General features: G+C 43.9%; 1 protein-coding gene across 3 annotated transcripts; it reads left to right on the top strand.

Moving 5' to 3' along the window:
- Window positions 1-11,076: 11,076 nt before the first annotated feature.
- On the top strand, window positions 11,077-17,831 carry LOC123144290 (RNA polymerase I-specific transcription initiation factor RRN3). Of its 3 annotated transcripts, XM_044563373.1 has the most exons (16): window positions 11,180-11,436; window positions 12,301-12,471; window positions 13,296-13,400; window positions 13,489-13,560; window positions 13,643-13,714; window positions 13,794-14,027; window positions 14,456-14,566; window positions 14,648-14,761; window positions 14,847-14,948; window positions 15,402-15,470; window positions 15,617-15,723; window positions 16,108-16,191; window positions 16,272-16,362; window positions 16,568-16,687; window positions 16,832-17,016; window positions 17,302-17,831. In XM_044563373.1, the coding sequence occupies exons 3-16, from the start codon at window positions 13,323-13,325 to the stop codon at window positions 17,618-17,620; spliced, it is 1,758 nt and encodes a 585-aa protein (XP_044419308.1). In that variant the 5' UTR covers window positions 11,180-11,436; window positions 12,301-12,471; window positions 13,296-13,322; the 3' UTR covers window positions 17,621-17,831. The 3 variants fall into 3 exon arrangements, with proteins under 3 accessions (XP_044419307.1, XP_044419305.1, XP_044419308.1); XM_044563370.1 differs by lacking the exon at window positions 12,301-12,471 and having other exon boundaries at window positions 11,078-11,436; XM_044563372.1 differs by lacking the exons at window positions 12,301-12,471; window positions 14,456-14,566 and having other exon boundaries at window positions 11,077-11,436.
- The last annotated feature ends 54,258 nt before the right edge of the window (window positions 17,832-72,089 follow it).

Below are 72,089 nucleotides of genomic sequence, written 5' to 3' on the forward strand. Positions count from 1 at the left end.
AGTTGACGAGTGCTGCACGGGCTGCGTACCAGCCATAAAGATTGCAACCCGGTTAGGCGGCTCAAAGGGGCCCGGAATACTGTCGCCATCGGAACAGCCCCCAAGCCGGCCGTCTTGCAGTTGATACAACGACTCGGTCTCACCGGTAGACGACTTGCCGTCAGAGTAGACGACCGTCTCATCACCAGATACCAATCTATCCTCAGATTTCGCTCCATGGATGAATCCCACGAAGGCACGATTCATGGCGGGCTGAACTCGGGCGGGTCTTGCCAGCTGAGCCGTCTCGACGATGTCGGTGCAGATGTCCGGCTCAGGGCCCGGCTCCCCGATCTTGCCGATGAAAACGTGAATTCCACCAAAGGGGACCCGATACCCGTACTCAATTGAGCTGGCCTCGGGGCCCCTGCCTGCGTCGTCGATGTAGAGCTTGCCGTGACGACTCTTGGTCATCCGGCCCATGGTGTATCCCTTGATCCCTTCGAAGCTTCCCTTTAAGAACTCGGAACCACCGTGCGCTGGCCCCATGGTGGGCACCAACTATCGTGGAAGTGTCACGGCAGATGTCCTCATGGAAGGACTTAGTTGTGGAGCCATTGCGACGAGGTTAGCTTAAAGGGGTTAAACGGGACAAAGGACACGAGGAGTTTATACTGGTTCGGCCCCTTGCGGTGAAGGTAAAGGCCTAATCCAGTTTGAGGTGATATTGCTAGGGTTTTGATGACCAGGGAGCGAATACGCTTAGCCTGGCTCTCGATCTGTTGTTTCTTGTCCTAAGCCGCCGCTGGGTCGTCCCCTTATATACACGGGTTGACGCCCTGCGGCCTATAGAGTCCCGACCGGCTCATACAACGTGTCCGGCTTGGTGACTTATCTTACATGCCTTACAATACAAGTCTACATATACATGGCGGTTTATATCCGTGGGCCTTAAGCCGCCTTTGAGTTTGGGCCCTCTACTAAGCCTATCTATGAACCACCATTGTTATTATACTCTTGGGCTTCATTGAAATGAATCGCCATAGGGATGACCCGGCCCCTCCTGGGCTGGTCATACCCGATAGTCATATCCCCAACACAGCCCGAAAAGACATTGAAAGAGCATTTGGTACGTCTCCAACGTATCTATAATTTTTTATTGTTCCATGCTATTATATTATCTGTTTTGGATGTTTAATGGGCTTTAATATGCTCTTTTATATTTTTTTGGGACTAACCTATTAACCGGAGGCCCAGTGCCAATTTCTATTTTTTGCCTATTTTAGAGTTTCGCCGAAAAGGAATACCAAATGGAGTCCAAACGGAATGAAACCTTCGCGATGATCTTTCTTGGACCGAAAGCAATCCAGAAGACTTGGAGTTGAAGTCTGGAACGTCACGAGGCGGCCACGAGGCAGGAGGGCGCGCCCAGGGGGTAGGCGCGCCCCCACCCTCGTGGGCCCCTCGTAGCTCCACCGACATACTTCTTTCGCCTATATATACTCTTATACCCTAGAAACATCAGGGGGGCCACGAAACCACTTTTCCACCGCCGCAACCTTCTGTACCCGTGAGATCCCATCTTGGGGCCTTTTCTGGCGATCTGCCGGAGGGGGAATCGATCACGGAGGGCTTCTACATCAACACCATTGCCTCTCTGATGAAGCATGAGTAGTTTACCACAGACCTTCGGGTCTATGGTTATTAGCTAGATGGCTTCTTCTCTCTCTTTGATTCTCAATACAAAGTTCTCCTCGATGTTCTTGGAGATCTATTTGATGTAATACTCTTTTGCGGTGTGTTTGCCGAGATCCGATGAATTGTGGATTTATGAACAAGATTATCTATGAATATTATTTGGTTCTTCTCTGAATTCTTATATGCATGATTTCATATATTTGCAAGTCTCTTTGAATTATTGGTTTAGTTTGGCCTACTAGATTGATCTTTCTTGCAATGGGAGAAGTGCTTAGCTTTGGGTTCAATCTTGCGGTGTCCTTTTCCCAGTGACAGTAGGGGCAGCAAGGCACGTATTGTATTGCTGCCATCGGGAATAAAAGGATGGGGTTTATCCCTCTAGAGTAATATCATATTACTTGAGTTTATCCCTCTACATCATGTCATCTTGCTTAATGCGTTACTCTATTCTTATGAACTTAATACTCTAGATGCATGCTGGATAGCGGTCGATGTGTGGAGTAATAGTAGTAGATGCAGAATCGTTTTGGTCTACTTGACATGGACATGATTCCTATATTCATGATCATTGCCTTAGATATCTTCATAACTATGCGCTTTCATATCAATTGATCGGTAGTAATTTGTTCACCCACCATAATACATGCTATCTTGAGAGAAGCCACTAGTGAAACCTATGGCCCCCGGGTCTCTTTCTTATTATATTGCATCTCTTTTATTTACATCGTATCTCGTTTACTATTTTGCAATCTTTACTTTCCAATCTATACAACAAAAATACCAAAAATATTTCTTTACTATCTTTATTAGATCTCACTTTTGCGAGTGACCGGGATTGACAACCCCTTTATCGCGTGGTTGCAAGGTTCTTGATTGTTTGTGCAGGTACTAGGTGACTTGTGTTTTGTCTCCTACTGGATTGATACCTTGGTTCTCAAAACTGAGGGAAATACTTACGCTACTTTGCTGCATCACCCTTTCCTCTTTAAGGGAAAACCAACGCATGCTCAAGAGGTAGGAGCATTTGGTGTTTTGCAATCTAGGTTTGCCATTGTCCGTGGTCCTTCTCGTTTTTGAGATAAGAGAACCTTGAAAAATATCATGACATGTTGTGTTATCCTTCACAATATGATTCTTAAAGATGAGAGAGGGATGAACTTCGAATTCTTCTACGACAATATGGGTAGCTGTGTCAAACCAGCTAGAGACCCTAACCGCATTAGAGCTTTTCTTCAGACATACAAGGAGATTGAAAATGCAAACACACACTTTCAACTTCAGGAGGATCTCTTTGAGCACCATTGGCAAAGGGCTGGACAGTGGCTCATTTTTGTATTCATTTGTATTTGTATTCATCACAAGTTTTGTATTGCATTATTTAAGTTTGATTCGGTCATTTGAATAATTATTTGTAATATGGATGATTGTTGTATTATGTTGGATTTGAATAATTATTTAGTTTGCTTCCGTTTGTTGTATTATGTTGGATTTGATATTTGCGGGCCGATGAGATGCGGGATGCAGCGGTGCAAGAGCAGACACCGCAAAGCCGACCCGTATAAAAGCATATTCCGTGAATATGCATTTATACGGGTCCGTTTGGGGGGTCTGCATCTGCGGCCGTCCTTGCCGGCCCGCAAAGGCCGCTTTCCGTGAACTGCAAACGCGTTTTGTAGGCCGGCGGGATGCGGGGTTTGCTAGAGTTGCTCTTAGGCAGCGAACTGAAAGTGAAAGAGAAGTGCTTAGCAGCCAATAGCTGGGATAGTAGCACGGTAAGAGCATCTCCAGCCACGCCCCCAACAGGTCCTCCCCAGGCGATTTTCCCGCGCCGGCGTCCAAAAATTAGCCCAGTCGCGCCCCAGGAGCCCGTTTTTCGCCGGTTTGGGCCGAAACTGGCGCCGGCGGACCCAGGCCGAACCCCGCGCGCTGGGGGCGTCCGGGGGCGCTGGGCGAGCATTTTTGGCGCGAAAGAGGATGGGCCTGCCGAGTCAGCGAGACGCCGCTTCGTCGCCCTCATCGCCTCGGTTCCCGCGGGAATCAATGCGAAGGCTGCCGCGTCGGTCAGCCTCCATTGATGCCTCACGGGCGGCACAGTGAACGCGCCGCGACGCGTGTCCCGCCACGCGTCGCCCGGCATGCAGCCAGTCGCCGCCCAGCTACGGCTATAAAAGGCGACCTCCCCGCCGGTGGACGCCACAGCTCTCATTTCCCGCCTCTCCGGCGCAGAAAGCAACACTCTCCCCTCTTACCGCCGACGAAAAAGATGGCCGAGAGGTACCCAGGCGACGGCGCGGCGGCAAACGGCTTCGGCCGCCGCCACCTCCAAGAGCCGGAGGCGCGCCTGCTCTACGAGGCCGAGTACCCGGCGCCCCCGGACATGCGGGTGCCGGGGACGTGGAGGCTGAGCGTCGGCGGCGTCCCGGTGCCACCGGTGCCCGAAGGGGCGGCGCAACGGGCCGAGATCGCCCGCATCCGCTCGTCCCTGACGGAGGAGCAGCGGAACGAGCCGCGCTACGCCACCGACAACCACATCCTCTGGACCATGTACTTCAAACGCCGCCGCGAGGAGCAGATCGCCTCCACCAACGACGTCATCCCGCGGGGCCGCCTCAACGCCGACGGGCGGCGCGAGTGGTGGGGCGTGCCAGGCCGCACCCTCGAGGCCGTCCTCGACCACATCGAGACTGACAACGTGTCGCGCCTCGAGTACCCGCCGTGGTAGCTCCTGGACGCCGCGGCGAATGGAGCCAGGGTCGTCCTCGTCGTCGGGCTCCGGCTCGCCGGCCGCGCTCCGCCCCGTCAAGCCCGAGCCGGAGGAGACGCCGCTCGGGCGCCACACCCGCAGCGGCGCCCTCGTCATCAATGAGGGTGCCCGGCCCTCATCGCGCGATTCCTTCCGCCTGGTCCGGCCGAAGCCGGAGCCGGGGCTACTCCTGGTGAAGCCGGAACACGTCGAGATGGCGGCCCCTGACGACGAGTTCGCCCTCAAGTGGGCGAAGGAGGACTACGTCCGGGAGCAGGTACGCCGCCAGCGCCGGGCCTACGCGGAGCTCCAGGCCTGGCGCTGCGGCCGCGAGGAGGGCGGCGTCATCGTGCTCGACAGCGACGAGGAGGACGAGGCGGGCCGTCCAGCGCGCCACCGCGCCTTGGCGACCCTGGCCAGGGCTGCAGCAGGGACGGCGCTGGCCCAAGCCAGCCGCGCGACGATGACGATGATGGCGACGGCGGCGACTACACCCGCTTCTACAGACTTCTCAGCATGTAGATGACGTCGACGGCGGCGGCGATGGCGGCTAGGCGTAGTTTAGGCGTAGCATGCATGTTTTCATGTCTGTTGTATAAATTTCAACGAAGTTTCGCCGAATTCGTGGAAAAGTCGCCGAGTTTGCATATATTCGTACGGAATATAGTCGAACCCGGAGCGACCTGTGGGTCGACGACTGGGAACAAAGTCGCCCCCACGCGCCAATCTAGCGCCGGCTCGCCTCCAGACGGCTCTTTTTCGATGCTCTCGGGGGCCGAACGGGTGAAGATGCTCTAAGATTAATAAAAGCTTCACAGTCCGGAGGCGACGGCCGGCGAGAATCCAGTAACAGAAGGAGTTGTATTCCGGTCTGGATCAAGCATCCGTGACATGCTGACGTTTGAAGCACAGTAAGTAGGAGTGCAATGCATTCTCTCACATTTTGTTTCTTGGATGCAGTTGACTATATTTTGAACTCGTACTTACCTTGAGTTTGAAGATCTTATTCGACGTGGTCTTAACCGGCGGTCGCTACTCGACGTGGCAGTTAGACGTTGACACGTCGCTCGTGGCCTTTTTATCCGAGGCTGCCACAAGCGACCTGTCTTGGTAGCTGGTAGGCGGTGAGGCCAGGTAGGCGTGGTTAGGTTAGTTATGCTTGACGAGGACCTGTGGTGCTAAACTGTCTTGGGGCTCATCATCGACAGGACACCGAGGACGAGGACAGGGTATCAAATCACAGAGAAACTGACAAACAAACTAATGCTACTCCGTATAAGTTTGTTGTGGCTAGCAACATTCAGAAAAATAATACTCGACACGGGCGTCGGTGCCATGTTGGTCAGAGACCGTTAATTTGAGCCCCCCGTGGACATTAGAGAAACGGATGCATGATTCTCTACTGCAACCACGAGCATCAAATCCCCGGTTCTCAGTTATTATACACGCCCTCCTCGAGCACCAAAACCTGGAGCCTGCTTCTGAATCCTGAAGCAATTAACCACAACACATTTACAGCCTAACCCTATCATTAACCTCTGCGTCGCCGAGCACCCATATATGCCCTTTCTTTCCCCTCGTGCAGTCTCCCGGTCCAGGGCCAGACTGCACAGAAGCCAACCTCTCCGCAACTGCACCTTCCTGAATCATTACGCTATTGTTCACCAGTTCTGCACTGTTTCTGTTTGGACCGTTGCATGCACGATGCATAATGCATTCAGACGCGTCTGCTCCTCCTCCCTGATGCAATGCCGCTGTCCGCGCATGAATCCATCCAACCAACCACTCGCCGCCAAAACTTGAACCCCGGAATCATTATCGGCAGCTGAGCACCCCCCACCTACCAAACCTACCCGTAGTTCGATGGACCATCAGCGGCAGGTTTGTTCCTACCTTCGTTCGTTTCGTCCGTTGGTTCAGGTGACTGTTTCTGCACGCCTCCGTTCAGTCCGATTCGGAAAATAACCGAGGTCGGGCTGAGGTGAGGTGAATCCATGATGGGGGCCGAGACCGACCAGGTGGCGACCGGGGCCACGTGCACGAGACGCAGCAGAATGATGCGTCGTCTGCTTGCGAGGGCATGCATGATCCGCGATCAGACCGTGTCACGTTGTTTCTGTGTGTGTGCCATCATTGGAGCGTTCTGATCTGAACCATGGTGCATGCACGTTGGTGGTGCCGCTGATCATGTACTGTTTGGTGCCCTGTACTACCCGCTCTGCTCGATTTCTACAGAGATGCATGGCCATCTGATCTCTGCCCGATCAAAGGCTCAAGCCAGATCCAGCGGGATCTATTTTCTTGAAATGTTTTGTACTGGTATACTGTAGTGCATGCGCTCCTCCTTTCATGGCTACTCGAGATCCGTGTGGTTGGTAGCGGTCCATCATCCGCTGGATGAGATCAGTGTAACCCTAAACTTGAGATTATGACATCAAGTTTATGGATTTCACATTGCATTTTAGCAATGATTTTTATCAGTTTGTTCTATTTTCAGTACAGTAGTTCATTTCCTGAAGTATTTGCACCGAAAAATTAAGAGGTTTCACGGTACATCATACTATCGAATTTGATGTGCAGTAATAAGTTGATCCAATGGTTAATATGGTTTCCCTGAGATTTTGGTCTGAGGCTAACTTGGTAACGTGGATTATATGCTTTCACGTGAATTCAAATAATCAAAGGTACATATGTAGGCATCCCTCGTCTTGGATGTGTGCAGCTAGCCTTCGGCCGCCACCTAATCCTCCTCCGCGCACTGGAGCATCTCTCCACCATCCCGATGTCGTCTCCCTTCGTCCACCTCCGCTAGCCGTAGACCAATGCTTCTTGACAAACGTATTTTTGAGACTAACGTGAGAAGAACTCCCGCACTGATTCATACATTAACTATTTTGTAAGTGGGCTTGTGATCTGCCTTGGCTGGTTTGGGAAGTAGCAACGACTTTAGCTAGCTTGATCTTCTGATTGTTTCAGGATTTGACGTTTTATTGATCGTGGTGTTGAGGAGATCGATCTGCTGCCCAGTAGCGGGCCAACAATCCCGATTGAGGATTTGTAGCAGCAGACAAAGTGACTAAAGTGAATCAAGGAACGGTTCGATCCCCAAAATCTAATCTACCCTCTTCAGCTTGCTTTCGATGGAAACGGTTGCAAGATTTATAATTTTTAACTACCCAAAAATACCCTTGAAGCCAGAATATACTACCAGAATTCTTTTGTAGTATTGCCTAATCTAGACTGTTGGTTGGGAAAATTGAACGACCCTAAGTAATTTGATATACATAATCACATGACACATTGAGACACTCTTTCCTACTCAAACACAAAAAAAGGCCAAAGTGCCGTAGCCATGTGAACCAACCATAAAAGGACATCAATGTAGTTCCTTGCACTCGCCTCGTGGTGGACTGCTTCATCATTGATGAATTTAAACAAGGCCCATAGGAGGACCATACGACTCAATTTCCCCCCATCTAAGCCCTCCATAAATAAGTTCTTCTGAAACATATGGCGGGGGGGGGGGGGGGGGGGGGGGCATTGCCCCCCTCAGTTAAATATCTTGGCCTCTGCTACCATGTTGGTATGTTGTATTCGTGGTATAAAACTTTTATATATCAATTGGACACCACCTGAATGATATCTTGAAGTTAGAAGAAGAAGATAATATCAAGGTGATTGTACTCTTGTGGCAGCTGTGGAATGAGCGGAACAACGTAAGAGAGGAAGGTAAAATACGAAGTAATGATGATATATATTACACTGTCACTAAACTGACGAATGAATATTGTCAAGGTTTCCTGAAGGAAAAGGGTCTCAAGAAAACAATGCAAGAAAAGGTTGGAAGCCGCCTCAACACGAAGAGCTAAAAATGAACATTGATGGAGCTTTTCAGGCTCAAACAAATAGTGGCGGATGGGGGGCTGTTATTCGGGATCATAATGGAGTAGTCCAGGCATGTGGAGCAGGAAGATTGGAGAACCTTGCAAATCCTCTTCATGCAGAGGTGTTGGCTGCTCTTTATCGTGCAAAGCTTTGAAACTGATTCCATACTTTTAAAACAAGGGGCAGAGAAGGAAGAACAAGACCGATCGGTTGTCTGCATAGTGCTAGCGGAGCTCAAGGATTTCCTGAGCCAAAACTTTTATCAGATCACCTTTAGCTTTGCTAGTAGGAATTGTAATAATTTAGCTCATGTACTTGCACACAAAGGATGTTCCATAAACCTGTATGATGAGCTAAATGCAGACAATGTAACTGCTAATGTAAAAGCTTTAGTGGCGAGCAGTCAGCTTCGTCCACGTAGTAATGCAGATTTTGCATTTCTTTTAAGAAAAATTGGACACCACCTAAAATTATGGCTACATCAATACATGTGACAACGACTCTGGAGTCCGGACTCGAGGCTTGGTGAAGATTTTTCTTGTTTTGCTTGTGCTTATGTGAAATTTCCCTTGTATTATTAGTTTTTGGTGACATCATGTGGGCTAACCGCTTCAAAATGTAGCTAAATGAGTTGTCATTGGTAAACTGGTATTTGATTTGGCTCCTCTTTGGGTTGCAAACCTATCATTTTTGCTCCTTCCCGCACTTGCCGTGGCTTTTGAGGTCATCAGCCAAAAGATATCCCAACTATTAATGAACTGCACTGCATGTCGTCATCAGAAAAGCGTTTGCCGCTGGCCAAATCTGCACAAACGGGGCAACATAACATGCTCTAGTACTCAGATGCCCATCCCGCTCGCCTGTCTTGCATCCCCTGTCTCGTCCACTCCTCCCCCTCGATTCATCTCTCTCCGGCGATTCATTCGGAATCGCTTTGTCTGCTCCGCCGTAATTTTTGCGCCATACTATTTTTTTACATATCGTTTTTTGGCAAGATTTTTTTATTGCAAAACTATCAAATCAACAATGTTTGAGTATATTTAAAAAGTGTTCCCAAATTTGAAAAAATGCATGCAAATTTTAAAATATTCATGAATTTTAAAACTATTCACGAATTCGCAAAAATGCTGGTAAAATTTGAAGATGTTCAGGATTTTTATTTTTCTTCAAGATTTCATTTTTTTAATAAATTCAATTTTTTTGTGAATTTTAAAAAATCTTCCCAAGTTAAAAATATGTCCACAAATTTGAAAAATGTTTGTGAATAGGATCTAGCGTTTTATTGTAGACCACTTGCCTCTTTGTTCTTGGACCCTGATAAGTGCCACGCGTGTGGCACGAACACATATCAACCCTCAACGTTTTTTACGGCAAGTTTAATGACACGAGGATGGTAGCTTTGTTTTTGGATGGCAAGTTTCAGTTTTTTGGGTTTTTTCTTTTTCGATGACAACTTTAGTTGTAGAAAACGTCAGGACCAGAGTGCTTCGTGCCACACATATGACACTCATCATTTGGGTTTTTCTTTGACCTTTTTGAGACATCCCTTTTTTCTTTGATATAAGAGAAGAGAATGTAGAACTCTTACCTGTGATTCAACCTTGATTTGGCCAGGACCCGACCGGGCTTTTTATACCTGTCGTGTTTTGGGGAGCAACTAATGAGAGAGTACTCCTTCGGGAGCCCCCACAAGGGTCGTTTTGTGTGGGCCGGGAACACGCCGCTTGGCGTGTTCTCAGCCGCCTCCATGTGTTGCATTCTGGACGCTCCCTTCTGAATTGTTCATTTACTTTTCTGTCCTTGTTTTCGGCTTTTGGATGATTTTCTTTTTCTTTTTTTGGTTCCCCCAGTTTTTCTTAGGTTTTGAATAAAAAAAGTTCCAAGGAAAAACGCCATTTTTCTTTCCCTTCCGCGAGAGGCACAATTTACTTCTCGTGGATGCACGGACTGTGCCTCTCGCAAAAAAAATGTGTTTTTCTCCTTGCACAAGAGGCACGGATTTACACCTCATGGAGGCACTGATTTGCTTCTGAAAAGAAAAAAAACCATGTTGTTTCTTCTTCTACGAGAGCCACGGATTTACTTCTCGTGGAAGCACGGATTTGCTTCCGCGAGAGGCATAACCGTATCTCTCGCAAAAGGGAAAAAAACACATTTTTCTTCCACAAGAGGCACAAATTTACTCCTCACAGAGGCATAGATTTGATTCCACGAGAGACATAACCGTGGAAAAGGTAAGAAATATGTTTGTTTCCTTCTGCGAGAGGCACAAATTGACTTCTGGTGGAGGCACAAGTTTGCTTCCATGAAAGGCAACAATCCCGCCTCCCCAAAAAAAAGAAAAAAAATATATGTTTTCTTTTCTTCCACGAGAGGGACGGATTTGCTTTTGTGAGAGGTTCAGAAAGGGAAAAAACGTGCTCCCGGTTTGTTTTTTTACGGTTTTTTCATTGAAAAAAGGTTCGTCGAAACCTATCAACATGCGATCTAGTCTTGACATGAGGAATCCAATGATGAAAACGCCTTGAGATTTGGACGCACGGTTTAGAAAATAAAATATTTTGATAAACGAATCTATGTAAAAAGAACTGACAGATTGCAACAAGTCACAACCTGAGAAAATGGTTTTTTTACTGGAGAAGATGTTCTTTTTAGTAAAACCTGAGAAGATATGAGTGATCTTTGCAGACAATACTCCTTACGATTAGTGATTTCTTCGAATCATATGTGCCGTGGGCTTTGAATATTGCTACAGCGAAAGCAGTGGACTGATTATTATCCGCGACCCGGCCCAGTAAGAAATCAGCACGCGGGTTCTGTGACCTCTATCGACTCGCCGCCGCCTACACGCCGCCGTCCGTCCCCCGTGTCGGCGAACCGGCGAGGACTCCGCGCCCCTTTCACTCCCCGAGCTTGCCGCACCGCTCGCTCGCCTCCGCGCTTACTGGGCCCTGGAGTTTCTATGTTCCACTAGGGATCCCAGGCGTGATATCTCTCCCAGGGAGGCGTCAGGGGCGAAGGCCATGGGGGCGGAGCTGCGGCGCGACGACATGGCGGAGGCGGCGGTGAAGCCCATCCGCGACTCCGTGGCGTTCCGGTTCGTCGAGCACGTGCTCCAGTCCGTGCGGATGGTATGTACCCTGCACTCATGCAGCTCCAGCCCGCCTCTCTGCATTTTTGGTATTGAGTGAAGACCGGGGAGGCCGAGGAGCAGGGGGAACGCCCCTTTTGTTGCCGGCTCGTCGGCCTCGAACGTTAGCGTTTTACAGCCGGGATTGCGTTCGCTGGTAAAAATAGACTCTCAAGCTTCCACTGGCACTTTTTTTCTTTGTTCGTTGGTTTGATTTTAGAGAATTCGAGTTTGGAGAAATTCCTAGTGCATATCCCCCATTTGAGTGTGGGTTGCAATCGCGGAGCCGGAATAGCTTACTACAGCACTTCATAATTCAATCAAGAGTGTGCACATTGAAAAGCCTGTTAAATCGGTAATCCTACTGGAAAACCTCTCAGGCAACCAATGGTTCAGCACTTCAGCTATGGTTCTATATTAAAGAACCGATTTGCTAATTCTCGTCTAGATGAGAAATAACAAAGTATCATCTAACCCTTATGCTATCTGATTAATCAAATAAAAAAAGAAAAGAAAAAAATCCGCACAAAACTTCGCTTAAAATCAAATGGAGCAAGAGATTAAGAGTTATATGTGACTTAATTAATTCTCATCTAGATCAGAGTTAGCCACTCCCATTAAAGAATGCCTTGAAACAGATATAAGACACGATTTAAAAAATTCGAAGAGGTGAGACTTAGCTAATAGTAATATTAACTTTAGCATAATAATCAAATGTGAGAACACTTTGAATATGAACAATGTTCAGTTCGTTCGAATGCTTAATGTTCAATTTGATGGTGACTGACCTTTTAAAATTTAGTTCAAATTGCTGTTGTTACTCTGTGGAAGTCAGAAACAAGTAAATTTGTAATTTGATATACAGCTCGCATCTTCTTCCCTGGGACTGCTCGGGCAAAGGCAGGGCATGTAATGATCATAAAGGCATCCTTCCTATGAGGAGAAGACGTGGGGTTCTGGGGCCTTATGGAGTTCTGGACCCCTTGATATACCGTGCTCACTTCTGTTGCCTATTGAAGTTAATTTGGGGAGCCAGGTGCTTGCATCCACCCCCTAAACATTGAGGGCATCTGTTGTGTAATATTGAAATGAACATCATTTATAAATAATGCATCTCTTTAGAATAATATTGACACATCTAGTAATGGGTTCAAGTTCGAAAGTCAAGGCTGTTATTGACGGTGAGGGAGACTGCCAGATGGGTGTGCAGTGTGAGAGTTAGGGAAATTGGAAGGTGATTATTTTCCTACGGATGCAATTTTTCAATGCCATTGTGGGTTAGGCGGCAAGGTGCATGTTATTTCTTCTATTCATACCTGAAAATCACTTAGGAGCTTCCAGACGTTCCATGTTTCTGCTGGCAAACAAATAGATTCATTCGGCGTCAGACATTACCTTTTCTAGGTTTTTAGAGAGTACTTCCTCTGTAAACTAATATAAGACCTAGTGATCTAAACGGTCTTATATTAGTTTACAGAGGGAGTACTTGTTATTGCTGTAGATATGCATTTTATGGAGGACTGCCATAAGTCCATAACCGACTCGCTAGATAGAATTATACACATGCTTATCGAGTATCTCTTCAAGCCGATTTATTGCTGTATATATGCATTCTACCAAGAGTGACTGTCATACCATACCCGCTAGAGATGCAACCTAAAGTACTGTTGTCTGTGGGCAATTTATGTTGTGTGAAAATCCGTTCCTGTTTTGACTAAGCTTATCGAGTAATTTACTCTTCAGCTTGATCCCATACCAAGAGGAGTCCATGGCGGGCATGGTTTTTCTTGGGTGGCATCAATCAAAATATATATTTCAAGAATGCCTTTTGAACCATTGACACCCTTGTCTTTGATTTAGGATCCACTTCTAGTTGACCCATATGACATGGATCAATATAATAAGATGGTAAGCACTCTAGACACTAGCAAGAAAAAGACTCCAGATGAAGAGGCTTTGTATGTGGTAAGACATTGATCCTGTTTTCATCTATCTACCATTTTTGTATTTAACATCGCTTCTAATAAAATGCACATATTGCCTATTTTTGCAGACGACTTTGAAGGCATTGTCAGAAGCAGTATCCAAAATAGACATCACATACCATCATTTGCTTTTGAACAATGTAATGTCATATTGAGTACTACTCTTGCATCTCCATTTGGTTTGTCGAGTTACTTGAATCTCACTAAAAACATGCGTTTCAGATATTTACCATCCGCATCTGGTACTTGCAAAGAGATACATTGGATGCTTTCTTAGACCTAATAACCAGATTGGTATTCTTCTAATTGCACTTACATTATTTCCTGCATAATTCTTATGGGTGTCTGACTAATTGATTATTTGTCCATCCAGGCTGCAGTGGCAGATCAGTATCTCAGAGAATGTTTGCAGATGCTTGTGAACAACTTTACACCGCCTCTTGTTCAACGCAATGAGCTGCCCAGATGGGCGGTTTCAAGGAAGAAGGACATTTTTTTTCATCTGTGCGAGAGTTTGAAAACGATCTCCGATACTGTACCCTTAGCACCAAGGATATTAAGGGATATAATAGATCGGAGTATGCCGAAGTTATTTGATAACAAAGCTGTACGTGTGGGCACTATTGTATTATCTGCTTTCGTAGTAATTGTGTTCTATTTTACTGTCTCGCATTTCCTTGTTTGTGTGAAATCCTAGGCCAACAATACATAAATGCTGAAAAGGGATCTTGGTTGCTCCAGTTCATCTTCCAATTAGCGTTAAATCTGCAGATCCTAGACGCCTACATCTTCGATAATTGCAGATATTTCTAATACCAACGCCGACTTGTTATTGTTTAGCTTCTGTATGTTTATGTGAAGGTCTTTTCTGTCTTATAAGCTTCTTCTATATCAAGTGATAGTTTGCATCGGGCTACCTTGCATCAGCTTTGTGTTGACAATATATGATTCCTACTTGTGTCACTTATACATGGAAAAATCAACCACCAACTTTGTTCATTATTTCATAGAGTATAGTTTCTTATGTCTTTGCAGAAGATGGTCTCGTTTGTCGAATGCATGTTGGGGCTAGATACTGACAGAATGGGGGACCTTATTGGGGCTACATTGCTGGCGAAAGTTGTGGATCTACTTACGGAGTTGGATGTATGCTCCTTTTTTGTGCCGCCACTGTTTTTTCTATCCTGCAACTAATTCTGGACATTTTTTGATTGGTGAATTTTGCAGGTTAATATAACCTGGGAAGATATTATTCAAGGGGAGCATAACAAAGGTATATTTGAAATGGAGCTTGAAGATTTGAATGAGGATGAGGATGGCCTTGGACAAGCGGGAACAAAGGTTCATGCATTGTACTTAAAACTTATGCCTATCTAATCGTGTAGCATAGCGAAGTTGCTGACTCAGTATTCATTTTGCCGGCTAGGTCCTTTTTGGAGGAAATGCATGTGCCGAAAAGCTTGACAGCTTAATGGTTGTTGTATGCGAGCACCTTAAGTCATGTGCGGAGCGTGGGTACCTAGATAAGGTGAGTATGTACCATGCAGTATATCCTGCTCTTTGGAAAGAAAAAAATTGCCCTCATATTGTAGTACCCCTAACTTAATTCTCCTACTCCTTCCAGTTCACGAGTAAGTAATAATTTGAACATATCTTCGGTCAAACTTTTAAAGCTTTGAACCATGTTCACCTTGGTATTTTCGCTTTGAGACTGCCAATATTTAGACTGGTTAGTTAAAAACCATATGTATATTTGTGTCGAGAAGTATCTCTAGATTGTTATAGTTCTCTTGGGTTTTATGCATGCACTCTATTACAAATTAGTTGTCAAAGTTAAAATCTTGAAGATCGTGTCAATGTAGAAAACGCCATCCTTTTTGTGAACTTCATGGAGTAGTGTAAACAAGGAAATATAACTGTTGAAGCTGAATTGGTATTTTTTTAATCTGTCATTTCTCACATTCTGGTTTGAACTGGTCAGGAATTTGACATTCTGAAGGCTATATTTCGAGCATCTGTGCTGAGGGTGCACAGATCAAAATTTTGCCAGGTCAGGATTCTCTGTTATTTGGTGTATGTGTAAGCTAGATTCACTAGGATTTCAAGCTTGTATTGAGTTTTATTCACCTTCATGTTTTCTCACTTTGCTTTTCATTTCACCTTCTTATATTTCACCGTATTGTTCTAACTTTGCAGTTTATCATGTTCTATGCCTGCTCACTGGATCCTAAAATCTGTGGTCTTGAATTTGCTTTTTTTCTTACCGAAATTTTTTTGAACAAGGAAGAGGATCCAATTTCAAGGTATGTCTTGGCATGTGAGGAATACATTGTACAATCACAGCTTGCTTTATATGCCGTGGCGATTCATCAATTCTTTGCTTTGTTGCCACACTTTGCTTTAGTCATGTTTGGCAACTTTGATAATCTTGTGGCTGGTGTTTGCATTGTGACAATAGTTGTGTCGAGCCATGCTTTCTTGGGTCTTTCAGCCATCTGTCATAGACATGTCTCTCTGCCAAGTTGCCACAATTGTAGCAAGAAATGTTTACACAGACAATTCATACATACACCCGTCATATTTTCTCTGGCTGCAGTCAGTAGTATATTCTATTATGATCCCCATTTATAGCATAAGCTTGTACAGGTTGAAGAAATGCTAATTACCACTCATGCTTTGAAATACAGGATGTCTGCAGTTTCGTATGTTGGAAGCTATCTGTCTCGGGCCAGGTTTATTTCCGCTGATACGGTTCTTGCTATACTCAAAAAGTGTGTAAAGAAATTCTTCTCGTTGTGATTTGCCTGATGTTCTTCTCAGATCTAAAATCATCTTTATTTGCTTTACCCAGAATAGTGGATTGGTGCGATGAATATTGTGTCCTTCAGAACAGAGGGACCACAGCTAATCCGAATCATCAAATATTTTACGGGGCCTGTCAGGTTAGTTATTCCACCATATTCCATTTACGACATAAAGGTTTTTTTTTGTGAGGGTGTGGGGGTGGGGGTGGGGGGGGGGGGTGGGATGTCTGGGCACTGGACCGAATTCATTTGTTAAATTGTGGGGTATGTACATTTAGTGTTGGTTCCATTTTTGGCATCACATTCTCTGTAAGCACTTATTTTCATGTTTGTAAATCTGCAGGCTGTGATGTATGTCCTTTGCTTTCGCTTGAGATCTATTATGGATTATCCCAATCTTAAAGCACAGCTTTTTCAATTGTCTTTTGGATTTATCTTGAACCACCGTCTGGAACCTCTAAAGGTCTGTATGACATGCACTCTCTGCCACCTTTGATAATATGCTCCCTTCACATATCTACATGAGTGGCGCATTTTGATGTTTGGCATCATTAACTGGGAAATACCATGCTATGTTGGCGGTTCACATTTTCTTCTGTTATCCTAGGTGTGCTTGCCTTCAATAGTAAACGAGTTCCTGAGACAGGCCAAGGATGCCGGATTGTTCGCTGCATCCATGTATTCAGCAGCTGAAGATGCAATCGAATCTGATTTGTCCAGGGCTTTTGGAGGAATCAACAGACTTGACACCTTCTTCCCATTTGATCCTTACCTGCTAAAAGAATCGGACAGGTTTGCACCACCTGACATTATTACTTTTGAAATGTATTACAGCGGCATTGAACCACTGCTCTTTGCATTGTTTGTGCCATGTGGATTATACAATGTCTAGTAAGCCCTGTTGCTGCTGTTGTTGGACTTTTCTTAGGTTTCAGAACTATTACTTTGACAAAAGCTGTTTGGGATTTCAGTTTATTTTTTTTCTTGAAAGTGGATTTCAGTTTCTGTTATCTGTATCTGGAGAAGAGCTGCTAGTTGTCCTCGTCATATTAATTTTTGCTCCGCTTGTGCCTGCAGATATATCCGTCCAAATTTCGAGTTCTGGTCCATGGTCAAGACGACATACAGCAATGACAAGGACGATGACGACGATGAGCTGCTGGACCTTGATGCCCCTGAAATGAACGTGGGCAGCTTGGACGATCATGTCGAGATAGATATCAACAGCGACGACGACGAGCTGGAGTACTCGATGAACAAGATGTCTATAACCCCGCACCACTCCTTCTACCACGGGATGGCCGCGGACGGTGGTGATGCTGGCCTCAGCATGCCCGCGAGGATCAGACCTTCAGCGAGCCCCCCGTCACGATGGGCCATGTCAGGATCACCGTAGGTTGAAGAGACAGCTGAGCCGACTGTACAACAAGGGTCCTTTGGTAGTTTGTGGAGTAATGTCAAACGGCCCATTCACTCGGGTGTGTTAAAGCCCAACCAGGTACGAACTTTTGGGGTTGAAAGTGTTAAGTGCAGATGTTGTTAGAAGACGGCAGTTGTTGAGTGGCTGTGAGATTATACTCCCTCCGTTCCCAAATACTAATTCTTTCTAGAGATTTCAACAAGTGACTACGTACGAAGCAAAATGAGTGAATCTGCACTCTAAAGTATGTCCACATATATCCAAATGTTATAGTCTATTTAAAATGTCTAAAAAGACTAATATTTAGGAACGGAGGGAGTATATGCTAGGATGTATGTACATCTCCGAGATATACGCGTGAGACGACCTGATGTGGAATGGTACGTCATACTGGCGACAGCAGTGCAGTAAGCCCTGTTGCGTATCTCGTAGATCTCATAGATGGAAGATTGTAACATGTCGTCCACAGCCGGTTCCTGCAAGCTGTAGACGGAAGAGAAGCCCCGAAATCTTCCGTCCTCCACGCCGCCAGCATCGATCAACATTTTTTGCTACTGATTGCAAGTGGCAATGATAAGCTGCCTGCCTGCCTGGTTAGCGCCACTGCTTTGCGGTCGTGTTGAGCAGTCTCCCCTTGCACATCCGTATCTTTTTTCCTTCGAGTCAGTGGTGGGCACCCCAAAAGAATGTTGTTTGTCTATACACATCTCATCGTAGCTAGCTAGCTAGCTTTGCCCCCGATGCGAAGCGTACGTCGTCGACTTCAGGTCAATGTCTAGCAAGAACACCTCCCGGCCCGTCCCAGCCCGGCGCGGCGGATATACAGCAACTACTAATTTATCTAGCAACAAATGACTCTCTAACTAGGACAACCTACAAGCGAGAGCACCCTCTCAGCCAATATTAGAGAACATCGACGTCCTAGTTAGAGAGTGCTCTACTCTTCTTCGTCGGAGCTCGTGACATCGACGTCGCCGGTCGAGGTGAGGTCCACGATAGGATATACCCCTCGTTGTCGGAGCCCGACACCTCCGCGACTTTGGTTGCGGTGCCAGGGGGTGCCGGTCACCCGTAACAGCTCCGCGGCGGTGTGTGACCCGTCTCCACGGTCTCGGCTGCGAGGACTGCAGCTGCTTCCCACACCCTCTACCTAGCATGGCGGGCAAGTCGCACCATAACACCAGACGGCCTAGGACCATGCATGCCACCGTTTACCTCCGACTCGGACCCCAACGTCGCGGGGAAGATGTACCATGGACGATGTTGTCATCACACATAGTTTGTCGCTACCGTGTGCGCTTGGGGGCTTAATAGCACCGATCTGCACCAGTACAAGCGTCATCATACAATCCAACAATTAAATTTAAACTAAACCAATACTCAAAGAAGTATGCTAACATGCCGTTGAATATCAATCAGTTAGTTACATGTCTGGACCAATGTATTTTTTTTAGGAAAGGAGGAGGATCCCCGGCTTCTGCATCTGAACGTTGCATGCAGCCACCCTAGTCCACGTGTATGGACCAATGTATATGGACAGGAAGAAGCTACGTACGTGACTAATTGTGTCATGCGTGACACATGAAGAATGGGAAGTGTCAACGGGGTATCATGCATGCTTTCATGCTCGGCCACAGGATTGGGAATAATTAAGTAAGTGAACTCCCCTCTAGAAGATCACATAATTTTTAAAGCAATATATTAACCTGCAGATGCCATCTTTAAAGGATCATCGCAGGTAGATGCTTACTCGGGGAGTATGTATTCCAGGCAGGCAGGTGACTTGGCCGCAGCTAGTCCATGTCCTTTCAAGATGCCAAGGTTGTTTCTTCTAGAAGCTGACCCCCAACTTGGTGCACGGCCTCTAAGGATGATCAGGGCAACTGGCGTCACCCTGTTATGGATCTTTTTTATTAAGGGTTAGTGGAGGCATAAGAATGGTGTTTCATTTCTAGAATAAAAAGTGGACGTAAGTGTGATTGATAAGGTGGCGTGCTTCTGTTTGGTAGTTGTTCAGTGGTAAATAAGCAAATTATAATTAAGTAACATCACCTGAGACATCGGCGCTTACTTGTCCATCCTCTCTTTGTTTATTTTGTTTTATTATATATTGGCACGAAAATGGTTGTATATTACCAACTGTAGAGCAGGTGTGGCATGTGAGTATACGTTTTACTGTGGTAATAGGATTTTGAACAACCTTCTGCATGGCAGGTCCTACGTGGACTGCCTAGGGTTTTACCTTTTCTTTCTTGTAAGCCAATTTGTTAGCATCAATGCTTGATATTGTTCAGTATTATTTCCCACAATAAGAATACATGGCTATGTGCATCAATCAATGAAGAGGTCAGGGCTATCCTTGTTTTTTTGGGAAGGGGGGGGGGGGGGGGATGTTTTGGGAAGGAGTAGTTCTAAAATTCTTTCATCATGTTTTCAAAGATCACTTCTCAAAATATTGCATAATCAAAGATGTAACTTTTTTTTGAAAATGGAGGCGTGCCCCCGGCCTCTGCATCATAATGATGCATGCAACCATCTTATTAAAAATCCATGAAGTAGCAGAAAGTCATAACAGTATTACAGCTCGCAAGCGGAGCGAAACAAAAGAAAAATATAAAAGTACATGCTGACAATCACAACCGATACGGTAATATGAAGGATAAGCTCCCTAGACTCCTATCCTGTTATGCGTCCGCCATCCGAACCGGTTGAATATAGCCCGTGCTACCATCTCCCACTGGTTGCACCCAGTAACCAAAGGCTCCCTGGGGTCCATAGGAGTGAGTAAGGACCACGTACGGATCCAAGCGGTAGCTCTGAAGATGACCTGCAGGAAAGTTAAAGTGTGTTGTGTGTTAAAAATCATATCATTCCTACAGTTCCATATAGCCCACAAACGCGCACATATTCCAATCCGAATACGAGCCGCAGTAGTATGCTCAACCCCAGCTAACCAAGTCCCAAACAACGACTCAATGTCGACTGGAGGATTAATGTTGAAGGCTATATGAATCGTTCTCCAAAGCAATTTGGCGAGTGGGCATTCAAGGAATAGATGTTGTATTGTTTCATCATGATCACAAAAACAACATCGCAAACTACCTACCCATCGCCTCTTGATTAAGTTGTCCTTGGTGAGTATCACTTGCTTGTGGACGAACCACATAAAGATTTTAATACGCAAGGGAACCTTAACCCTCCAAATATGCAACGATCTTGAGATTGGGCCAGAATTAACCAAAATCATATAGAACGATTTCACCGTAAAAATCCCATTTTTGGCTAATTTCCATTGCGTCGAATCCGGCTGGTCGGAGAGTTGAACATCTATCAGTCTCCGAACCAAGTGCATCCAGGCAGTCCATTAAAATGTAACTAGAGGAACGTGTTCAGATCACATTATAGTTGTTCTAGAAATAGTACTGGTACGACTACAAGAGAAGTCCATCAAGACAAATATTTATAAGTGCTCTAATTTAGGGGATACTAAATTTTACTAAGAAGGCATGAATACTAAATAATAAAATAGAGTTAAATTTATCACAGATTGCAACTAAGAAGGTATGACAATTATTTTTAATAGGCAAAAGATGCCGGTAGTCACGACTTTAGGCGAAAGGAGGAATATATTCTTTACATTTTATAGTAAGAAATGTTAAGGTTTCTTTTCTAGAACTGGCAGTGCTATGTTTGAGACATGTATGTGTTAATAATTTATTCTAAGTAAGGATCAATTCCAATTGCATCGTGTTAAAGCTTTTTTCTTGCATTTATACAACAAAAGGGATTTGTTCATGTTAGTACGCTTTACCAGTCTATCAGTCTATTTTCATGTGATACAGTACATTTAAGAATTATTTGTTTATTACATGGAATGGATTATATGCCCATTTCCGTGAGAATAACCTCATCATAATGCATCATGTGCTTCCTCTAAGTCAATCAAATAGCTGCCAGTACCATGACATAATGTTTATAAGAATTCATAATGTGAAATAATGACATGTGATCACATTAGTTGTAACAACAATACATTTTTCTCCAACAAAGGGCTTACTTTATTACCTCAAAATGTAGGATCAAGAGGATACAAATCATCATGAGCACACACACACCCGACCTCTGCAGCAACATGAAGACATGGACTCTGCAGCATACATGGTCAATAAGGATGCCAACTACATTTTGTGTAAAGTTTTTATCTTGCATTTTACAACGGAAGGAATTTATTCCTGTTAGTCTACTTCACCAGTTTATCAGTCTGTCTTGATGTGACATAGCACATCTAAGAATTTTGTTTCTTACATCAGGAATGGATCATATGCCCATTTCCATGCGAATAACTTCAATCCTAATGCATCATATGCTAATGCTTTGAATCAATCGACTAGCTACCATTACTGCGACATAACGTGCACAGGAATTCATAGTATGAAATGAATTGTGATCAGATTAATTAGTTGGATGTGAGGGAATTGGCATAAGTTTTTACGCTCCCAATAAATATGTATATGAGTTATTTGATTTCCAACAACTACATCATTTTGACAAAGTGGGTCTAGCTTGTTAGTTTGGATAAATAATAAAATAGAGTAAAATTTATCATAGGTTTCAACTAAGAAGATATGGCAATTACTTGTAATAGGGTAAAAGATGTCCCAAGTCACAACTTTAGAGAAAAAGAGGAATATTCTTTATGTTTTATAGTAAGAAATGTGAAGGTTTGTTCTAGAACTGGTAGTGCTATGTGTGAGATATGTATGTATTAGTAATTTATTGTCAGCAAGGATCGATGCCAACTGCATCTTCTGTAAAGCTTATGTCTTACATTTTTACAATGAAAGGGATTTATTCATGGTAGTACGCTTTACCAGCCTACCAGTCTATTTTCATGTTATATAGTACATCTAAGGATTTTATTTGTTTATTACATCAGGAATGGATTATATGGCCATTTCCATGAGAACAACCCCATTCTAATGCATCATATGCTAGTGCTCTAAATCAATCAAATAGCTACCGGTATCATGACATAATGTGTATAAGAATTCATAATGTGAAATGATGAAATGTGGTCACATTAGTTGCAACAACACCACATTTTTTTTTCAATAAAGGGTGCACTTACCTCAAAAAGTAGCATCAAGAAGATACAAATCATCATGAGCACACACCCGGCCTCCGCAACAAGACATCCACATCATACATTGTCAATAAGGACGCCAACTGCATCTTTTGTAAAGTTTTTATCTTGCATTTAACAACAAAAGGAATTTATTCTTGATAGTCCGCTTCACCAGTCCATCAGTCTATCTTCATGTGACATAGCATATGTAAGGATCTTATTTCTTACATCAGGAATGGATTATATGCCCATTTCCATGCGAATAATCTCATCCTAATGCATCATATGCTAATGTTGTAAATCAATCGAATAGCTATAGTTCCTGTGACATGACTTGCATAGAAATTCGTAATGTGAAATGAACCGTGAACACATTAATTTCAACAACAACACATGGGCTCCAAGGAAGAAAGATAAACCCTAATACCAACAAGAAGGGGGATGCCAATCTTCCTTGGGATTTGTTTCCTAGGATAAAAACCATCTGGAGGGAGATCTCACTGGCAGAGAACGAAACCCTATATGTTATGTTAAATTATGCACACGTTGGTAATGACAAACTTAGTTTATACATGGATGAAGAAAGGAAGTACATCCTGTACATATACTTGATTAATCTGAGAAACGCTTAACAATATGCATATGCCCTCTCACACATAAGTGGCCCTTATGCCAGTGTAGCATTTGTGATGAACTTGTTTTTGACATGTAAAGGAGAGCAAAAGCAGCAGTAGAGGAAGAAAAGGAACGGCGACGCACTTAATTAGTTTGTCGTACAAAAGGAACGCACACACGCGCAATCCAAGGCATGCATATCTAAGCAAACCCATGATCGGCCCTAGGAAAGGAAAGGTCGTCCCAGGTATAGTAGCACTCGTGCACATCCATTTGCCCCTTTTGGTGCATGGTACAAAGCCAAGTGTGTGAGGAAGGGACGGCCGAGAATGCTTACTTGGTAAGCTTTCTTGCAAAGTAGCAAACGAAGTGGAAATGAGCATGGTCCTCCTAGCTAGCTAGGTAGAGGAAGATTGAGCCCCCTCTCTTTTGCTTTTGCCGACTCTTCTCAAAGGTCTTGATTTACACATAGACATCATCAAAGCAGGAGGCAAGAAAAAAAAGCAAGAAAAGTGGGTTAAATTATGTGATGTTCGTGTCTAGCTTTTATCCATCCTAGAAAAGGATCCATGCATGATCAAAGCACTCCGCTTTTTTGTGCAATGCCCATGAAACCTACTTCTGCTACGTAAATCATGTTTCCTTTTCCTTTCTTCCACTGTAGTCTTAAAGCTAGCATGTTTGACCTATGTCTTCGGGAGAATGCCGTAGCGTACCTAAATTTGCGAGGAAACGAAAATAACTTTGTATACACACACTACCAGCACTGATTGAAAAAGCATATTCAAACTTCTCTATGTTTGAGCCGTAATACATATGAAACATATTCAGGTATGGCCAGACGCAAAATCATATAAAACGTATTTGGCACGAGTATATTTCCACAACAGAGTATATCTTTAATTATTTTATAGGCAAAAAATTTCGAGCGGGACGTTTTGGAGCTTGGCCTCCATGGAGGCCGGATTTTTTGAAAAATTCAAAATTCACACTTTTCAGTTTCAATCAAATTTGAAAAAATCATACAAGTAAATAAGGATGTTATGTGCATGCGCGTAAAATTTCAGGACGAAATACCTTAAAATGTGATCTGTGCAAAAAAGACAAATTCATGAACTTTGAGGATGAATAATGCATCTACTAAATAGCCTCAGGCTTGTTCTTTTTGTGTAGAACTCATTTTAAGGTATTTCGTTCTGAAAATTTACACACTCATGCTTTATGTCTCTAAGTATATGTGTAATTTTTTTCAAAAAAAATTGAACGTAATTTTTTTTGATCAATTCAAATTCGGCCTACATGGAGCCCAAGCTCCATTAAGCATTTTCAAAATAAGTTCCTTTTGCGAAAAAGAACCCCAGATCTATTAAAAAGGTTCATAAGAAGTATAAAGCATCCTAAACATAATAAAAATTACATCAAGGATCCCGCACCACCGAACAACCACTGCCGCTGCCAGAATAAGCCGGTTGTCGCCGCTCCCGTACCGGAGCCGGCTTGACCTTGTCGATGATAGCTGGGAAGTCTATGTGCACGTGCCCTTAAAGACCAGCACCCCAGAGCCGCAGTCGTCGTCATTAACCTTTGAATTGATCTGAAGTGCCTGACACCAAATCTCGCGTGCCCATACACATGATGAGAAACCCTAATTAACCTCGCTGCCCCAAGGAGACGGCAGGAATCTACACCGGAGCTCCGCCGACTCCATCATAAAGGACCAACTCAAAGAGGACCGGAGCTCGGAAGACCAACTTGGATATGAAGCGCCGCCATCCGCCAGAGCGCCGCCCCTGCAAGAACAAAAACCTAACCTAAACTACTAGCCGGAGCCGAGGCACCGAGAACCTCCTCCCCGCCATCGGCTGCGGAAGCGTTAGGTAGAGGGGAGGTGGATCCATGGGCTCACCGGCGAAGCTTGAAGGGATGAGTACCCTAGCCGTTAGAGACAGCAAGGAGAGAGAAACCCTAATATTTGAGAATGAATTATAAGCAAAAAAAAGTTATACCATGATTTTCAGAATAGCATCGATTATCTAAGCACTCCTAGCCCTTTCTGTGCAATGCCCATGAAACCTGGTTGGTGATGCACACAAATCATGTTTCCTTTTCTTCTTTTCTTCCACTATAGTCTTAAGCTAGGATGTTTGACCTATGACTTCGGGAATCGGGAGGCTGCCTTAACGTACCTAAATTTGCAAGGAAAAGCCAATAGCTTTGTATACACACTATGCCCACGATTGAAAATAAAGTTATCTCGATTTGAGTCCTTTCTTTTTTTACAGGCAAAATTTTATATACCATTTCAAATGTTCAAACTGCACTCACTGAAAACACTTTAATACCCTTGCAAGTGCTCTAAAAACAATTCTATGCTAACCGCAAAATAAAAAATAAAAAATTCTATGCTGTCTCTAGCGGCTAGGGCACCCATCCCTGCCATGTCTATAAGCAACACAGCCGTGCGAAAGGATGAGTTTCACCACCTTTTCTTGATTTTTACAAGATTAACAACTCGATTTTAAAGTGTCACAAAGTTATCTAAAGATCCATGTTTAATACAGTGGTTGAATATAAACCTATTCTTTGCGGGAAAAATATACACTTTTTAAAGTGTATTTAGACCAACCAAAATATCTAAAAGTGCATTAAATGGGTGTACGAAAATTTACGTATTTCCTACCTATTTAAAAAATGCTTACGTAGTATTTTATGTAATTAAATTGTGCTTTCTTACCAGAATTAAAGGGTGTACATATGTACGCCCATATCCCCTTGTGGAGGAAAGTTTTTCCCTTGGCTTATTGGTCATCTTTTGCACTGTGAGAATGGAACAGCCAAAGTACGCATAGCTTGCAGCAGGTGGCAGGTTACATCAATCGTTGAACCATCTCCCTTTGGGTGCTGCTTTCGATCTACTTTTGGCTGGGAGCCGTTGATACGGGTCCTGATCTCTTCTTCCGGACGCCATGGAAATACAGCAGAAAAGATGGAGAGGAAACTGCACGTACGTAGACGACTAACTCGTGGTGGTGGTGGTGATCGAATTTTCTGAGTGTGACACATGTACATGTGCATTGTACTTGAGATCATTCTATGCTCGCGACATCTCAAATCTCTATATACTGATTCTTGTCTAGAACCTAAGTTGTAGCTAGGACGCGTTTGGTCTACTACCACATTTTACTTTCAACACATTTATAGGTGCGTGTTACGTGTAATACTTCCCATGTACGCTCAAATCTAATCATCATCATCATATATTCCAAGCAGTCCATGATATCTTAATTCCCTTTTTTAAATAAAAAATCCTATTTTCAACAATACTTCTGACAAAATTTCCTTGCTTAAATTTCTTGTTTACTTCGCTTTTTTAGAATCTGTTGAATTCCCAGTACTTTCTGGATCAACTTTTGTCTGAAATTTTCTAGGTTTAGTCCGTTATTAATTTCAATCGCCATTGATTCTTTCTCTGCAAAATAATTTCTTTTGTGCTTACTGGGTTGTCTTTTTTTTTGTGCGAGGAAAACCTCCGATTTATTCATCAACTATCAATGTCACAATCGCGAAAAGATGGGCACCATTGGTCAAATCATTGTTACCTAGCCTAGGTTATGGTTCAAACTTGTCTAGTGTAGAGTTTATGGACCAAAACTAAATTCAGAAAATAGTTGATGGATATAAATCGACCTTTTCCTAAGTACAAACATGGTGTAGTATATCTACTACCCACCCAACCGCGCAAGCAACTTAGTTGTCAATAGGAACAAGAAGAAAAGGAAGCATGCCATTCCCTTGTCTCAATCAACAGTGAAAATATTATGCAATCAGTCGATCGCAAGTGCGAATTTACAACTGAAGAACAGTTTATCCCACTAGACAGGAGAGGGGATAGGACGGTGTGCTGTTCCAGTAGCAGTAGAACGCATGAGATTCCAATCTTTCACTTTTGCAATCTAGCTGCATAGAATAGAAGAAGAAAAAAATCTGCCAACTTGCTATCTGCATAAGAATCTTCGTAGAGCAAGAGCATGCATGCAAGCACTTTTTGTGCATTGTAGGTAGGATCTATTCTTCACCTTTCTATCGCCTCTTTAATTATGCATTCTCAATGCTCTGTGTGCCTCTCTTTTGGGAAGGCGCATAGATTTACTCCTACTTGGTAGCATCTGACCTATATTGTAGATTTCTTAACAGTAGGTTTGTAGGTGGGTGTGTGTGTACTCAAAGTGTTGCTCCCCACACAAAAAAGTGGTGTTGCCAGTACTATACTTTCACATTAGTTGGTCCGGTCTAGTACGTTGATTGATCCTGGTGATTGATCCTCGTGTGTCATTCCTGCCTAAAGACCTCGCGTATGAAGTATGAACCACTCGTTCTGCTACACGCTTTTCTTCTTCCGGAATATAGTTCCCGTGCCATTCACTCCTTGGGAGGTTATGAGGAAATCTAGATCTCCCAGAGTGAACGTGTTTCTAATATTAGTATAAAGTGCGTGTACTTCCATCTACCACCGCTTCACACCAACAAATCCACTTTATTCTCCATATCGCACTCTCCGCTCCTAGGGGGGCGGCATGGGTGAAACCCTAGCCGCCACCCCCGTCTCCCCTCTCCTCCATCCACCCCGCCGCCGCTGGAGGAAACCGACGGGTAAGGCTCGGCGGTGGCGGGCTCTCGTCCTCCTGCCGAGGGGACCTCCGGCCTTGCGCGGGGGCCGGCCCTAGACGGCATTGGCGCTTGGCGGAGCTCGGAAACGGGGCGGCGGCCTCAACCTTCTGGTGGTGGCATGGCTGGAGCGGCTGCGAGGGCAGCGTGACGACCGCCTATGGATCTATGGATCTAGGCGGTGCTGGCCGCGACGACTTGTGCGGCGCTGGATCAAGATTTGAAGACGGAGATGCCATCCATGACGGCGGCGGTCACTTGCGGTATGACTGTGATCCGATCTGACTCCAATATGCAGATTAGGGACATGGACGACCACGGCTGCAACTGGACAACTGAAGGGATCCTTTTCCCAAGTTCGTCATCAGCTGATGGCGAGGATGGCATGGGTCTGCCGAAGGTGCCCTTATCGTGGGTTTCGGTGGCTCCTGGCAGTCGCGTCGTCGCCCGTTAACAAGCTCATAGGAGCATAGCTTTTTCCATAAGAACTGTGTGTGTGAGCAATGGACAATGGTTGGAATGCCAAACATTCAGGCTGAAGACGTTATGAGATGTGATGTTCCATGGTCCTTGTGCACGAGGATTATGCATATTCGTTGCCGAGTGGTCTAGAAGACGACACATGTGGGCGTTTGTCTGTGTTCGGCATTGTCAAGGATTGAAGGAATGAAGGGGGTGGTCCAGCGGTTGCAACAACACTTCGTGGTTGCGTTTGGTGGTGCTACTTCAGTACCGGGACTGGAGTTTTAGGGTGAAAACCCATGGTGTGTCCTTCGCCGGTCATACCTGGCAATGGCGGTATTTTGATATCGTTACCTTGTTGAAGGCATTGCATGATGTTGCTCAGTTCTTCTCTCAGAGTGAAAACTCAGGATTTAGTATTTGACTGAATCCGGCAACGGTGACACTTGTGTGTCCTTATCTTCTTGAAGGCGTTGCTTTTGAAGAACCTACTCGCAGCCCGTGTATTGTCACGGTAGTGCTTGGTATCATTGTTGGTTACGGCGTGCCTTAGATCTTTGTTTTTTGCTTTTGTTATTTTTTCTTTTTTTGGCTGTGTGCATCCTTGATGCCTCGAGTTGCTCGTGGAATTGAGTTGTTGTAGAGGTGGGTGTACTTGATATCATCTTGATATTAATATATTACCCTTTGTTGAAAAAAAAGTGGCATCAACCATTTCAAATAGTTTAATGTAAAAAACATTCCAAATAGTAGGGACAAAGGTCATTGAGCAGACAACGCTCGATGCCCGGGTAAGATGAACTACTTTCTTCTGTTCATAAAGAACTGCGTTATGGATATATATTGACACGGCCATGTAAATTTGATCACATGTTTCTTTCAAGCATATGTTTCAGAAGATCTATCATCAAGACAATGATTGGAACACCGCGCTTTATGTCCGGGGTGAAAATCCTTGTTTTGATTTTTATTGGTCGGGTTCGACAACGACGAACTTGTGGGCTTGTGGCGTGACCTTGTTGAAGGGCGTTGTGATGGAAATATGCCCTAAAGGCAATAATAAAATGGTTATTATTATATTTCCTAAATCATGATAAAGGTTCATTATTCATGCTAGAATTGTATTGAGTAGAAACTTAAATACATGTGTGAATACATAAACAAATACCATGTCCCTAGTGAGCCTCTAGTAGAATTGCTCGTTGATCAAAGATGGTTAAGGTTTCCTAACCATAGACATGAGTTGTCATTTGATAACGGGATCACATCATTAGAAGAATGATGTGATGGACAAGGCCCATCCGTTAGCTTAGCATTTGATCGTTCAGTTTATTGCTATTGCTTTCTTAATGTCAAATATATATTCCTTCGACTATGAGATTATGCAACTCCCGGATACCGGAGGAATACCTTGTGTGCTATCAATGTCACAACGTAACTGGGTGATCATAAAGATGCTCTACAGGTATCTCCGAAGGTGTTTGTTGAGTTGGCATAGATCGAGATTAGGATTTGTCACTCCGAGTATCAGAGAGGTATCTCTGGGCCCTCTCGGTAATACACATCATCAGAAGCCTTGCAAGCAAAGTGGCTAAGGAGTTAGTTACAAGATGATGTATTACGGAACGGTAAAGAGACTTGCCGGTAACGAGATTGAACTAGGTATGAAGATACCGACGATCGAATCTCGGGCAAGTAACATGCCGATGGACAAAGGGAATTACGTATGTTGTCATAACAGTTCGACCGATAAAGATCTTCGTAGAATATGTATGAGCCAATATGGGCATCCAGGCTCCGCTCTTGGTTATTGACTGGAGAGGTGTCTCGGTCATGTATACATAATTCTCGAACCCGTAGGGTCCGCACGCTTAACGTTCATTGACGATATAATGTTATATGAGTTATATGTTTTGGTGACCGAATGTTGTTCGGAGTCCCGGATGAGATCACATACATGACGAGGAGTCTCGAAATGGTCGAGAGGTAAATATTAATATATAGGATGATGGTATTCGGACACCAGAATAGTTTCGGAGTGCATCGGGTACTCATCGGGTCACCGGAAGGGGTTCCGGGCACCCTCGGCAAGTGTATGGGCCTTATTGGCCAAAGGGGGGACATACCAGCCCACAAGGGGGCTGGTGCGCCCCTTCCCTTGGCTGGCCGGCCCTAGGGGAAGGAAAGGGGAGGGGTGGCCCCTCCCGCCTTTCCCTCCCCCGGAGAGAAAGGAAAGGGGGGGGGACCTCCTCCTGCCTTCCTCCCGCGCTCAAATAAGGAAGGGGGGGGGGCGCGTTGGGGAAGACCCCAAGTAGGACTCAACGCTACTTGGGGCGCCCCTTGGCCTCTCCCCTCTCCCCCACCTATATATATGTGGGAGGGAGGGCGCCTAGCACAACGACAACATTGTCTTAGCCGTGTGCGGCGCCCCCTCCATCGTTTAACCCCGGTCATATTTTCATAGAGCTTAGGCGAAGCCCTGCGGAGATAGCTTCACCACCACCATCACCACATCTTCGTACTGCCGGAACTCATCCACTACCTCACTGTCTTGCTGGATCAAGAAGGCGGAGGACGTCATCAAGCTGAACGTGTGCTGAATGCGGATGTGCCGTACGTTTGGTGCTCGATCGGTTGGAACATGAAGAAGTTCGACTACATCAACCGCGTTGTCAAACGCTTCCGCTTACGGTCTACGATGGTACGTAGACACACTCTCCCCTCTCGTTGCTATGCATCTTCATGGATAGATCTTGCGTGTGTGTGGAATTTTTTTATTTTCCATGCAACGTTTCCCAACAGTGGCATCCGAGCCAGGTCTATGCATAGATGATATGCACGAGTAGAACACAAAGAGTTGTGGGTGGTGATAGTCATACTGCTTACCACCAACGTCTTATTTTGATTCAACAGTATTGTGGGATGAAGCTGTTGGAAATATGCCCTAGAGGCAATAATAAATTGGTTATTATTATTATATTTCCTTGTTCATGATAATCGTTTATTATCCATGCTAGAATTGTATTGATAGGAAACTCAGATACATGTGTGGATACATAGACAACACCATGTCCCTAGTAAGCCTCTAGTTGACTAGCTCGTTGATCAATAGATGGTTACGGTTTCCTGACCATGGACATTGGATGTCGTTGATAACGGGATCACATCATTAGGAGAATGATGTGATGGACAAGACCCAATCCTAAGCCTAGCACAAGATCGTGTAGTTCGTTTGCTAAGAGCTTTTCTAATGTCAAGTATCATTTCCTTAGACCATGAGATTGTGCAACTCCCGGATACCGTAGGAATGCTTTGGGTGTACCAAACGTCACAACGTAACTGGGTGTCTATAAAGGTGCACTACAGGTATCTCCGAAAGTGTCTGTTGGGTTGGCACGAATCGAGACTGGGATTTGTCACTCCGTGTAAACGGAGAGGTATTCTGGGCCCACTCGGTAGGACATCGTCATAATGTGCACAATGTGACCAAGGAGTTGATCACGGGATGATGTGTTACGGAACGAGTAAAGAGACTTGCCGGTAACGAGATTGAACAAGGTATCGGTGTACCGACGATCGAATCTCGGGCAAGTAACATACCGATTGACAAAGGGAATTGTATACGGGATTGATTGAATCCCTGACATCGTGGTTCATCCGATGAGATCATCGCGGAACATGTGGGAGCCAACATGGGTATCCAGATCCCGCTGTTGGTTATTGGCCGGAGAACGTCTCGGTCATGTCTGCATGGTTCCCGAACCCGTAGGGTCTACACACTTAAGGTTCGATGACGCTAGGGTTATAGGGAATAGATATACGTGGTTACCGAATGTTGTTCAGAGTCCCGGATGAGATCCCGGACGTCACGAGGAGTTCCGGAATGGTCCGGAGGTAAAGATTTATATATGGGAAGTCCTGTTTTGGTCACCGGAAAAGTTTCGGGTGCTATCGGTAACGTACCGGGACCACCGGGAGAGTCCCGGGGGTCCACCAGGTGGGGCCACCGGCCCCAGAGGGCTGCGTGGGCCAAGTGTGGGAAGGGACCAGCCCCTAGGTGGGCTGGTGCGCCTTCCACAAGGGGCCCAGGGCGCAAGAAGGGGGGGAAGGGGGAAACCCTAGGCTCAGATGGGCCTAAGGCCCACCTAGTGGTGCGCCTCCCTCTCTCCCCCCTTGGCCGCCCCCCAAGTCCCATCTAGGGCTGGCCGCACCCCTTGGGGGGGGGACCCTAGATGGGGGCGCAGCCCCTTCCCCTCCCCTATATATAGTGGGGGTTTTGGGGCTGCCATACACATGAGAACATCTCTCTCTTGGCGCAGCCCTTCCCCTCTTCCATGTCCTCCTCCTCTCCCGCGGTGCTTGGCGAAGCCCTGCAGGATTGCCACGCTCCTCCATCACCACCACGCCGTCGTGCTGCTACTGGACGGAGTCTTCCCCAACCTCTCCCTCTCTCCTTGCTGGATCAAGGCGTGGGAGACGTCACCGGGCTGCACGTGTGTTAAACGCGGAGGCACCGTTCTTCGGTGCTTAGATCGGAATCAACCGCGATCTGAATCGCTACGAGTACGACTCCTTCATCCGCGTTCTTGCAACGCTTCCGCTTAGCGATCTACAATGGTATGTAGATGTACTCCCCTTCCCATCGTTGCTAGATTACTCCATAGATTGATCTTGGTGATGCGTAGAAAATTTTGAATTTCTGCTACGTTCCCCAACAGTGGTATCAGAGCTAGGTCTATGCGTAGTTTCTATGCACGAGTAGAACACAAAGTAGTTGTGGGCGTCGATTTTGTCAATTTACTTGCCGTTACTAGTCTTATCTTGATTCAGCGGCATCGTGGGATGAAGCGGCCCGGACCGACCTTACACGTACTCTTACGTGAGACAGGTTCCACCGACTGACATGCACTAGTTGCATAAGGTGGCTAGCGGGTGTCTGTCTCTCCCACTTTAGTCGGATCGGATTCGATGAAAAGGGTCCTTATGAAGGGTAAATAGAAATTGGCATATCACGTTGTGGCTTTTGCGTAGGTAAGAAACGTTCTTGCTAGAAACCCATAGCAGCCACGTAAAACATGCAACAACAATTAGAGGACGTCTAACTTGTTTTTGCAGGGTATGCCATGTGATGTGATATGGCCAAAAGGATCTGATGAATGATATATGTGATGTATGAGATTGATCATGTTCTTGTAATAGGAATCACGACTTGCACGTCGATGAGTATGACAACCGGCAGGAGCCATAGGAGTTGTCTTAATTTATTGTATGACCTGCGTGTCAATGAAAAACGCCATGTAATTACTTTACTTTATTGCTAATCGTTAGCCATAGTAGTAGAAGTAATAGTTGGCGAGACAACTTCATGAAGACACGATGATGGAGATCATGGTGTCATGCCGGTGACGAAGGTGATCATGCCGCGCCCCGAAGATGGAGATCAAAGGCGCAAGATGATATTGGCCATATCACGTCACTTTATGATTTGCATGTGATGTTTATCATGTTTACATCTTATTTGCTTAGAACGACGGTAGCATAAATAAGATGATCCCTCACTAAAATTTCAAGAGAAGTGTTCCCCCTAACTGTGCACCGTTGCGAAGGTTCGTTGTTTCGAAGCACCACGTGATGATCGGGTGTGATAGATTCTAACGTTCGAATACAACGGGTGTTGACGAGCTTAGCATGTACAGACATGGCCTCGGAACACATGCGAAACACTTAGGTTGACTTGACGAGCCTAGCATGTACAGACATGGCCTCGGAACACAAGAGATCGAAAGATCGAACATGAGTCGTATAGTAGATGCGATCAACATGGAGATGTTCACCGATGATGACTAGTCCGTCTCACGTGATGATCGGACACGGCCTAGTTTGACTCGGATCATGTATCACTTAGATGACTAGAGGGATGTCTATCCGAGTGGGAGTTCATTGAATAATTAGATGAACTTAATTATCATGAACATAGTCAAAAGGTCTTTGCAAATTATGTCATAGCTTACGCTTTAGTTCTACTGGTTAAGATATGTTCCTAGAGAAAATTTAGTTGAAAGTTGATAGTAGCAATTATGCGGACTGGGTCCGTAAACTGAGGATTGTCCTCATTGCTGCATAGAAGGCTTATGTCCTTAATGCACCGCTCGGTGTGCTGAACCTCAGCGTCGTCTGTAGATGTTGCGAAACATCTGACATACACGTTTTGATGACTACGTGATAGTTCAGTGCGTAATGCTAACGGTTTAGAATTGTGGCACCAAAGACGTTTTGAAACGTCGCAGAACATATGAGATGTTCCGAAGACTGAAATTGGGATTTCAGACTAGTGCCCACGTCAAGAGGTATGAGACCTCTAACAAGTTTCTTAAGCCTGCAGACTAAGGGAGAAAAGCTCAATCGTTGAGCATGTGCTCAGATTGTCTGAGTACCACAATCGCTTGAATCGAGCGGGAGTTAATCTTCCAGATGAGATAGTGATGGTTCTCCATAGTCACTGCCACCAAGCTATTAGAGCTTCGTGATGAACTATAACATATCAGGGACAGATATGATGATCCTTGAGCTATTCGCGATGTTTGACACCGCGAAAGTAGAAATCAAATAGGAGCATCAATTGTTGATGGTTGGTAAAACCACTAGTGTCAAGAAGGGCAAGGGCAAAAGGGATACTTCATGAAACAGCAAATCATTTGCTGCTCTAGTGAAGAATCCCAAGGTTGAACCCAAACCCGAGACTAAGTGCTTCTGTAATGAGGGGAACGGTCACTGAAGCAGAACTACCCTAGATACTTGGTAGATGAAAAGGCAGGCAAGGTCGACAGAAGTATATTGGATATACATTATATGAATGTGTACTTTACTAGTACTCCTAGCAGCACCAGGGTATTAGATACCGGTTCGGTTGCTAAGTGTTAGTAACTCGAAATAAAAGCTGCGGAATAAACGGAGACTAGCTAAAGGTGAGATGACGATATGTGTTGGAAGTGTTTCCAAGGTTGATGTGATCAAGCATCGCATGCTCCCACTACCATCGAGATTGGTGTTAAACCTAAATAATTGTTATTTGGTGTTTGCGTTGAGCATAAACATGATTGGATTATGTTTATCGCAATACGGTTATTCATTTAAGGAGAATAATGGTTACTCTGTTTATTTGAATAATACCTTCAATGGTCTTGCACCTAAAATGAATCTCGATCGCAGTAATACACATGTTCGTGCCAAAAGATATAAAATAGTGATGATAGTACCACATACTTGTGGCACTGCCATTTGAGTCATATTGGTATAGAACGCATGAAGAAGCTCCATGTAGATGGATCTTTGGACTCACTCGTTTTTGAAAAGATTGAGACATGCGAACCATGTCTATTGGTATATATGCATGAAGAAACTCCATGCAGATGGATCGTTTGGACTCACTTGATTTTGAATCACTTGAGACATGCAAATCATACCACATGGGCAAGATGACTGAAAGGCCTCGTTTTCAGTAAGATGGAACAAGAGAGCAACTTGTTGGAAGTAATACATTTGATGTGTGCAGTCCAATGAGTGCTGAGGCACACAGTGGATATCGATATGTTCTTACTTCACAGATGATTTGAGTAGATGCTGAGAATATTTACTTGATGAAACACAAGTATGAATTATTGAAAGGTTCAAGTAATTTCAGAGTGAAGTTGAAGATCGTCGTGACAAGAGGATAAAATATCTATGATATGATCATAGAGATATCTGAGTTACGAGTTTGGCACACATTGTGGAAAGTGTTTCACAATTAATACCGCCTGGAACACCACAGTGTGATGGTGTGTCCGAACATCATAACTGCACCCTATTGGATATGGTGCATACCATGATGTCTCTTATCGAATTACCACTATCGTTTATGGGTTAGGCATTAGAGACAACCGCATTCACTTTAAATAGGGCACCACGCAATTCCGTTGAGACGACACCGTTTAGAGAAACCTAAGTTGTCGTTTCTTAAAAGTTTGGGGCTGCGATGCTTATGTGAAAAAGTTTCAGGCTGATAAGCTCGAACCCAAAGTGGATAAATGCATCTTCATAGAATACCCAAAACAGTTGGGTATACCTCCTATTTCAGATCTGGAAGCAAAAGTAATTGCTTCTAGAAACGGGTCCTTTCTCGAGGAAAAGTTTCTCACGAAAGAATTGAGTGGGAGGATGGTGGAGACTTGATGAGGTTATTGAACCATGACTTCAACTAGTGTGTAGCAGGGCACAGGAAGTTGTTCCTGTGGCACCTACACCAATTGAAGTGGAAGCTTATGATAGTGATCATGAAACTTCAGATCAAGTCACTACCAAACCTCGTAGGACGACAAGGATGCGTGCTACTTCAGAGTAGTACGTGATCCTGTCTTGGAAGTCATGTTGCTAGACAACAATGAACCTACGAGCTATGGAGAAGCGATGGTGGGCCCATATTCCGACAAATGGTTAGAAGCCATGAAATCCGAGATAGGATCCATGTATCAGAACAAAGCATGGACTTTGGTGAACTTGCCCGATGATCGGCAAGCCATTGAGATAAATGGATCTTTAAGAAGAAGACGGATGTGGACGGTAATGTTACCGTCTATGAAGCTCGACTTGTGGCAAAGAGTATTTTCACGAGTTCAAGGAGTTGACTACGATGAGATTTTCTCATCCGTAGCGATGCTTAAGTCCGTCGGAATCATGTTAGCATTAGCTGCATTTATGAAATCTGGCAGATGAATGTAAAAACAAGTTTCCCTACCAGTTTTCGTAAGGAAAGGTTGTATGTGATACAATCAGAAAGGTTTTGTCGATCCTAAGGATGCTAAAAGGTATGCTAGCTCCAGCAATCCTTCCATGGACTAGATCAAGCATCTCGGAGTCAGAATATACGCTTTGATGGAGTGATAAGAGTTTTTGGGTTTATACAAAGTTTGTTAGAAACTTGTATTTACAATAAAGTGAGTGGGAGCGCTACAACATTTCTGATAAGTATATGTGAATGACATATTGTTGATCCGAAATGATGTAAAATTTCTAGAAAGCATAAAGGGTTGTTTGAAAGGAGTTTTTCAAAGGAAGACCTGGATAAAGCTGCTTACATATTGGGCATCAAGATCTATAGAGATAGATCAAGACGCCTGATGATACTTTCAAAGAACGCACACCTTGACATGATTTTGAAAGAGTTCAAAATAGATCAGCAAAGAAGGAGTTCTTGGCTGTGTTACAAGGTGTGAGTATTGAGTAAGACTCAAGACCTGACCACAGCAGAAGAGAGAGAAAGGACGAAGGTCGTCCCCTACGCTTTAGACGTAGGCTCTACAGTATGCTATGTTGTGTACTGCACATGAAGTGTGCCTTGCCATGAGTTGGTCAAGGGGTACAATAGTGATCCGGGAATGGATCACATGACAGCGGTCGAACTTATCCTTAGTATCTAGTGGACTAAGGAATTTTCTCGATTATGGAGGTGAAAAGGAGTTCGTCGTAAAGGGTTACGTCGATGCGAACTTTGACACTAATCCGGATGACTCTGAGTAGTAAACCGGATTCGTATAGTAGAGCAGTTATTTGAAATGGCTCCAAGTAGCGCATGGTAGCATCCACAAGATGACATAGATATTCGTAAAGCACACACGGATCTGAAAGGTTCAGACCCGTTGACTAATAACCTCTCTCACAAGCATAACATGATCAAATCAGAACTCATTGAGTGTTAATCACATAGTGATGTGAACTAGATTGTTGACTCTAGTAAACTCTTTAGATGTTGGTCACATGGTGATGTGACCTGTGAGTGTTAATCACATGGTGATGTGAGCTAGATTATTGACTCTAGTGCAAGTGGGAGACTGTTGGAAATATGCCCTAGAGGCAATAATAAATTGGTTATTATTATTATTATTATATTTCCTTGTTCATGATAATCGTTTATTATCCATGCTAGAATTGTATTGATAGGAAACTCAGATACATGTGTGGATACATAGACAACACCATGTCCCTAGTACGCCTCTAGTTGACTAGCTCGTTGATCAATAGATGGTTACGGTTTCCTGACCATGGACATTGGATGTCGTTGATAACGGGATCACATCATTAGGAGAATGATGTGATGGACAAGACCCAATCCTAAGCCTAGCACAAGATCGTGTAGTTCGTTTGCTAAGAGCTTTTCTAATGTCAAGTATCATTTCCTTAGACCATGAGATTGTGCAACTCCCGGATACCGTAGGAATGCTTTGGGTGTACCAAACGTCACAACGTAACTGGGTGGTTATAAAGGTGCACTACAGGTATCTCCGAAAGTGTCTGTTGGGTTGGCACGAATCGAGACTGGGATTTGTCACTCCGTGTAAACGGAGAGGTATCTCTGGGCCCACTCGGTAGGACATCATCATAATGTGCACAATGTGACCAAGGAGTTGATCACGGGATGATGTGTTACGGAATGAGTAAAGAGACTTGCCGGTAACGAGATTGAACAAGGTATCGGTGTACCGACGATCGAATCTCGGGCAAGTAACATACCGATTGACAAAGGGAATTGTATACGGGATTGATTGAATCCCCGACATCGTGGGCATCCGATGAGATCATCGTGGAACATGTGGGAGCCAACATGGGTATCCAGATCCCGCTGTTGGTTATTGGCCGGAGAACGTCTCGGTCATGTCTGCATGGTTCCCGAACCCGTAGGGTCTACACACTTAAGGTTCGATGACGCTAGGGTTATAGGGAATAGATATACATGGTTACCGAATGTTGTTTGGAGTCCCGGATGAGATCCCGGACGTCACGAGGAGTTCCGGAATGGTCCGGAGGTAAAGATTTATATATGGGAAGTCCTGTTTTGGTCACCGGAAAAGTTTCGGGTGCTATCGGTAACGTACCGGGACCACCGGGAGAGTCCCGGGGGTCCACCAGGTGGGGCCACCGGCCCCAGAGGGCTGCGTGGGCCAAGTGTGGGAAGGGACCAGCCCCTAGGTGGGCTGGTGCGCCTCCCACAAGGGGCCCAGGGCGCAGGAAGGGGGGAAGGGGGAAACCCTAGGCTTAGATGGGCCTAAGGCTCACCTAGTGGTGCGCCCCCCTCTCTCCCCCTTGGCCGCCCCCCAAGTCCCATCTAGGGCTAGCCGCACCCCTTGGGGGGGGGAACCCTAGATGGGGGCGCAGCCCCTTCCCCTCCCCTATATATAGTGGGGGTTTTGGGGCTGCCATACACATGAGAACATCTCTCTCTTGGCGCAGCCCTTCCCCTCTTCCATGTCCTCCTCCTCTCCCGCGGTGCTTGGCGAAGCCCTGCAGGATTGCCACGCTCCTCCATCACCACCACGCCGTCGTGCTGCTGCTGGACGGAGTCTTCCCCAACCTCTCCCTCTCTCCTTGCTGGATCAAGGCGTGGGAGACGTCACCGGGCTGCACGTGTGTTGAACGCGGAGGCACCGTTCTTCGGTGCTTAGATCGGAATCAACCGCGATCTGAATCGCTACGAGTACGACTCCTTCATCCGCGTTCTTGCAACGCTTCCGCTTAGCGATCTACAATGGTATGTAGATGCACTCCCCTTCCCATCGTTGCTAGATTACTCCATAGATTGATCTTGGTGATGCGTAGAAAATTTTGAATTTCTGCTACGTTCCCAAACAGAAGCAGCCCGGACAAACCTTACATGCCCACGCACATGAGACCGGTTCCACCGACTGACATGCAACTAGTTTTGCATAAAAGGTGGCTGGCGGGTGTCTGTTTCTCCTACTTTAGTTGAATCGAATTTGACTACGGCCGGTCCTTGAAGAAGGGTAAAATAACAAACTTGATGAATCGTCGTTGTGGTTTTTGCGTAGTTATGAACGGTTCTTGCTAGAAGCCCGTAACAGCCACGTAAAACTTGCAACAACATAGTAGAGGACGTCTAACTTGTTTTGGTAGGGCATGTTGTGATGTGATATGGTCAAGATATGTGATATATGTTGATGTATGAGATGATCATGTTTTGTAATATCGACAACCGATAGGAGCCTTAGGGTTGTCTCTTTATTGTATGAAGTGCAAGTGCCATGTAATTGCTTTACTTTATTACTATGCATTAGCAATTGTTGTAGAAGCAATAGTTGGCATGACGACCTCGATGCAACGACGCTACAATGGAGATCAAGGTCTCGAGCCAGTGACGATGGAGATCATGATGATGCTTTGGAGATGGAGATCAAAAGCACAAGATGATGATGGCCATATCATGTCACATATTTTGATTGCATGTGATGTTTATCCTTTATGCATCTTATTTTGCTTAGAACGGCAGTAGCATTATAAGATGATCCCTTCACTAAATTTCAAGATAAAAGTGTTCTCCCCGAGTATGCACCGTTGCCAAAGTTTGTCGTTTCAAAGCACCACGTGATGATCAGGTGTGATAGACTCTACGTTCACATACAACGGGTGTAAGACAGTTTTGCACATGCAGAATACTTGGGTTAAACTTGACGAGCCTGGCATGTATATACATGGTCTCGGAACACTGGCGACCGAAAGGTCGAACGTAAGCCATATAGTAGATATGATCAACATAGACATGTTCACCATTGATGACTACCCCATCTCACGTGCTGATCGGACATGGGTTAGTTGATTTGGACCATGTATCACTTAGATAACTCGAGGGATGTTTATTTAAGTGGGAGTTCATTAGTAATTGATTAATTTATCATGAACTTATTCTTAGTAGTTTTGCATACCTATGTTCTAGATTGATACGTCTCCAACGTATCTATAATTTATGAAGTATTCATGCTATTATATTATCCGTCTTAGATGTTTTATATTCATTTATATGCTATTTTATATGATTTTTGAGACTAACCTATTAACCTAGAGCCCAGTGCCAGTTTATGTTTTTTCCTTGTTTTTGAGTTTTACAGAAAAGGAATACCAAACGGAGTCCAATTGACGTGCCAATTTTTGACGGTTTTTTATGGACCAGAAGAAGCCCACGGAGCATCGGAGATGGACCAGAAGAGTCTCGAGCGTCCACGAGGGTGGAGGGCGCGCCCTCCCCCCTGGGCGCGCCCCCTATCTCGTGAACGACTTGGAGACCCCCACCTGACGTGAAACCGACGCCAAAAATTCCTATAAATACAGAAACCTCCAGAAAATAACCTAGATCGGAAGTTCCGCCGCCGCAAGCCTCTGTAGCCATGAGAAATCAATCTAGGCCCTCTCTGGCACCCTGCCGGAGGGGGCCATCATCACCGGAGGCCATGGAGGAGGATCCCGGAGGGGCCATCATCACCATGAAGGCCAAGGACCAGAGGGAGAACCTCTCCCCATCCAGGGGGGATGCCATGGAGGAGGAAGCATAAGGGGGAGAACCTCTCCTCCTCTCTGTCGGTGGCGCCGGAGTGCCATCGGGAGGGGAATCATCGCCGCGGTGATCGTCTTCATCAACATCACCATCATCATCACCATCCTCATCTCTTTTACGCGGTCCACTCTCCCGCACCCCGCTGTAATCCCTACTTGAACATAGTGCTTTATGCCACATATTATGATCCAATGATGTGCTTCCATCCTATGATGTTTTGAGTAGATATCCTTTGTCTTTGGGTTGATTGATGATCTAGATTGGTATGAGTTGTATGTTTTATTTTGGTGCTGTCCTATTGTGCCCTCCGTGTCGCGCAAGCGTGAGGGATTCCCGCTGTAGGGTGTTGCAATACGTTTATGGTTCGCTTATAGTGGGTTGCTTGAGTGACAGAAGCATAAACCCGAGTAAGGGGGTTGTGGCGTATGGGATAAAAAGGACTTGATGCTTTAATGCTATGGTTGGGTTTTACCTTAATGATCTTTAGTAGTTGCAGATGCTTTCTAGAGTTCCAATCATAAGTGCATATGATCCAAGAAGAGAAAGTATGTTAGCCTATGCCTCTCCCTCATATGAAATTGCAATGACGACTACTGGTCTTGTTAACAATTGCCTAGGATAATTCCGCACACCGACCCATCATTATTCCACACTCGCTATTTATAATATTTAATAATATATTCTAACTTTATGATAACAACACCTACTTTTATATTTTAGCTCTCCGAGACCATGCAAAGTTATCCTCTTCATACCCACAACATAGTTTTATTTCTCGTTTCTAGTTGGAAGCAAACGTTCGGTGTACGTAGAGTCGTATCAGTGGCAGATAGGACTTGAGAGAATATTGATCTTACCTTTAGCTCCTTGTGGGTTCGACACTCCATACTTATCACTTCCACCTTTGGGAATTGCTACGATGATTCCCTGCACTTGGGGATTATCAAGCTCTTTTCCGGCGCCGTTGCCGGGGAGCAATAGCGTGGGGTTGATATTCTCGTGTGTGCTTGTTTGCTTTCTTCACTAAGTAGATTTTGTTTTTCCTTTTTGTTTATGTTTAGTTGTGGGTGAAACATACAAAAACATATTTAAAAGAATGAAAATACAAAAAAAATTACTTGCCTCTCATGCCTAAAAAGTTTTTCAAAAAGAGAAGTGATTGGAAAGTTATGCATTGAAGAAGTGAGGGTCGACCTTGAGCACTTGTGTTCATGATCATGGAAACAATGTAGAATTTTTCATGGAAGTTTCTCTGTAAATAATTATCCCCTTGTATATATCCATTGTATTATAAAAATAATGTGCCAAGCTTCGGTTTTAGGATGATTAGATTGCTTGTTTATTATGTGCAGTACAAAAACAGAAACTTTGGCTGTAGTGCGTGAATTTACATTTTTTACTGGAAAAGTCAAATGGGTCTGAAACTCTTTTCAAATTACTTCTGTACAAATTGTTTAAATTGTCATATTTGTTTTAGAATTTTTGGAGTTACATAAGTTCACTAAACTTCCAGATTACTAAAGACTATCCTGTTTTTGACAGATTCTGTTTTCTATGTGTTGATCGCTTATTTTGATGAATTTATGGGTAGTATCGGGGGGTATGAACCATGGTGAAGTTGGAATACAGTAGATATAGTTCTAATATGAATTTGGAATAAGTTTGCAACAGTACCTAAAGGTAGTGATTTGCTTTATTATACTAACGGATCTCACAAATTTTTTGTTAAAGTTTTGTGTGGATGAAGTGTTCGAAAATCGAGGAGCTATCAATATGAGAAGAATAAGAGAGGAAAGATTTCAAGCTTGGGGATGCCCATGGCACCCGAAGTAAATATTTCAAGGATACTCAAGCATCTAAGCTTGGGGATGCCCCGGTTAGCATCCCATCTTTCTTCTTCAACAATTATTGGTATACCTCGGTTTTTGTCTTGTTCACATGATTTGTGTCCCTTGTTTTTTTTCTTTTCTTTAAGAACCATGCTAGTATGAGATATCCCTTCATCTATTTATAGAATGGTCCATGTGCTTCACTTATATGTTTTGAGTATGATCTTATAGAATTGCTCTTTGTGCTTCACTTAAACCTTTTGAGTATGGTTTTATAGAATGCTTTGTGTGCTTCACTTATATATTTTGAGCTTGGATATTGGTTAGTCTATATTAATTATAGGATGCTCCATGAACTTCACTTATATCTTTTGGAGTATGAATAATACTATCATATAAAGCGGGTCTGGAAGAGTGTCAACTTTAGGAATTAGTGATCCCACTATTCCGAATGAGAAGAATTTTGCTTATGTGGAGAGTAGAAAAATTTCTATGCTTGTAGATCATGAAAATAATGCTTTATGTGATGGTTATATTGTTTAATTCATTCATGATGCTACTGAAAAATATTATGAGGGAGGAATATATTCTTGTAGGAGTTGCAATAATATCAAGTTTCCTCTCTATGTGCTTAAAGTTTTGAAGTTATACTTGTTTTGCCTTCCTATGCTAGTTGATTCTTGTTCCAATAAATTATATGCTCACAAAATCCCTAGGCATAGGAAGTGTGTTAGATTTGAATGTACTAGTCATATTCTTCATGATGCTCTCTTTATGTTTCAATTCTTGTCTTTTATGTGAGCATCATTGAAATCATCATGCCTAGCTAAAATGCACTAAAGAAAAGCGCTTGTTGGGAGACAACCCAATATTTAACCTTACTGTTTTTGTGTGTTCACATGATTAAGCTACTGTAGTAATCATGTTTTATAGCTTTTGTTTCAATAAAGTGCCAAGTAAGACCTTTGGGAAGAGTTGGGTGAAAGTTAATGTTATCTTTCTATAAAAAACAGAAACTTTGCGCTCACGAGATTAGCTACCATTTTTTTTTACAGAAGAGTGCTTTTGAGTTGATTCTTTTTTCAGAAGATTAATAGACAAATTCCTCACGTCCACCAATTTATTTCATAATTTTTGGAGTAACAGAAGTATGGTTTCTGTTCAGATCATTACAGACTGTTCTGTTTCTGACAGATTCTGTTTTCATTGCATAGTTTACTTGTTTTCTAGTTTCTATGGATTATATTTATCAATATAAATTGTAGAAATGATATGGTACAGTAGGCATTGTGTGAGGAAAATTATGAACCTTGTCTTTGACAGTACCAAAGTGAATGGTATACTCTTTATCATACTAACCTATCTCACGAAGTTCCGTTAAGTTTTGTATGATTGAAGTTTTCAAGCTTTGGGTGAGATGTCGATATGAGGAGAATAAGGAGCGGAAAGACCCTAAGCTTGGGGATGCCCAAGGCACCCCAAGGTAATATTCAAGAAAGACTCAAGCGCCTAAGCTTGGGGATGCCTCGGAAGGCATCCCCTCTTTCGTCTTCAAAACTATCGGTATACCTTACTCGGAGCTATATTTTTATTCGTCACATGATATGTGTTTTGCTTGGAGCGTATTTTCAATTTTACTCGCTGTTTGAATAAAATTATTGGACCTAAAATCTTGAATGAAAAAGAATCCTCCCATGGCTAGTTAATTATTTGACTACTCAGTGTCCTTCACTTATATCTTTTGGAGTAGTTTGTCATTTACTCACGTGCTTCACGTACATCCTATGAGTAAATGGTTGAATGAATTGAATATCATAAATCTGAATTTATATATGTTTCATATGCTTATACCATGGGGAGTAATGACTTCACACAGAATAAGTATAGGTAGTAAACTTATTGAAGGTTAGAAAACGCATAATTGGTCACTTGAACAATTCATGAAAGAATATTGAAGGAAGAGAGATTTCACATATAAATATACTATCTTGGACATCTTTTGTAATTGTGAGCACTCATTAAAATATGACATGCTAAAAGGTTGATGTTGGACAAGGAAGACAACTTAATGGGTTATGTTTTCCTATATCCGGAACGTTATATTGTCTTGGATCATCCAACATGTTGAGCTTGCCTTTCCCTCTCATGCTAGCCAAATTCTTTGCACCAAGTAGAAATACTACTTGTGCTTCCAAACATCCCTTAAAGCAGTTTTGCCATGAGAGTCCACCATACCTACCTATGGATTGAGTAAGATCCTTCAAGTAAGTTGTCATCGGTGCATGCAATAAAAATTGCTCTCTAAATATGTATGATCTATTAGTGCGAAGAAAATAAGCTTTATACGAAGTTGTGATAGGGAAGAAATAAAAGCGACAGACTGCATAATAAAGGTCTTTATCACAAGCGGCAATATAAAGTGACGATCTTTTGCATTAAGATTTTGTGCATCCAACCATAAAAGCGCATGACAACCTCTGCTTCCCTCTGCGAAGGGCCTATCTTTTACTTTTATCTTCTACCCTTATACAAGAGTCATGGTGATCATCACCTTTCCTTTTTACACTTTTTCCTTTGGCAAGCACCTTGTGTTGGAGCAATCCGGATATATATATATCCACTTGGATGTAGGTTTTCATAAATTATTATTGTTGACATTACCCTTGAGGTAAAAGGTTGGGAGGCGAAACTATAAGCCCCTATCTTTCTCTGTGTCTGATTAAAACTTTGAACCCATAAATATCACATGAGTGTTAGCAATTGTGAAAGATTAAATGATAGTTGAGTATGTGGAGTTTGCTAAATCAAAGCTCTGACATAGACCCTTCCTGAAAATAATATGAATTGTAATTGTTTGATGACTGAGAATATAGTTTGTTAGTTTCAAGAAAGTTTATGATCTATACTTTAACATGTGAATAGCTTGTTACTTGACCATGAAAAGTTTTATGAGATGAGCTACTGTTATAACATATAATGATGCTAGAAGAGGTGATTGAAACTATCATTGATTAAACTTGTGCACCAGCTAGCATTCACACTTCATAAATTATTTCTTTTATCATTTGCCTACTCGAGGACGAGCATGAATTAAGCTTGGGGATGCTGATACGTCTCCAAAGTATCTATAATTTATGAAGTATTCATGCTATTATATTATCCATCTTAGATGTTTTACATGCATTTATATAATATTTTATATGATTTTTGGGACTAACCTATTAACCTAGAGCCTAGTGCCAGTTTCTGTTTTTTCCTTGTTTTTGAGTTTTACAGAAAAGGAATACCAAACGGAGTCCAATTGACGTGCCAATTTTTGACAATTTTTTATGGACCAGAAGAAGCCCACGGAGCATCGGAGATGGACCAGAAGAGTCCCGAGCTGTCCATGAGGGTGGAAGGCACGCCCTCCCCCTGGGCGCGCCCCCTATCTCGTGGACGACTCAGAGACCCCCCTGACATGAAACCGACGCCAAAAATTCCTATAAATATAGAAACCTCCAGAAAATAACCTAGATCGGAAGTTCCGCCGCCGCAAGCCTTTGTAGCCACGAGAAATCAATCTAGGCCCTCTCTGGCACCCTGCCGGAGGGGGCCATCATCACCGGAGGCCATGGAGGAGGATCCCGGAGGGGCCATCATCACCATGAAGGCCAAGGACTGGAGGGAGAACCTCTCTCCATCCAGGGGGAGGCAATGGAGGAGGAAGCACAAGGGGGAGAACCTCTCCTCCTCTCTCTCGGTGGCGCCGGAGTGCCATCGGGAGGGGAATCATCGCCGCGGTGATCGTCTTCATCAACATCACCATCATCATCACCATCCTCATCTCTTTTACGCGGTCCACTCTCCCGCACCCTGCTGTAATCCCTAATTGAACATGGTGATTTATGCCACATATTATGATCTAATGATGTGTTGCCATCCTATGATGTTTTGAGTAGATATCCTTTGTCTTTGGGTTGATTGATGATCTAGATTGGTATGAGTTGTATGTTTTATTTTGGTGCTGTCCTATTGTGCCCTTCGTGTTGCGCAAGCGTGAGGGATTCCCGCTGTAGGGTGTTGCAATACGTTCATGATTCGCTTATAGTGGGTTGCTTGAGTGACAGAAGCACAAACCCGAGTAAGGGGGTTGTGGCGTATGGGATAAAAAGGACTTGATGCTTTAATGCTATGGTTGGGTTTTACCTTAATGATCTTTAGTAGTTGCGGATGCTTGCTAGAGTTCCAATCATAAGTGCATATGATCCAAGAAGAGAAAGTATGTTAGCCTATGCCTCTCCCTCATATGAAATTGCAATGATGACTACCGGTCTTGTTAACAATTGCCTAGGATAATTCCGCACACCGACCCATCATTATTCCACACTCGCTATTTACAATATTTAATAATATATTCTAACTTTATGATAACAACACCTACTTTTATATTTTAGCTCTCCGTACCATGCAAAGTTATCCTCTTCATACCCACAACGTAGTTTTATTTCTCGTTTCTAGTTGGAAGCAAATGTTCGGTGTACGTAGAGTCGTATCAGTGGCAGATAGGACTTGAGAGAATATTGATCTTACCTTTAGCTCCTTGTGGGTTCGACACTCCATACTTATCACTTCCACCTTTGGGAATTGCTACGATGATTCCCTGGACTTGGGGATTATCATAGATCAATAGCTCGCGATATAGCTCCCCTATTTTATTTTATTTTATTTTGTTTTGTTATGTTTCTAGATAAAACTAAGTTGAAAGATGATAGTAGCAATGATGTGGACTGGGTCCATGATCTGAGGATTATCCTCATTGCTGCACAGAATAATTATGTCCTTGATGCATCCGTGGGTGATAGACCTGTTGCAGGAGCAGATGCAGACTTATGAACGTTTGGCAAGCTTGATATGATGACTACTTGATAATTTAGTGCGCCATGCTTTACGGCTTAGAACCGGACTTCAAAAATGTTTTGAATGCCACAAAGCATATGAGATGTTCCAGGAGCTGAAAATTGGTATTTCAGACTCATGCCCGTGTCGAGAGGTATGAGACCTTTGACAAGTACTTTGCCTACAAGATGGAGGGGAATAGCTCAGCCAGTGAGCATGTACTCAGAATGTCTAGGTACTACAATCGCTTGAATCAAGTGGGAATTAATCTTCCAGATAAGATAGTGATTGATAGAATTCTCCAGTCACTATCACCAAGCTACTAGAGCTTTGTGACGAACAATAATATGCAAGGAATGACTAAAACGATTTCCGAGCTCTTCGCGATGCTAAAACCAGCAGAGGTAGAAATCAAGAAAGAGCATCAAGTGTTGATGGTTAATAAGACCACTAGTTTCAACAAAAAGGGCAAGGGAAAGAAAGGGAACTTCAAGAAGAATGGCGAGCAAGTTGCCACTCCCTTGAAGAAGCCCAAAGCTAGACCCAAGAAACTGAGTGCTTCTACTGCAAATGAAATGGTCACTGGAAGCGGAACTGCCCCAAATACTTGGCGGATAAGAAGGATGGAAAAGTGAACAAAGGTATATATGATATACATGTTATTGATGTGTACCTTCCTAGTGTTCGTAGTAGCCCCTGGGTATCTGATACCGGTTCAGTTGCTAAGTAACTCGAAACAGGAGTTGCAGAATGAATAGAGACTAGTTAAGGGAGAGGTAACGATGAGTGTTGGAAGTGATTCCAAGGTTGAGACGATCACCATCGCACTCTCTCTACCTTCGGGATTAGTGTTGAACCTAAATAAATGTTATCTGGTGTTTGCGTTGAGCATGAATATGACTTGATCATGTTTATTGCAATACAATTATTCATTTAAGTCAGAGAATAATTGTTGTTCTATTTACATGTGTGGTCATACACCCAATGCGAATCGTTTATTGAATCTCGATCATAGTGATACACATAGTCATAATATTGATGCCAAAAGATGCAAAGTTCATAATGATAGTGCAACATATTTGTGGCACTGCCGTTTAGGTCATATTGGTGTAAAGAGCATGAAGAAACTCCATGCAGATGGACTTTCGGAATCACTTGATTATGAATCATTTGGTACTTGCGGACCATGCCTCATGGGCAAAATGACGAATACTCCGTTCTCCGGAACAATGGAGCAAGCCAATGACTTATTGGAAATAATACATACCGATGTATGTGGTCCAATGAGTGTTGAGGCACGCGGCGGGTATCGTTATTTTCTGACCTTCACAGATGATTTGAGTAGGTATGGGTATATCTACTTGATGAAACACAAGTCTGAAACATTTGAAAAGTTCAAAGAATTTCAGAGTGAAGTGGAGAATCATCGTAACAAGAAAAATAAAGTTTCTACGATCTGATCGCGGAGGCGAATATTTGAGTTACGAGTTTGGCTTTCATTTAAAACAATGTGGAATAGTTTCACAACTCACGCCACCTGAAACACCACATCGTAATGGTGTGTCAGAATGTCGTAACTGTACTTTATTAGATATGGTGCATTTTATGACGTCTCTTACCAATTTACCACTATCGTTTTAGGGGTATGCATTAGAGACAGCTGCATTCACGTTAAATAGGGCACCGTCTAAATTCGTTGAGACAACACCGTATGAACTGTGGTTTGGCAAGAAACCTTAGCTATCGTTTCTTAAAGTTTGGGGTTGCGACACTTATGTCAAAAGGCTTTAGCCTGGTAAGCTCGAACCCAAATCGGAGAAGTGCGTCTTCATAGGATACCCTAAGGAAACAATTGGGTACACCTTCTACCATAGATCCGAAGGCAAGATCTTTGTTGCCAAGAATGGAAGCTTTCTAGAGAAGGAGTTTCTCTCAAAAGAAGTGAGGGGAGAAAAGTAGAACTTGATGTGGTAATTGTGCCTTCTCTCGAATTGGAAAGTAGTACATCAGAGAAATCCGTTCCCGTGATGCCTACACCAACTAGAGAGAAAGCTAATGATGATGATCATGAAACTTTGTATCAAGTTACTACTGAACTTCATAGGTCGAACAGAACATGTTCCGCACCAGAGTGATACGGTAATCCTGTCCTGGAATTCATGTTGTTAGACAACGACAAACCTACGAACTATGAAGAAACTATGATGAGCCCAGATTCCGACAAATAGATTGAGGCCATGAAATCTGAGATATGATCCATGTATGAGAACAAAGTGTGGACTTTGGTGGACTTGCCCGATGATCGGCAAGCCATTGAGAATAAATGGATCTTCAAGAAGAAGACATACGCTGATGGTAATGTCACCATCTACAAAGCTCGACTTGTCACGAAAGGGTTTCGACAAGTTGAAGGGGTTGACTATGATGAGACTTTCTCACCCGTAGCGATGCTTGAGTCAGTCTGAATCATGTTAGCATTTGCCGCATTTTATAATTATGAAATCTGCCAAATGGACATCAAAACTGCATTCCTTAATGGATTTCTTAAAGAAGAGTTGTATATGATGCAACCAGAAGGTTTTGTCGATCCTAAAGGTACTAACAAAGTGTGCAAGCTCCAGCGATCCATCTATGGACTGGTGCAAGCATCTCGGAGTTGGAATATACGCTTTGATGAGGTGATCAAAGCATATGGTTTTATACAAACTTATGGTGAAACCTGTATTTATAAGAAAGTGAGTGGGAGCTTTGTAGCATTTTTGATATTATATGTGGATGATATATTATTGATTGGAAATGATATAGAATTTCTGGATAGCATAAAAGGATACTTGAATAAGAATTTTTTAATGAAAGACCTCGGTGAAGCTTCTTACATATTAGGAATCAAGATCTATAGGGATAGATCGAGACGCTTAATAGGACTTTCACAAAGTACATACCTTGGCAAGGTTTTTAAGAAGTTCAATTTAGATTAGTCAAATAAAGAGTTCTTGCCTGTGTTACGAGGTGTGAAGTTGAGTAAGACTCAAAGCCCGACCACGACAGAAGATAGAGAGAGAATGAAAGTCATTCCCTATGCCTCAGTGATACGTCTCCAACGTATCTATAATTTTTGATTATTCCATGATATTATATTACCTGTTTTGGATGTTTAATGGGATTTAATGTGCTCTTTATTATTATTTTTGGGACTAACCTATTAACCGAAGACCCAGTGCCAGTTTCTGTTTTTTTTGCCTATTTCAGTGTTTTGCAAAAAAGGAATACCAAACGGAATCCAAACGGAATGAAACCTTCGCGATGATCTTTCTTGGAACAAACGCAATCCAGAAGACTTGGAGTTGAAGTATGGGACTCCGCGAGGCGGCCACGAGCCAGGAGGGCGCGCCCCCACCCTCATCGGCCCCATGGAGCTCCACCGACATACTTCTTTTGCCTATATATACTCTTATACCCTAAAAACATGAGGGAGAGCCACGAAACCACTTTTCCACCGCCGCAACCTTCTGTACTCGTGATATCCCATCTTGGGGCCTTTTCCGGCGATTTGCCAGAGGGGGAATTGATCACGGAGGGCTTCTACATCAACACCATAGCCTCTCCGATGAAGCGTGAGTAGTTTACCACAGACCTTCGGGTCCATAGTTATTAGCTAGATGGCTTCTTCTCTCTCTTTGATTCTCAATACGAAGTTCTCCTCGATGTTCTTGGAGATCTATTCGATGTAATACTCTTTTGTGGTGTGTTTGCCGAGATCCGATGAATTGTGGATTTATGAACTTGATTATCTATGAATATTATTTAGTTCTTCTCTAAATTCTTATATGCATGATTTGATATCTTTGCAAGTCTCTTCGAATTATCGGTTTAGTTTGGCCTACTAGATTGATCTTTCTTGTAATGGGAGAAGTGCTTAGCTTTGGGTTCAATCTTGTGGTGTCCTTTCCCAGTGACAGCAGGGGCAGCAAGGCACATATTGTATTGTATTGTTGTCATCGAGGATAAAAATACGGGCTTTATATCATATTGCTTGAGTTTATCCCTCTACATCATGTTATCTTGCTTAATGTGTTACTCCGTTCTTATGAACTTAATACTCTAGATGCATGCTGGATAGCGGTCGATGTGTGGAGTAATAGTAGTAGATGCAAAATCGTTTTGGTCTACTTGACACGGACGTGATGCCTATATTCATGATCATTGCCTTAGATATCTTTATAACTATGCGCTTTTCTATCAATTGCTCGGCAGTAATTTGTTCACCCACCGTAATACATGCTATCTTGAGAGAAGCCACTAGTGAAACCTATGGCCCCCGGGTCTCTTTCTTATTATATTGCATCTCTTTTATTTACATCGCATCTCGTTTACTATTTTGCAATCTTTACTTTCCAATCTGTACAACAAAAATACCAAAAATATTTATCTTACTATCTTTATCAGATCTCACTTTTGCGAGTGGCCGTGAAGGGATTGACAACCCCTTTATCGCGTTGGTTGCAAGGTTCTTGATTGTTTGTGCAGGTACTAGGTGACTTGCGCGTTGTCTCCTACTGGATTGATACCTTGGTTCTCAAAAACTGAGGGAAATACTTACGCTACTTTGCTGCATCACCCTTTCCTCTTCAAGGGAAAACCAACGCATGCTCAAGAGGTAGTAAGAAGGATTTCCGGCGCCGTTGCCGGGGAGATCTACGCCAAGTCAAGACATACCAAGTACCCATCATAAACTCTTCTCCCTTGCATTACATTATTTTCCATTCGCCTCTCATTTTCCTCTCCCCCACTTCTAAAACGATTTTCGAAAACCTTTGCCTTTTCTTCGCCTCTCTTCCGTTCGTCTCTTTTTGCTTGCTTCGTGTGTGCTTGTGTGTTGGATTGACTGTTTGTCATGATGGCTCTGCCACAAAGCGTTGATCCTCACCTTAAAAGGTTGGAAGAAATTGCAAACAACGTTAGAAGCTTTGTGTCCTTGCAGTTTGAGCATAATAATTTCTTCAGAAGCGAGCTTAAAGAGCAAAAAGGTTTTATGGAGTACATGAATAAAGAGCTCGATGATATGTCTAAGGAATTTTATGGTTTGAAATCTCAGTTTGCTCATCTTGAAAATTTAATAGCCCAAATTTCGGATAAGCAAGCCATCTTAGTTAATAAGATGGCCGCTAAACCGGAAGATCTAGATAATAATAACAATGAAGATCTAAAAGTGATTGATGTGACTCCTATTAAATCTTTGTTTTCCAATATGAATCTTGATAAAGATGGGACTGGAGATGAGTCAACTTTAGTTAAAAGGTGTCCCAATGATTCGGAGTTTTTAGATCTTGATGCAAAATTGGTAAAAGTGGGATCGAAGAGGTCAAAACTTTACATACCAATGAACCCACTATTTTGGATTTCAAGGAATTTAATTATGATAATTGTTCTTTGATAGATTGTATTTCCTTGTTGCAATCCGTGTTAAATTCTCCTCATGCTTATAATCAAAATAAAGCTTTTACTAAACACATCGTTGATGCTTTAATGCAATCCCATGAAGAAAAGCTTGAACTAGAAGTTTCTATCCCTAGAAAACTTTATGATGAGTGGGAACCTACTATTAAAATTAAGATTAAAGATTATGAATGCTATGCTTTATGTGATTTGGGTGCTAGTGTTTCCACGATTCCAAATACTTTGTGTGATGTGCTAGGTTTTCGTGAATTTGATGATTGTTCTTTAAATTTGCATCTTGCGGATTCCATCATTAAGAAACCTATGGGAAGGATTAATGATGTTATTATTGTTGCAAATAGGAATTATGTGCCCATAGATTTCATTGTTCTTGATATAGATTGCAATCCTACATGTCTTATTATTCTTCCTAGATCTTTCCTTAGAATGATTGGTGCAATTATTGATATGAAAGAAGGAAATATTAGATTCCAATTTCCATTAAGTAAAGGCATGGAACACTTTCCTAGGAATAAAATTAAATTGCCTTATGAATCTATTATGACAGCCACTTATGGATTGCATACCAAAGGTGGCAATACCTAGATCTATTCTTGTTTTATGCCTAGCTAGGGGCGTTAAACGATAGCGCTTGTTGGGAGGCAACCCAATTTTATTTTTGTTCTTTACTTTTTGTTCCTGTTTAGTAATAAATAATTCATCTATCTTCTGTTTACATGTGGTTTTATGTTTTAATTAGTGTTTGTGCCAAGTAGAACATTTGGGAAGACTTGGGTGAAGTCTTTGCGTTCTTGCTGTAAAAAACAGAAACTTTTGCACTCATGAGATTAGCTGCCATTTTTTTACTGGAGAGTGCTTTCAGGTTGATTCTTTTTGCAGATGATTAATAGAAAAATTACTCACGTCCACCAACTTATTTCAGAATTTCTGGAGTTACAGAAGTATTCGAACATTACAGATTGCCACAGACTGTTCTGTTTTTGACAGATTCTGTTTTTCGTGTGTTGTTTGCTTATTTTGATGAATCTATGAGTAGTATCGGGGGGTATGAACCATAAAGAAGTTGGAATACAATAGGTTTAACACCAATATAAACAAAGAATGAGTTAATTACAGTACCTTAAAGTGGTGGTTTATTTTCTTATACTAACGAAGCTCATGAGATTTTCTGTTTAAGTTTTGTGTTGTGAAGTTTTCAAGTTTTTGGGTAAAGATTTGATGGATTATGGAATAAGGAGTGGCAAGAGCCTAAGCTTGGGGATGCCCAAGGCACCCCAAGGTAAAATTCAAGGACAACCAAAAGCCTAATCTTGGGGATGCCCCGGAAGGCATCCCCTCTTTCGTCTTCGTCTATTGGTAACTTTACTTGAGGCTATATTTTTATTCACCACATGATATGTGTTTTGCTTGGAGCGTCTTGTATGATTTGAGTCCTTGTTTTTTAGTTTATCACAATCATCGTTGCTGTACACAGCTTTTGGGAGAGACACGCATGAATCGGAATTTATTAGAATACTCTATGTGCTTCACTTATATCTTTTGAGCTAGATAATTTTGCTCTAGTGCTTCACTTATATCTTTTTAGAGCACGGTGGTGGTTTTATTTTATAGAAATTATTGATCTATCATGCTTCACTTATATTATTTTGAGAGTCTTTTAGAACAGCATGGTAATTTGCTTTGGTTATAAAACTAGTCCTAATATGATGGGCATCCAAGATGGGTATAATAAAAACTTTCATATAAAGTGCGTTGGATGCTATGAGAAGTTTGATACTTGATGATTGTTTTGAGACATGAGGATGGTGATATTAGAGTCATGCTAGTAAATGAATTGTGAATTTGAGAAATACTTGTGTTGAGGTTTGCAAGTCCCGTAGCATGCACGTATGGTAACCGTTGTGTAACAAATTTGAAGCATGGGGTGTTTCTTTGATTGTCTTCCTTATGAGTGGCGGTTGGGGACGAGCGATGGTCTTCTCCTACCAATATATCCCCCTAGGAGCATGCGCGTAGTGCTTGGTTTTTGATGACTTGTAGATTTTTGCAATAAGTATGTGAGTTCTTTATAACTAATGTTGAGTCCATGGATTATACGCACTCTCACCCTTCCACCATTGCTAGCCTCTCTAGTACCGCGCAATTTTCGCCGGTACCATAAATCCACCATTTACCTTCCTCAAAACAGCCACCATACCTACCTATTAAGGCATTTCCATAGCCATTCCGAGATATATTGCCATGCAACTTTCCACCGTTCCGTTTATTATGACACATTCCATCATTGTCATATTGCCTTGCATGATCATGTAGTTGACTATCATATTTGTGGCAAAGCCACCTTCATAATTCTTTCATACATGTCACTCTTGATTCATTGCAAATCCCGGTACACCGCTGAAGGCACGCATATAGAGTCATATTTTGTTCTAAGTATCGAGTTGTAATCTTTGAGTTGTAAATAAATAGAAGTGTGATGATCATCATTATTAGAGCATTGTCCCGTGCGAGGAAACAAAAACAAGAGAGAGAAAGGCTAATGAAGCCCAAAAAATAAGAGAGAAACGCTAAATAAGAAAGAAGGCCCAAAAAAAGAGAGAAAAAGAGAGAAGGGACAATGCTACTATCATTTTTTCCCACACTTGTGCTTCAAAGTATCACCATGATCTTCATGATAGAGAGTTTCTTATTTTGTCACTTTCATATACTAGTGGGAATTTTCATTATAAAACTTGGCTTGTATATTCCAACAATGGGCTTCCTCAAATGCCCTAGGTCTTCGTGAGCAAGCAAGTTGGATGCACACCCACTTAGTTTCTTTTGTTGAGCTTTCATATATTTATAGCTCTAGTGCATCCGTTGCATGGCAATCCCTACTCACTCACATTAATATCTATTAATGGGCATTTCCATTGCCCGTTGATACGCCTAGTTGATGTGAGACCTTCTTCCTCTTTTTTGTCTTCTCCACAACCACCACTCTATTCCACCTATAGTGCTATGTCCATGGCTCGCGCTCATGTATTGTGTGAAAGTTGAAAAAGTTTGAGAATACTAAAGTATGAAACAATTGCTTGGCTTGTCATCGGGGTTGTGCATGATTTGAGCATGTTTGTGTGACGAAGATGGAGCATAGCCAAACTATATGATTTTGTAGGAACGAACTTTCTTTGGCCATGTTATTTTGAGAAGACATAATTACTTTGTTAGTATGCTTGAAGTATTATTATTTTTATGTTAATATTAAACTTTTGTCTTGAATCTTTCGGATTCGAACATTCATGCCACAATAAATAAAATTACATTGATAAATATGCTAGGTAGCATTCCACATAAAAAAAAATCTGTTTTTAACATTTACCTACTCGAGGACGAGCAGGAATTAAGCTTGGGGATGCTTGATACATCTCCAACGTATCTATAATTTGCGATTATTCCATGCTATATATTACCTGTTTTGGATGTTTAATGGGCTTTAATATGCTCTTTTATATTATTTTGGGACTAACCTATTAACCGAAGGCCCAGTGCCAGTTTATGTTTTTTTTGCCTATTTCAGTGTTTTGTAGAAAAGGAATACCAAACGGAATCCAAATGGAATGAAACCTTCGCGATGATCTTACTTGGAACAAACGCAATCTAGAAGACTAGGAGTTGAAGTCTGGAACTCCGCGAGGCGGCCACGAGGCAGGAGGGCGCGCCCAGGGGGTAGGCGCGCCCCAACCCTCGTGGGCCCCATGGAGCTCCACCGACGTACTTCTTTCGCCTATATATACTCTTATACCCTAAAAACATGAGGGAGAGCTACGAAACCACTTTTCCACCGCCGCAACCTTCTGTACCCGTGAGATCCCATCTTGGGGCCTTTTCCGGTGATCTGCCGGAGGGGGAATCGATCACGGAGGGCTTCTACATCAACACCATAGCCTCTCCGATGAAGCGTGAGTAGTTTACCACAGACCTTCGGGTCCATAGTTATTAGCTAGACAACTTCTTCTCTCTCTTTTATTCTCAATACAAAGTTCTCCTCGATGTTCTTGGAGATCTATTCGATGTAATACTCTTTTGCGGTGTGTTTGCCGAGATCCGATGAATTGTGGATTTATGAACTTGATTATCTATGAATATTATTTGGTTCTTCTCTGAATTATTATATGCATGATTTGATATCTTTGCAAGTCTCTTCGAATTATCGGTTTAGTTTGGCCTACTAGATTGATCTTTCTTGCAATGGGAGAAGTGCTTAGCTTTGGGTTCAATCTTGTGGTGTCCTTTCCCAGTGATAGCAGGGGCAGCAAGGCACGTATTGTATTGTTGCCATCGAGGATAAAAATATGGGGTTTATATCATATTGCTTGAGTTTATCCCTTCACATCATGTCATCTTGCTTAATGTGTTACTCCGTTCTTATGAACTTAATACTCTAGATGCATGCTGGATACGGGTCGATGTGTGGAGTAATAGTAGTAGATGCAGAATCGTTTTGGTCTACTTGACACGGACGTGATGCCTATATTCATGATCATTGCCTTAGATATCTTCATAACTATGCGCTTTTCTATCAATTGCTCGGCAGTAATTTGTTCACCCACCGTAATACATGCTATCTTGAGAGAAGCCAGTGAAACCTATGGCCCCCGGGTCTCTTTCTTATTATATTGCATCTCTTTTATTTACATCGCATCTCGTTTACTATTTTGCAATCTTTACTTTCCAATCTATACAATAAAAATACCAAAAATATTTATCTTACTATCTTTATCAGATCTCACTTTTGCGAGTGGCCATGAAGGGATTGACAACCCCTTTATCGTGTTGGTTGCAAGGTTCTTGATTGTTTGTGCAGGTACTAGGTGACTTGCGTGTTGTCTCCTACTGGATTGATACATTGGTTCTCAAAAACTGAGGGAAATACTTACGCTACTTTGCTGCATCACCCTTTCCTCTTCAAGGGAAAACGAACGCATGCTCAAGAGGTAGCACTCAGCCATATGTTCTATAAAGTATGCCATGCTGTGTACTAGACCTATTGTGTACCTTGCCATGAGTTTGGCAAGGGGTACAATAGTGATCCAGGAGTAGATCACTAGACAACGGTCAAAATTATCCTTAAAGAACTAAGGAAATATTTTCTCAGTTATGGAGGTCATAAAGAGTTCGCCGTAGAGAGTTATACCGATACAAGCTTTGACATCAATTCGAATGACTATGAGTATCAATCTGGATACATATTGAAAGTGGGAGCAATTAGGTAGAGTAGCTCCATGCAGAGCATTGTAGACATAGAAATTTGCAAAATACATACAGATCTGAATGTGAGAGACACGTTGACTAAACTTCTCTCACAAGCAAAACATGATCACACCTTAGTACTCTTTGGGTGTTAATCGCTTGGCGATGTGAACTAGATTATTGACTCTAGTAAAACTCTTTGGGTGTTGGTCACATGGCGATGTAAACTATGGGTGTTAATCACATGGCGACGTGAACTAGATTATTGACTCTAGTGCAAGTGGGAGACTGATGGAAATATGCCCTAGAGGCAATACTAAAATGGTTATTATTATATTTCCTAAATCATGATAAAGGTTTATTATTCATGCTAGAATTGTATTGACCGGAAACTTAAATACATGTGTGGATACATAAACAAATACCATGTCCCTAGTGAGCCTCTAGTAGACTAGCTCGTTGATCAAAGATGGTTAAGGTTTCCTAACCATAGACATGAGTTGTCATTTGATAACAGGATCACACCATTAGGAGAATGATGTGATGGACAAGACCCATCCGTTAGCTTTGCATTTCATCGTTCAGTTTATTGCTAGTGCTTTCTTAATGTCAAATAAATATTTGTTCGACTATGAGATTATGCAACTCCCGAATACGGAGGAATACCTTGTGTGCTATCAAACGTCGCAACGTAAATGGGTGATCATAAAGATGCTCTACAGGTATCTCCGAAGGTGTTTGTTGAGTTGGCATAGATCGAGATTAGGATTGGTTACTCCGAGTATCGGAGAGGTATCTCTGGGCCCTCTCGGTAATACACATCATAAGAAGCCTTGCAAGCAAAGTGACTAATGAGTTAGTTACGAGATGATGTATTACGGAACGAGTAAAGAGACTTGCCGGTAACGAGATTGAACTAGGTATGAAGATACCGACGATCGAATCTCGGGCAAGTAACATACCGATGGACAAAGTGAATTACGTATGTTGTCATAACGGTTCGACCGACAAAGATCTTCGTAGAATATGTAGGAGCCAATATGGGCATCCAGGTTCCACTATTGGTTATTGACCGGAGAGGTGTCTCGGTCATGTCTACATAGTTCTCAAACCCGTAGGGTCTGCACGCTTAACGTTCGCTGACGATATAGTGTTATATGAGTTATATGTTTAGTGAGCGAATGTTGTTCGGAGTCCCGGATGAGATCACAAACATGACGAGGAGTCTCGAAATGGTCGAGAAGTAAAGATTGATATATAATATGATGGTATTCGGACACCGAAATAGTTTCGGAGTGCACCGGGTACTCATCGGGTCATCGGAAGGGGTTCCGGGCACCCCCGACAAGTGTATGGGCCTTATTGGCCAAAGGGGGGGACAGACCAGCCCAGAAGGGGCTGGTGCGCCCCTTCCCTTGGCTGGCCGGCCCTTGGGGAAGGAAAGGGGAGGGGTGGCCCCTCCTGCCTTTCCCTCCTCAGGAGAGAAAGGAAAGGGGGGGGCACCTCCTCCTGCCTTCCTCCCGCACTCAAATAAGGAAGGCGGGGGGGGGGGGTGCAAGTTGGGGAAGACCCCAAGTAGGATCTGGCCCTACTTGGGGCGCCCCTTGGCCTCTCCCCTCTTCCCCCACCTATATATATGTGGGAGGGGGGCGCCTATCACAACGACAACATTGTCTTAGCTGTGTGTGGTGCCCCCTCCACCGTTTACACCCGGTCATATTTTCGTAGAGCTTAGGCGAAGCCCTGCGGAGATAGCTTCACCACCACCGTTGTCACGCCGTGGTGCTGCCGGAACTTATCCACTACCTCGCTGTCTTGCTAGATCAAGAAGGCGGAGGATGTCGTGGAGCTGAACGTGTGCTGAACGCGGATTTGCCGTACGTTCGGTGCTCGATCGGTTGGAACGCGAAGAAGTTCGACTACATCAACCGCGTTGTCAAACGCTTCCGCTTACGGTCTACGAGGGTACGTAGATACACTGTCTACTCTCGTTGCTATGCATCTCCAAGGATAGATCTTGCGTGTGCGTGGAATTTTTTTTGTTTTCCATGCAACGTTTCGCAACACGTTGTCTACTTGCCGATGTGCTGCCTTCATTGGTTGGTCATCGCAATTAGGATGGAAATCCTTGTCCAGGTCGTCTCCGACTAGACGTGACGATGGTGGCGCGAGGTCGTTTATATTCTCTTGAAGGCATTGCGGTTGGTCATAGATGTTAAGTTCATATCTCGTATTGGTTCTGTTGTCGTTTCATGTTGTTTGTACTCAATTTGTTGATAACTTTGGCTTTGTTGCATTGTATCAACTTTAATAAAAATATGGTTGTGTGCATCACAATGATGCAGATGTGGGAGGTTTCAATCTTCTTTTCGAAAGAAAGAAATGTATAATACTCAAGTAAAAATAGAAACATTTTTTTAATAAAATACCCTTTTGGACAAATATAGGCACATAATTTTCTAGTTCTCAATCTGAAAATATTTAAAATGATATTGACACTAAAAGTCTTACAAGGCTGACAGAGTGTGCACAAGACGCCACTTATTTTGTGAAATACAAACACCTTTTCAAAATCACAGAAGTTCACACCTCCGTTCCCCGAGCTGGCGGGCATCAGCCAGCGTAACATGGTGTCCTTTGCACGCTCGATGACAGTTCATCCATACGCCTGTCTGCATGCAGAATCCGCGACTACTCGTAGCATGCATGCAGCACTCCCGCGTCAACCATAGTAGGAGTACAAAACAGGACCGGAGCGAGTGAGGGATTAGCCGAGGGACCTCCAACAGCCGACCGACTAAGCCATGCATTAAACATGATTATCGCCTAATCCCCCCTCCCGACTAAACTAGTGCTAAGCTCACTTCAGGTCGGCGATCTGCGTTTTAAAATGTGGGAGTGGCGTCGCCGTCCCAGCTGTGGGATCAGCAGCTTCCGGTCTACTGCTACTGCGGTAGCGTTGGCTTATCCCGAGGAGAGGAGAGGAGAGGAGAGACGTACTCTAAATAGCATAGACATTCAGCCAGCACAGCATAGCACAATCGTCACTACTGACGTTTTCTGGCTCTGCGCCCCGATCTGCGTCACCAGGTCTGCATCTTCTATTGCACCTGCTAATTATATACAGTGGTCCTCGTGGCTGGTTTGGATTGATTGACATGTTTATTAGTGCTAGCTGCTAACTCGGTGTTGTTTTGTCTTCCTCTCACTCTCCAGTTTGAGGGCCTTGGAAGGAAGAGTCGTGACAGCGAGATGTGCCGTGTCAAAATATATAACACATGTCGATTTGCATTTTGTTTAAAAGAGGCAAAAGATTTGCCTCATTCATTAAACAAGAAGAATAGAGTTACCGTTCATGTTACAGCACCCACGAAGCCGCAACAGCCCAAATAAAAGTGATCAACTACTCTCGCGGCATTATATATTACAACTTTCTAGCACCCGTAGTTACCCAAAGCATGGCCTGGCCTCTTTCTTGATGTTGGCGAGGAGGACCGTCTGCGGAGCATTCTTCTGATGGAACACTCGCACGTTTCTCTCGTTCCAAATGGTTCAGGAGACTAGCATGGTGAGCGAGGCCATCGCGTTCCTGTTGGAGATAGATGTGTCAGAAAGGCCCACCCACCAATCTTTGATGTTTTCTGGGAGATGCCATGAGGAAGTATCAATGTTCAATAGCTGTAGCCAGTCCTTGACTAAACCCAAAGGCGGATAGAGAACTGGCATTTGTAGAAAAAATGGTCCACAGATTCTTGCTCCCGCTTGCACACTGTACAAAGGCCACAGTTTAGCCATCCGCACCTCTCCAATCTATCCGCTGTCCAAACTCTGCTTTGAACAGTCAACCAAGCGAAGAACTTGACTTTGGGGGGAGCCCAGGCATTCCACACAATGTCTTCCATAGGGGATTTAATTGTGCCAAGGAATTGCGCTTTGAATGCCGACTTAGCCTTGTATTGGCCGCTAGATGTGTGCTTCCACACAATATCATCCTCGGCGTCTGCTTCAAGGTGGAAGACACGAATCGTTGTCCACAGGGCGACAAACTGACGCTAGTGATTCAGTGAAAAGGACGTCGTGATGTGAATTCTCGAGACCCAAGCATCGATGTTGAGAGCTTCCTGCACCTTCCAGTTTTTTCCTCTTGGACGCCTCATAAATCAGAGGTGCAATGTCCCATGGCTTGCAGTCATTCACCCATAGCGCATCCCAGAAAGGCGTCCTTGCGCCATTTCCAACAAAGATGGACGTGGAGGCATAGAACAAGGTAGAATCCATTTGTCGCAGGGGTTTCCGATGCCCACCCAAATCTTGGTTGGGTCTTTCCATTCAAACCATAACGAACACAGGCGTAGAGCGCGGGAAAATTTCCTCGTGTTATGTATGCCAAGGCCGCCAAGGTCCTTGGGCCGACACACCGCGTCCTAATTTACCTTGCATTTTGCACCAGTGATTTTGTCCGTGCTCTCCTAAAGAAAGGCTCTCTCGAGCTTGTTTATTTTGTTTGCATCCATGGATTATCATAGTTTTTGTTCTAACCAAACGGGTGAATAGTCTGCATCATATAAGCATTAGCTTGAGAAGATTAATTTTTACATCATGAGAAAGATAGACCAAGAGAACAGAACAAGGCAAATTAAATGTCCTTGAATTCTCTTTTTCTAAATAGTTACAACCCAATACATGTTTTTCCTAGTGATGCAACCATGCCACATAAGTTATATTTTTTGCATTACTCTATACAGCAATCTATGCTGCCACATCATCAATTCATGCATGTTAGTTATATGTTATTTTTTCGTTAGAGTTCATTCTTCACATTTTCTTTTTCCTATTTCTAAATAGCTATAAGGCTACATAATGGGAGCATATTAGGTACAGTAGTAGTAACATAACATACCCAGATGTCAATTGGCTTATGTGGCAAGTAATTAATGAGAAAAAAGATATTTGTGGTAACATCAAATATGTTTTTTAAGGAAAGGCAACACCATATGTTACCATACATAACGCACCCCGTGACAAAATGAGTCTACATGTAAATAAATGAATGCTTACATGATACTACCATACGTATGTTACTACCTATTATCATAGACTAGTAATATATGCATGTTACTAGTCTATAAGTTACTTCGCACTATGACCAGCCTAACTCACTACCTATTTTTTCTAACCACGCAACATAAGCAACTTATGCGCGCATGCCATACATTAATATTTTTGCATTATTTTGTGCATGCAATGCTGCCAGATCATCTAGTAACTTTAAGAGGTCCCTAACCTAAAGCACCCAGCCTCACGATTACACAATCATTCTACAACATTTCCATATAATGGAAAAGAATTATTTTTTAAGAAAAGTGATTTTATTGACTCACACATACTCGACTTTTACATGACTGGATGTACACAGGCGACATCAACACACACACAGAGAGAGAGAGAGAGAGAGAGAGAGAGAGAGAGAGAGAGAGTTACACTGCCAAAGAGCAAAGTTAAAGCTATGCCTAGACGGGGAAAAGGCGATTGGCAAACTTACAACAATAGCCAGCCACATGAACCATCTCTTGACATCACAAGGATAACAAGAAAGGTTCTCCACCAACAACACTGATTTTAGGTGTTCTTTTTCTTTAGGTTTTATGTCCTGCTCAGGAAGGCGAGGGAATGGTGGCTCCCTGAAGATGGAATAATGTTCTCTTTGCCTAGACCCGTGCCAATGGTGCGTCTAGCATCGTCGGAGGGCATGTGGAGTTGCGTCTCCGGTGGATCTTGTGGGATTCGGTTGAGTTTTGTCTTTGGTGGATCTGCTTGGATCCGGTGTTCGCTCGTCTGCATTCGTGCATCTACACGTTGGATCCTTCCGATCTACGTACGCTTATCTTCATCGGCGATAGTTCTTGTTCTGGTGCGCTAGTTCGTTGGGGCCTTAGCACGGTGACTTCTCGTTGTCTACTATAGCAAGGTTTTCTCGGCTCGGGTGAAGGAGGGGTAATGATGGCGGCACGCCTTCGGCTCGCTCCAGTGATTTTAGTCATCGCTAGGTGGTCTACGAACATGAATGTAATTTATATTGCTTGCCATGATGTTTGCTGAATAAATTGAAATATTGTTCCCACAAAAAGAAAAAGAAAGGTTCTCCAGCAATAACGCCTCCAGCAAGGGAACATCACCGAAGCACCATCGTTGCTGGATCCAACCGCCAATGGCAGATCTCGGTCTTTAAAACTATAAATATCAAGTTCGAGCAATGCCTTCAACAAAGGTTAACGACGCAAAAACACAACCATTGTCGGGCATAACAAACAGGTTTAGACCTAGGGTTCTCATCACGGAGCTCAAGATCGGGTACTCGTGAAGCACCGGCAAATCGAATTCACCATTTGTTGTTGAAAGGGATCCCAACGGTCTTCATGGGGAAATATTACAACCCTAATTTGTATTTGATACGATGGGAGTGAGTGCATACTTATAAGCGTTGAAAATTGAGTTGTCAATTCAACCATACCTGAAACAAGTACTTTCTCAAAGGGATCATTAGTAGAAATGGCAATGTAGTGGATGGAGTATGTAGCAGCAACACAAAGCAGTAAAATAGATTGTAGTTGTAAAGTACAAGTAACTTAAAAAGAGCAAAAGGTAGTGAAAATGACGAGTGTTATTTTTACGCTCATCACACGTGAGTTTAAACCGATTTATTTCATAAAAAAGATATCCGCTCCAATATTCGTACTAATGACTAATGAATGCAAAGGATTCCAAAATCCTCTCTTTATTTTGTTTCCACAGGAAAATGGGTTATGCATCGACTAAATCAAGTGCATACATGGAAAGGGGCAAATAGGAGATAAGAGGAGCCAAGTGGGAGGCGCGGGAATTGATCCAGAGCACAATGCGACGTCTGGTATGAGCGCACGTGCTCATACAAGCGCTTGTACCAGGTGCCTGCAGCACCGTGATGTCCAACCCTCCAACTTTCATTAAAGGACCAGCACCAGAGTCAGATTAGAGCAATTCGCGAGACCTCCATCTTCATCAACAGTAGCACCCACAAACCCTAGTCGCCGCTATTTCCATCTCTACGTCCATAGCCTCCACCATCACCATCACCGCATCATTCACCACCAAGTTAGCCATACCTTGTAATCGTGTGTCACATCCGACAACCATTGTAAGACATGTTATCAATAAGGTATTCACCACTATGCATTCTTAAATTATTTGTTCTTGCGATCTAATCACCATCTGTGAGTAATTCGATAAGGTCGTGGGTTGAGGCATACCCTTGCAACCTTATGTGCGTGTTTAAGGGATTGTTGGAATGACTTTGAACTAACTTCTCGTATGTCTGAAATAATTGCTTCATAGTTGCCACTTTCCTCTTTCGCGGTCTTCGTCCCTATAGGTACCCAGGTTCACGGAGATCGAGCCACTGAGAGGCTAAGGGTAGAGAGACCGTGAATTGGTATTCCGAACACCACTGACAAAAGGCTAGTACAGTAGCATGAATCCTATCTCTAGGGATACAAGAGGTGTAGTCACTAAATGTACAATGCTTTTGTATGATTATATCTTAATTATCGAGGCAACCCCATGTTGCGAATAGGGCTTTCGGTTTGACAACAGGCTCTTGATGAATTTCCGATCAAGAGATAATTTGGACACCCCCACTTCGATACGTTGCAAGCACATCTTGACGGGTGTCTTCCAGAGCACAAATTAATATCACAATGATCCCATTCACAAGTATATGGTTGCAGGAATGAAGACCTCATACCAATGCCTATTTTTATTATAAGTGTTCCATGTTACAACTTGATTTTTACCCGGTCTAAAAACTGGAATTAATACTCTTGCAAAAGCTTGTTAGAAACTCTTGTCTTCAAGGTGCATGTCCTCTCATGGGTTCGATAACTCTTGTAGGCTTTCTCTCCCTATGTTTCTCTTCTTTTCTTCTCTCCATAATTAATACATAATGTTAGAGATGCTAGCATTATCCCTAAACTAATTGAGTGCAGTACACTTAGTTATAACACATAAGAAAAATGCATTGGGGGTGGTTGTCTCTAATTTCCATCCACGACCTAACATTAGTGATAAGAACCAATGCATTGGGAGAATCCTAATGAAGATTACAAGTTATGGTTGTGTTAATTAGTTGATATGCCAGAATCACAAAGATTGCGAGTTGCTCGCATGTGCTATATTAGTCTTTCTTCTCATTTTTCTTCATTAACCCTCTAAGATATATCACAAGTCATACATATCATTGTAGAAGAGATCGTGAGATATTTCTTTAATTAATTTATCTTGTCGTACGTAAATCATCAACTGGTTCCCGTTCAAATAATGCGATCGTGGAGCGGGTGAGACTCACAAGAAAGATTTCATAGCCATTTGGATGTGATCTGATTAGCATGTGTGATTCGCAGTGCAATTCTTTAACCTTCTTAACTTGGCCTTCACCCCTGCCCTGGTAGTATAAGTTGTGCTTAGTGCTAAATCTACATAACATATGCCTCTTTTGGCACGTAGGTATAATATAAACTTTAGGTGCACAAGAGATATATTAGCTGATTTTGTTCCTCAGTGCACACCCTTAATTATGGTTCCAGCTACAAACTTTGATCAACTTTCAGCATGGATGCATCTTGTGACTTTGTTATTATAGCAACGATTTTTGTATTCATGTTATTATTCTTATTTTAAACTTGAGAAAAATGATGTGTTTGATATTATTCACATGCCTGGAAATTTTCAGGTACCGGTCGAATCGCTAGGACAGCGCGGCCTAGCCCCGAGCTTGAGACCGAGACGCCATGCATCACTGGCGGATGTGAGTTAACGGTTTGGCAGGTTCAGGTTGCGGGGTGAGGGGGTTCGTTGGCGTAATAGAGCTTAGAGGGAGGAGTGCCTTGAGTAGGACATGATGCAAGGCAGACACCTGTGATGTTGCCAGCTGTGGGGGCGCGGGCAGTTAGGCTAGGGTCGGGCTCAGAGGTTTTCATGAGGAGGAAGGTGTTGTAGCCATTGGATTAGATTTCAATCCAACAGTTGCGGCCAAGTTGATCGAACGGATATTTTTACAGACGATTGCATAATATTCACTTCCGAAAAATGACATGGAGCCACTGCCTCATCGCCTCTAGAGTTAACAAGCAAGCACACCATCTCCAATGCTAAGAGCATCTCCAGTAGCAGCCCTATAATAGGGCATGAGAAACAACTTGGAGTAAAATTGGGGCACCACAATGGTATTTAGAGTAACAAAAAATGCGTATCTCCAACAACAACTCTTCAATAGGGCAGTAAATAGGGCACTACTGCTCCTTTTCCACAATTGCATACATATTTCATACAAATAATATCATATTCATCTCAAATGAATCCAAAACAAACATAACAACAATTTCATCAGTCCACAATATCAAATTATTACCTAGTTCATCAAATCCACAAAATCAAATGCAACACAAATTGTTCATCAAACAATACAACAAAGTTCAGCACATAATACCACAAAGTTCATCACACAATACAACAAACATAGAGATAAGACTAGAGATGTTACTGTTGGGGAACGTTGCATGGAAAACAAAAAATTCTACGCACACGCAATGATCTATCCATGGAAATGCATATCAATGAGGGGAGAGTGTGTCTCCGTACCCTCGTAGACCGTAAGCGGAAGCATTTCACAACGCGGTTGATGTAGTCGAACTTCTTCGCGCGTCAACCGATCAAGTACCGAACGCACGGCACCTCCACGTTCTGCACACGTTCAGCTCAATGACGTCCCTCGCCTTCTTGATCCAGCAAGACGTCGAGGTAGTAGATGAGTTCCGTCAGCACGACGGCGTGGTGACGGTGATGGTGAAGTGATCTCCACAGGGCTTTGCCTAAGCGCTAGGAAAATATGACCGGGGGTGTAAACGGTGGAGGGGGCACCGCACATGGCTAACAATTGATCTGGGGTGTGCTAGGCGCCCCCTCCCACGTATATATAGGTGGGAGGGAGGGAGGAGCAGCCATATGAGGCGCCCAAGTATGAGGAATCCTACTTGGAGTCCCTCCCAAGCTGCGCCCCCTGCCGTATATAACCGAGGGGGAAGGAAAGAGGGGAGGAGAGGGAAGGAAGTGGGAATCCTAATCCACACTTTCCTTTCCCTTCTCCCCTTCCCTTCTCCTCCTTAGGCCGACCCATAAGGGGGGCGCACCAGCCCCTTGAGGCTGGTGCGTTTCCCCTCTTGTCCCATAAGGCCCATATCTTTTGCCGGGGGTGCCCGGAACCTCTTCGGGTGACCCGATAAGTAGCCGGTACCCCCCGAAACACTTCCGGCGTCCGAATACTATCGTCCTATATACCAATATTTACCTCTTGACCGTTTCGAGACTCCTCGTCATGTCCGTGATCTCATCTGGGACTCTGAACAACATTCGGTCACCAAATCATATAACTCATATAATACTATATCGTCATCGAACGTTAAGCGTGCGGACCCTACGGGTTCGAGAACTATGTAGACATGACCGAGACACCTCTATGGTCAATAACCAATAGCGGAACCTGGATGTGCATATTGGCTCCTACATATTTGATACGTCCATTTTGCATCATGCTTTTATATCGATATTTATTGCATTATGGGCTGTTATTACACATTATGTCACAATACTTATGCCTATTGTCGGGTGGTTGGTGCGACATATGCCAACGGATGGCTTATCATTGTGGGTGCCAATAAGACATCGCCGGTGCCTGGAAACGGGATGAGGCGAAGACATGCACGCCAGCGGATCTTACCCAGGTTCTGGGCTCTCCGAGGAGATAACACCCCTAGTCCTGCTCTGCGGGGTCTCCGCATGATCACTAGATCAAGGAAAGGTAGCTACAATCGGTCCTAGAGCTGTTGGGTTCAAGGGAGAAGAAGGAAAAGGCTAGCTCTTGCTTCTCTCTATCTCTATGGGATGTGTCCTGTATTCAGAAGCTAACCCTTTGCATGGGTGCTCCGGGGGGTTTATATAGGCCTACCCCCCGGGGGTACAATGGTAACCCGGCTGGGCACTGGTCCCAGCCGTCAGTGTCTACGCTTGCCGGCTTCTCTGGCTAGTGGGTCCCGCCGGCTGCCGGCTTCTAGGTCGACAGGCCGGCCCCACCGCCCAGGGTCTTGTCGGCGGCTGCTCACTGTAGCCTCGCCTCTGATGACGAGGGCTTCGTCGAGGTAAGCGTGGCTACAGTGGGCCGCCTCGGAGGCTCTCACTGTAGCCTTACCTCGTCTTGTCTCCTTAATGGGGCTCCTGCTTCGAGGAAGGGGGGTAGCCAGCTTCTGGGGGCCGGCTACGCCCTTGGCCGACTGGGGGAGGCCGGGCCGCCTCCGCGCCTCTCTCTGGCGGAAGGGGCCCGCCGCCCGCGGGCCATACAGGAGTCGGTCGTGGATGACGTCGAGGCTGGCATGGCTACAGTGTCGAGCCGAACAGGAGACGGTCATCCCGTACGGCCTCCTGTGGCCATGCCTGCCTCGGGCCTCGGGGGTAGTGGGCCGCACTGTGGCCACACCCCGTCTTGTCACTGTTATGTGGGTGTAGCTTTGGTGGTTGTGGTCTCGGCCGGCTTCTTGGAGTCGGCGTCCTTCTTGGCCGGCTTCTTGGAGTCGGCCACCCCGTAGTCGTCCTGGGGAGGGGTTGCTGAGGCTGGGTCGCCTTCCGGGAGTCGGCTTCAGAGGTAGCCGGTCAGGGAAGGCGGCCCAATGCTTGGAGTGCTTGGAGGCCCGAAGGCCTGATAATTTTTTCAGAAGAACCAGGGGCAGTCGGTTAGGCTACCCGTGGCCATTTACTCCGACAGTAGTCCCCGAAGCTGATTGGGCTTCGAGGTGGAGTAGGGGTTGAGAAGCTCGATCAGCTTCCCATCTTGACAAGTCGGCAGCTGGGAGCCGGCTTCAGTTACGCGTGACGCCTTGGTCGAAAACTCCGGAGTCAGAGGGCGGGAGCTTGCTAGCGTGTGCTCCGGGCCGCGGGCCGGCCACTTGCTATTTGCGAACCACGTGGCCTCCCTCGGCCAGAAAGCCTGCCAGCCCACGCGCGTGACGGGACGTCGCCGCAGCGCGGGGGCCCGGCACGTCCGTGCCCGGGCCCAGGCGCGGATTCTCTGTATCCCGAAACCGCCCGCACGTCTCCTTGCGGCAGTTTCGGCTCGCCTTTAGGGCGCAATAATCGCGGGGCGTGGGGGGAATGGGCGCAGTTAATCCCACGTCTCCCCCCCACGTCCGGCCTCTTCGGCCTCGCCTCGCGAAGCTATAAGTAGGGGGAGGTGGAGGGCGGCAGGCCCTCGCACGCTCCTCCTACTTCCACCATCTTCTTCGCTCGCCGTTTCTTGCAACAGCGCCTCGCCGCCGCGCTCTTCCACCGCACGCTCCTCCGCCGCCACGCTAGTTTTTGCCATGCCTCCCACCACGGAGCAGTATGGCGGGGATTGGGACGGCTCCAACGTGCACGAAGACCACGTCGAGTTCCTCCGCAATACTCGGCGGCTGCCGGCCGCGGACAAGGTGGAGGTCCGCCTTGCGCCGGCGAGGGAAATTATGCCGGAGCCGCGGGAGGGCGAGCGGGTGGTCTTCCGCTCGCACTTCTTGCGTGGCATCGGCCTGCCAGCGAGCGCCTTCTTCCGCTCCTGGCTCGACTTCTATCAGCTCCAGCCGCACCATCTCACCCCAAACGCGGTGGTGCTGTTGTCCGCCTTTATCACCCTGTGCGAGGGCTACCTCGGCGTCCTCCCCACCCTTGAGCTCTGGGGGGAGTTCTTCCAGT

The sequence above is a fragment of the Triticum aestivum genome, chromosome 6D (genome assembly GCF_018294505.1).
Source record: "Triticum aestivum cultivar Chinese Spring chromosome 6D, IWGSC CS RefSeq v2.1, whole genome shotgun sequence".
Lineage (NCBI taxonomy): Eukaryota > Viridiplantae > Streptophyta > Magnoliopsida > Poales > Poaceae > Triticum > Triticum aestivum.

Coding starts and splice junctions, on each gene's coding strand:
- LOC123144290 (XM_044563370.1), top strand. CDS start 11,329: ATGGGGGCGGAGCTGCGGCGCGACGACATGGCGGAGGCGGCGGTGAAG. Junction 13,401..13,488: donor ATGAAGAGGCTTTGTATGTG/GTAAGACATTGA, acceptor CTATTTTTGCAG/ACGACTTTGAAGGCATTGTC. Junction 13,715..13,793: donor TAGACCTAATAACCAGATTG/GTATTCTTCTAA, acceptor TTGTCCATCCAG/GCTGCAGTGGCAGATCAGTA.